Here is a 72,089-nt window from a genome sequence, read left to right as displayed (position 1 = left end):
TGTTATGTGTTGAGGTGTAATTTCAATGGTCAACATAAGTCAAATATGCTTAATAATAATAGTCAACTGAAAAAATCAAAGTTCACAGAAGTTAAGTTGGTTTTAGAAGTTTTGGGCCAGAAGTGACAAGTTGCTGATAGTTGAGAGTTTGGTCTATAAACAGAGGAAGGATAGAAGTTCAAGGGGTATTTCTGTAAGTTTCAAGTTTGGCCGTTACAAACTATTATGGGCAGTGGTTATAAATAGAGAATGGGCAGTGATTTAGGGCAATCCTTTTGCTCTCATTTTTGTTCTAATTCATGTTCTTCCTTTGTAATTCATGTCTTGTAATTCTCAATTCTTGTATTGAATAATTAGTATTTGTTTGATAGATTCTTCAATTTCTCTTGATCTGTTCTTTCAATTCATTGATAATTCCGCTTTATAGTTAACAGGGGTGACTAAGTCCTAAGGGGAGAATGAAAAGATGGGGTTATAGGAGAAGATAACTTAATTTTTATACATATATTTTAGAGTAAATTATAATTTCAGTCTTAGGGTTTACACCTAATCACACATTCAGCCCTCATTTGAAATAAAAACGAATAATTTCAGTCCCTGAGGTTTACACCTAATTACTCATTCAGCCTCCATTTAGAAAAAAAAAACGAATAATCAAGTCCCTGTGGTTGTCGATTGTTTGCAATTAAGTCCCTTCCACTAATTGCTGTTAGTCAACTGTTAGTTGACTTGGGTGTTTATGTCTTTTTACTTAGAAAATCAAGGGTAAAATTATCTTTTCGTCATGTATAAATATAAAACAACCAGCATCCTCTTCTCCATAACCCCATTTCCACCCTCAACTGTCTCCACCTTTCATCACCACCACCATCCACCTTTCACCACCATACCACCACAACACCTCCACACTACATAACACCACCAAATCCCACCAACAAGAACTCCAGATCGTCATATTAATCCGGCTGGCTATTTCGCCGAAACCCGGCAAACATGGATACTCATAATCTCACTGTTTTAATTCGTTCTTTTCACAATAAACTTTATCTCCACTCTATACGAATCTAAATCTAGTGTAACATCCCGTATTTGCTGCGTTTTTATGATTATCCGATAACCCATAAAACCCACTAATTCTAACCTTCATCATAATCTGTTAATCGAGCAAAATGAGTATAAACAACGATACCCATACCACATTCCAACTCGCCACAATTTATTATTTCACTCAACTTCTCTATGCGTTTTCTACACACCTCGCCGGATCTTGTTTATTCCGGCTAAATCCGGTCAACTCTTCACAACCGTCTTGTCGCGCTCAATAGGTAAGTATCTTATGTGTGTTTCTACTATCTGAGGAAAATCCTTAATCTGATCTCTGTTAACATTAATCATGTATGATCATTTTTTGGATTATGGAACTTAGGGATTAAGAAAACTGAATTGGGAATGAAAGAATGAGCTTAATCAGCCTTCACTGGCTTCTTCTCTGCAACAGGTCTGAGACATTTAATAAAGAAGATTATATGATGTATTGATGAAGATGATGTTTGGTATTGATGTATTTGATTTCTTTTGAGCAGGGTGGAAGTATGTTTGGTAGTATTTCCTTAAACCAGGTGAGAATGCAGAGTTTCATGAGGATTTTGTTTTCTGCATTTTAGGGTCACTTGTGGTGGGTTTGGGAGTTGCAAAGAATAAAAAGGGGAGAAGAAGATTTCATATTGCAGCTTCGGTCCCTAGAGGGTATTATGGTCTTTTAACCAAAATCCTAACATTGACTAACAAAAATTAGTGGTAGGGACTTAATTGCGAGCAATCGACAAACGCTGGGACTTGATTGTTCGTTTTTTTTTTTCAAATGAGGGCTGAATGTATGATTGGATGTAAACAAATTTATATGCTTTTTAAATGACTAAAATGCCCTTACGTGGAGGACACATAGTTGAGTTTGACAGAATACACAGATGGCTTTAGTCAAAGGGACAAGATTAGTGAAGTTGAGTTATATGTATTACAAATTTATATTTATATTATATTATATTATATCTACAACAATTTGCATCTTGGATTAACAGTACCCGTGGCAGGTGACTATTGGTGTTTTTTTTTTCATTTTGAGTTTAATATTATATAGTTTATTGCACGGGATAATCACCAAAATTTATGTAATTCAATTGGTTTTCGTGCCTACCCACATAATTTGGCAGCTGGCTATTAACCCTTATTAATTTGTTTTTTTTCGTTTTCGGTTATGTCTTATATATATTCTTGCTACACGTACTATTGCAATGCTTTCGGGTTCCGATTCGAATCATAGCAAATGTGTTTTTTTTCATCCACGCGCCCTTTATTCTCTTACACAAAATGTCAAATTCTAGTACTTTTGTGTACATGTGGCTACCAAATTGTTTTGGATATTCATCTCAACTAAATTTACATTAATTTTGTTATTAAATATATTAATATAATTAGTATATATATATATATATATATATATATATATATATATATAGGCTTCGGTTCAATTAAGAATCACCACGAGTTGTGAGAACCATGAGAACTCCTACTTCTCGCGCGAGTTGGTCCACAATTTTTTTGCACAAACGTAGATGAAAATATTATAAACACATCTGTAAAAAACGCAAAAAAAAAATTGTCAACTCGATAGCTATGCCTGATGTAAGTTTTGTTTACGCGTTGATGTAAATTTTGTTACGACGATGAAATTTTTTTTACACCTCATGTAAATTTGTGCATGCTGCATTTTTTTTAATTTTTTTATTTTTTTGCTGAAACAAGTGATTTTTTTTTAAAGATTTTCGAGGAAAAAAAATTTGGAAAAACCTTTTGGAAGGCCTAGTTCTCATAACTCAAAGTGGTTCTCATTTTATCCTATATATATATATATATATATATATATATATATATATATGGTAGGGTTCATGCGAGAACCACCTTTATTGCGAGAACCACCTTTATTGCGAGAACCAATGTGAACACAACAATATAAACCCACTACACCACCCAAAACTTAAAAAAAACCTAACCCCCACCCCATCCCCCAAAAACCTAAAAAAACCTAACCCCCCACCCCCCAAAAACCTAAACCCCCCCCACCCAAGCTAAATGCTAAAAACTAAACCATAAAGCTAAACCCTCCAAAAACCTAAAAAATCTAACCACCCCACCCCCAAAAAAAAAACCTAAAAAACCTAAACGCCCCCCCCCCCCCCAAGTTAAATGCTAAAAACTAAACCATAAAGTTAAACCCCCCAACGGATCCTTCTCTTATATATATATGTATATATATATGGTGAGTTTCCTGTAAAAAAGGACTTTTTTCGTGAGAAGTGTGAAAAGACATAAAAATTGACATATAAGCGTCATGTTTTGAATTTAAGCATGATGTTTTGGGTTGTTTTTGCAAAAAAAAAAACACCAAACATAACAATTTAAAACACAATGCAACCGGGTCTCACAAGCCTGGTCGTATCACACATACATGAGCCATGTAGTATTCGTTCGGTTGAAGTAAATGGTGTCAACATAACGATGGTAGTCATTATGGTTTCAACCAAGACGTTTAATAAGACACCATGTAAATTGAAAGCCTCATTGAATGTATTATTTAAGCATACGCGGGTGTGAAGCCTACTTACGACTAAAGAATTACAAGTTAGTGCAGTTCTGTCACGGCCAGTGCATGCAATCACTGGTTCCGAGCATTCCTGGAAAACCATTCCTTTCTTTGTGCGCTTGATATAATTTTTGGACGTCATTTGCGTTTGGTTTCCGCAGATATTTCTTGCTATATAGATTCACCATCTATTCGCAAAACTTGTACAAACATTCTCGTGAAGTTCTTTCAGGCATCCTTAAATACTCGTCCAACGAATTGGGTGTCGTCCCGTATGCCAGTTGACGAATGGCCGTCGTACATTTCTGTAAAGTGGTGAATCCCCTATGGCCCCTAGCGTCGTATCGAAGTGTGAAAAATGGATCAGACTGCGCCAAGTCGTCTGCTATACGTAAGAACAGTCGACGTCTCATTCGGAACCGACTTTTAAACATCGCGGCCGTGTACAAAGGTTCGTCAGCAAAATAATCGGCCACTAATCTATCATGTGCACCTAAATATTAACACCGAAAAATAAATTAAATACATTATTAACACCGAAAAATAAATTAAATATATTATTTTCACTGAAAAATAAAGATAACCTTCTCGGTCTAGGTTTAAGGCAACTGCCCTAGTTCGCGGTTCTGACGACATTTCTTCCTCTTCCTCCATGATGATCTGTACTGCCAGCATTACGGCGTTCGCAAAAAATAAATCGCCCTCACCCGAAGATGACGAACACCACGATGAAGAAGAAGAAGACATGCCTAAAACTTTATAAAAATTAAGGTGGTGTATAAAAAAAGTGAGAGAGATTGGAAAGATTTGGGTTAAAATGGGGGAATAAAGGGTATATATTTATAAAATGGGAAAGAATTTTTTTTTTAAAACTAGCCGTTAAACGACTATATTTGTTTGAAAGTGGACCGGCAAGGACGTCGAAGGGAGGACGTTGAGGACGGGGACGGGGCTAGAGGGCGGTGTGTTGGGGCGTCGTCGGCCCTCGCCGGCCCTAGGCCGCTCCCCACACCGAGTAGTCTGAGTATCGGATTAAATGAGCTAATGTAGTATAGTTTAACTGCTTGAATTTTTTTTAAAGAATTTTTGCCCCTTTCTCCGTGGTTGTAGCCATGACTTGCTCTACCACGCCCCCACAATGCCCTTCAACATGTTGTGCTACGCCCAAAGGGTCGAGGTGAGACCCACCCACTTACTCATATACGTCCACTACATGTGGTATTAGAGATTGAGGGTTTTGGTCCCATAATGAATAGTAGGCTAAAGAGTAGAATTGATAGGTGTGTGAATTACTGTTTAAAAAAATATAGAGTTAATTACACAGAAGGACCATGTGGTTTATAGCTAGTTTCATCTTTGGGTACAAACTTTTTTTAACAGGTTTAGGTTTTATAATTTCAATTTTGTAACAGCTTTGGGTACTAACACCAAAATTATCAATATAATGACTAAAATACCCTTCCATTCCTTTCAATTTTATCAATGTAACATCTTTGGGTACTAACACCTAATTTTATTTATGTTTTAAATCAATTTTACAAAATCTATATTTTTTTTTATTTTCATCCTTTTGTTATATCTTTTAATTAACATAAAATCTATTTATTTTTTTATTTATAAATATAAATTAACAGAGTCAGAAAACATCCGCTCCATTTTTTATTTATTAATAATATTACTAAATAATACTAGATAAATATATAAATTAAATAATGAAACAATTGATAAAATAAGTATCTATTAAAATCCATAGCAATCTTGAAAACACACGAATATAATATCTGAAAATTAGTTAAAATAATATATCAAGATATGTTGCATAATCGAGAAAAACTGTTTAAAAATACCTACAACTAATTTAATATATTTTGTAGTTCAATCGTAAAAATGTATAATCTAATCTGATTTGTTTGTTACGATCAATTACATGGCACATTTTGAGACAGTGTGATTAAACCATGACGTCTTTATTTTATTTGTGTATCTATGTGCTTAGGAATCACTTTAGTTCCGATGAGATACAGTCTTTTATTATTATTGTTATTGGTTTTATATTATTTAATCTCATATATTTAAGATTACAAAAATTAAAACTAAGTTTTATACATTAAACACGTGTAATACACGAAGTTTTAACCTAATATCTTAATAATAATTTATTTGCACATTACCAACTGTTATTATATCTATTAAATTTTTAATTATTTAAGATTTTGAGCAACTTCTATTGTGCTAACTTATTTATCATTTCTTAAAAAATTATATATAAATATTTACTTATAGAAAAATAAAAAAAATAAATAGATTTTGTGTTAATTAAGAAATATAATAAAAAGATGAAAATAAAAAAATAGATTTTGTAAAATTGATTTAAACTTAAATAAAATTAGGTGTTGTACCCAAATGTGTTATGTAACAACCCGCACGTTCGTGCGTTGACACTGCTCGTTATACTCGTTACGCCTAACACCAGAGATTCAGATCATAATGTAGCTATATCGCATACATCGCTATTTCGCATATTACGTGTACTTTATCGCTATCACATCACATTGTACTTGCTGACCACCACGAAGATGTCAAGTGAGGACCAATTCTACCCTCCTTGATAGCCGTGATGTGTCGCAGTGCAACTCAATACTCAAAAACGCACTCGCAAGCACGCGTAACTCGATTATCGCAGGATTTGAACTATGGATATGTATATACGACCCAACGTGGCTAATTACAATAAATATATGAATGTGGGAATGATAATGTGTAACCAAATTATTGCAAAGCTTAACGAACGAAACGAAACATCGAGACGCAACACGCCGGAGACCACCGATCGAGTGACTGATCGATCGAGTGGCCACCCGATCGGAGTGCCACCCGATCGAACAGCCACCCGATCGGACTGCCATCCGATCTGTTTCACTTCTTCACCTTCACTCTACCTCACTTATAAATAGCACTTGTCACATCACTTGAACAGTGATTTGACAGTTCTGACACGACCAGCACGCTTTGGGTCTATTTCCTTTCGATTTCTCGCGATTCTTGTAAGTTTTCACCCTAAATCTTTTACTTCTATGATCTACATGCACTCCTTCATATTTTTCACCATCAAATCTCACTTTATTCACCGTTAAATCTTTGGATTTGAGCCGTTCTAAGGTGATGTCATCATGGAGTTCTTAGGAACAATGAAGTGTGACCTCATCTCACCAAGAACAGTCCAGATCTGATCGATTCCACGGAGAATAAACATTAAAGTCGCATAAATCTAAGCCGAATCAAAGCTTTCTAAGTTTTTCTTCAAACTTTCTTAACTTTTTACTCAAAACCGGTAGAAACAGAGCTCGTACAGACCTTCGGCTCTTTCTCTAGTGAAGTGTCGGTTCGAGAACTGGTTCCTATCAACGAGATGACCGACTTAGCTTGTTGAACACGAACAACCATCAAGAACAGTTAACTGATCGGACGGGTTGATTCCCATCCGATCTGATGACTTGGACCTGGTGGAGTTCCATTGTTCAGCTCGTAGTCATACCGTCTCAATCAAATCGCTGAAACTTAACAAAATAAACAAGTTTTGAAATGATCAAGTTGCGGGACGGATTGCCGTCCGATCGGACTGCCACCCGATCGACCCGCGATCCGATTAGATTGCACTTGGTATCAAGACTTAAACAGTTTTACAAATCTTCATCAGTTCCAACGGATTGTCAACCGATCAGCTTGCCACCCGATCGAGTGACCAGTCTGCTGTGAACTCATCAACCAAAGTGTCTCGCTGATCGGATCACCGTCCGATCGAACAGTCACCCGATCGGGTTGCCACCCGATCGACCGACCGTTCGATCAACCGACCTGAAAGGAAGATATACTTCTCTGTTTTCAAAATGCCACAACGAAAACTTCAAAGGGCAAACCACCATACACAAGCACATCCTTACCAAATGAGATGACAACCCAATCGAATGGTCACCCGATCGGATGACCATCCGATCGGATTGTCATCCGATCGACTGGCCATCCGATCGGATTGCCATCCGATCGGGTTGCCACTCGACACTTGGTCACCTCTCACCGCTTATCGCACTATCCATCGCTTACGATATCGCTGTCTAATCAGGCTAATCTCAGACGCGCTCCCTTCAATCCATCATCGCTGTGAGTATACTCGAACCCCTTTTTTATCGCATTTTGGGTGTAACATATGTTCCTATTAAATCGAATTTATCAAAACGAAATAATCAATCAAACTGTTTTCACTTGCGAATAACTAGTATAGTACTATAGCACCCGACGGGGTCTAGTTAGGATGAATAGCAATCACAATCGCTGCTCGAGTGACTTAGCTGGTAGTATCTGTCTTGTGTGCATATATGTTGAGGTATCTCGTAATGTATTTGATAATTCACAACACTTTTTTATCTATTTCTCGCTACTATCAAAACTTGTATACTCGCCAATACTTTTGTATTGACGTTGTTTTAACGTATGTTGCAGGTTTAGTCGCAGTCTACATCAAATCAAGCTAGGAAGTCTAGAAACTCACCTAAAATCTATGTTGTCGGATTTGTATTGTTCGAGAGGACAAGAAATCTGTGATACCTTATGTGAATGTATTGTTTATTAGTATGGGATAATGAACGCATTAAATACTGTCGCAATATAGTTGTTATGGATTCTCTTAAACAATCTGATTTGCCTAGTGCCGCGCCCCGATGATTCCGCCATCGGTTGGGGTGTGACAGATTGATATCAGAGCCATAACTATAGGTAATTAGGCCAGACATGACCTCGTCTGGGTCGATGTCCTAGGGATGACTTAGTCAATAGTCTAAGTAACAACGGGCCGACTCGTGCGGACTTAGTAGGATTTGCACGGGCCTACTTGATACTCTCATTCGGATCCGCTAAAAACTACTACTTCGTGTGAACCCCTCATACTACAATTTCATGCGAAGAGCCTTTCCTAAGGCTGGAATGTTACTTTGCCTTTCCTAAGGCTAACACAATACACATGTTTTCGAAAATACTCGCATAACATAACCGAGTGATCCAGTCGAGATCAGGCATGAAAACCAAGAACTCTCGATAAGATCGCTCACTCAGCGCATTTTTCTAGCACGAGAACTTCCTAATAAGCTAGGAGTGACATCCAAATCTCAACGAAAGTCTCCATTTCAAAATCTAGTGGAACTCCCGAATTTATTCGAAGAGCACAACCACAGTTAGGAGCGAAGTTATTAAGTCAGGGGTGAAACCCGTATCTTAATAAACCGTTCTGCTCTCTATAAAATGGTTTTCAAAAGCTCTCACCAAGGACTCGGCTATAACAACAACTCGAGCCACGCGAAGACCAGGAAGACGAATGCCATGAGCTGCATCCCAGTGGAAGCATAAGCCTTCTAGGGCAACGCGCGTGCACGAACTTGTTGGGCATAGTTGGGTTACCTTGGGCAGTCAACGCCTAAACACCCGAGGCACTCTATCTACTTTCCTATCATACGACCCGCCGATTTTACGCTTATTGGAGCTTATTTTCGCTTATGTGTTACAACTTAAAACTTTATGCTTTATCGATTCTCGATTTATCGATTTTCGCTCCCTGCTTTTGCAAACGCACAACTCGCACAGCCATCACAATCTAAAACGAAAACCGAATGTTCGCAACAAAACAAATGTCTAATTACTCGCTTACGCTCTCATTCTCTCCCTCTCATCGCGTCCTCGCGTATTCTACACCGATATGTATGTGGGTAAGTATAAACTACAACTATTTATATGTACAAAACGAGTCAATTGTGTGAGAACTTAGGAATCTCGTGTCTCCTGTGTGGCTCCTATGTGAAATCTAATATATTATACTCGCTATAAGTTTGGATCACGCTCAATTGCATCGCAAAACTCAAAAATCATTACGATCGAATCTCACTCCAAAACTCTCTCTGTCTAGATGCCTTCCAACGACTCTACCTCGAGACAAACAACTAGGAGAAGAGCCAAACGAAGCGCCGAAAAGAGGATTGCCTCGCTTGTGGCCAGGGAAGTGGCCAAGGTCATTCCTCAGATTGTGGCTCAAGTGCACTCTCTCAGCAACTCTCGAACCTCGGAAGACTCTAAGACGGAAGCGTCGCAATCTGCTTTCCTCTACAAACAGTTCAAAGCCTGTGACCCGATGGAGTTCACGGGTGAAGGAGGTGTGTCCCAACTACTCTAGTGGTTCGATTCTATCGAAGTTACCCTTCGTCAGAGCGGGTACTACTTGCGCTACCGGAGTATTTCAATCGCGAGAACTCAACTGGTGGACAGCCGAACGTAACAAACGTGGGATCTCCGTAGCTTACGCTCTCTCTTGGAATGAGTTGAAAGAACTCATGAAGGAAGAGTACTGCCCGCCCCACGAAGTCCAGAAGCAAGAAGACGAATTCTGGGAAATCAAGCAAGTCGAAGGTGACAATACTGGCTACACCGCAAGGTTCAAACAGCTTAGCATAATCTGCCTAAGTCAAGTCAACACCACAGAAAAAGGCATCACGAAGTACATTCGCGGCTTGCTTGAATGTGTGGGCGATTTTGTCAAAGCTACAAGACCTGCTACCATCGAAGAAACCAAGCACTTGGCCGCAGAAATCAACGACAAACGAGTCTTGGACGGATTCTTCTCCAAGAATCCTGTGAAACAAGCTCATCAAGCAATCGTCATCGACTCATCTGACGATTCTTCTGAAGATTCCTCCGACGATGTCTCCAGCGAATCATCAGACGAACCCTCTAACGACAACGGCACCTCATCTCAGGATCGCAACGAGCTCAGCCACAAGCTGTGACAACCCTCAAAATTACATGTATTCCGTACGATTTTTTATGTTAATTAAAGTGCTTGATAACTGTGCTGGATTACTTAACTGCTTTCTGATTACTGTGACATACTTACATGTGCTTGTCAACATACTAGTCTTGTGCAGAAAATTGACTAAATAGTCCTGTATGTTTTCCTAAGTTTTGGGAATTAAAAGTGTTACAAAAATATATATAAAAGACACTTTACAGAATAATTAAACACTTTAACGGAACAGTATCCAACCGAACAACCGGACATTACCCAGGACACCAAATTTTTGCCAAACACATTGTTTAATTATTTCTTGGCTAGTCATGATCCCCGTACACCATAACACCCCCTAAATATCAAGTAACTAAATTATATAAGCATACACTTGAATTCTAACTAATGATTACCAATTAGTTACAAAAATTACAACCACCCCCCTTAACCGAATTCGGTCCTAAGGACCCAAAAAATAATCCTCACCATACTCCCAATCTTGTTCCTAGATTATATTCTAATTTTATAATAGATTGATTGCTTGATAGTGTTGACAAAATATATGAAGACATTTTATAAAGCATGGCTCCTAGATACAACATCACTTCACAAAATTCACCCCATACCTCACATCTCTCTACCTCCTCTCGGCCACACCCATATCTGCCACCACCTCCACCATATCACCACCATCTTCATCAAATTTCAAGTTCCATTCAAGGTTAGAAGGTGCTTTGTGAAGGTGGAAGCTTGAAGGACTTGAAGGAACTTCATTTCTTACTTTCTTTCTTTCACCACTTTCATCATCATTTTTCATCATCTTTGCACTAGAGATCTTCCCTAGCCATTGTGCTAGTAGTAAGTTCTTGTTTAACTCTTGATCACCTTATTTTTATGGTTAAATGTTGTGGTATGATGATTATGTTTAAAACACTAAAGAACAAGAACACAAAAAAGGTTAAACAAGAAACATGAACCTAAAAGTTTACATGAAGGTGAAATGTTGTTAAAAGAATGTTGTAGTGAACATGTTGTTAAATTTATGATGATTCTTGATTATGGGTATTAATCACCATATGGATCTTGTTAAATAATATTTAGAAATATGAATTAACAGGATTAGAAAGTGGTTATGTGCTACATAAAATAACCACCTTCTAGTTTAATCATGAACTTGAAAATAAATGATTTTCTTAAAATATAAGTGAACAAGTTGATGGATGATCATGTTGATCCAAACTTTACAAAAGGCTTTTCTAAATAAACCAAGTTCAAGAATCAATTTTAAAAAGATTATGACATCTACATACACTTACACCATTTTGGGAATGAAATAAGTGTAGAAATCTTTTATTTACAAGAAGAGTTCGAAAGATTAATTTTTGTAAAAATCGTTTACAAGTTGTAAACACTCAACTCTTTTAAGAAAACGATTTTTAAAGAAATGAATACACTTTGGAAGGTAACTAAGTCTAGTAAAAGCTTTACCAAGTTATTACGCGTTTTCGAAATATATCAAGTTCATGATTAGTGTATAACATATATATATTTTTTGCTCTTGGTGAATGTAATATTGTTTAATGAATGATTGATGATTGTTGAATAATTTTTAGAAAAGAAAATGATATGCTTAATAGCATGGACACCTCCGTTTACAAAGGAAACTCTGGCGAAATTTTCTAAAAACTCCATTAACTTAGAAAATATTTTTCCAAGCAAGTGTTACAAGTATATTTTATAACTTGTGGTTCGAATATAAACTTCGCCATAATTTTTGTAACAAAATACAAAGTGTCGGAGGTTGGCTTTTGTAAATAAAAATGGGTAAATATATATTTAGAATATATATCTTATACTAGAACACTTGTGTGGATACTTGTTTATTTTGTGAGATAGTTATATTACTTTAGGGTAAAATAATGTAACTTAACGATATAACTTGACATTTGAATTATGTGGTATGTGATAGAAGTAATAAGTAGATAAACCGTACGTAGGATACGTGTTATGCATGAGAAACTGATTGTTATCTGTACCTTATTAGGATGTGCTTGATTTCCTGATTATTTGAGTAATTAATCTAATCGAGCAAACCGAGGTGAGTTCACACACTTTCTAAGGCATGGGATTCCCGGTGGTTGGGATTGGGCTAAAGAATTTAAAACGGAATCTACATATCCTCCTTGGGTAGGATATGTACGGCCATCCTCCATAGGTAGGATGCCAATATTAATCCTGCGTATTCTCCTTGGGTAGAATACGTACGCTCGTCCTCCTTGGGTAGGAAAACAACCTTAAAACTTACTAGACAAAACTCTATCAATAAGTCCCTCATTTTATATCGACTTAATCGCCGAGGCCGATGGCAAGCGGGTCATTAGTTAATAGCGCTATTAGGTTTAACAAACCTCACACCGTGCCAGTCGGACGGGCGTGTACTAATGGACTATGGCAAACTGTCAGTGATGATAGACACTGACGTAGGGCACAACTTATTTTCGTTATTAGTCGATATCATAACGGTCTAGTAGTTCACATAGGGAAGCCCCCACTGATCATGGATATGGTTTGGGTAATAAAGAAGGAACGGGTTAATCATACTTTGAACTATGGGGTAAGCCCCACGGCAATTAAGCCAACGAAAGACAAACCATGTTTTCGGAAACAACTTAAAAACTAAGCAACCAACCGTGAACTCACTCAACTTTGTTGTTGACTCGTTGTTACATGCCTTACAGGTCGCTAGATGCTTATGGAGCTTGCACGAGGAGGTCATTGTGGGATATGGATTGTTATGTCCCGTACTTAATATTTAATCCTTATGAACCTATTAAACTTACGTTTTGAACTTTAAACTTTTAAACTATGGAACTTATGTTTTGGATTTACGTGTTATGCTTCCGCTGTTAACTTAAAGTCGGTTACTTCCTTTTGGTCACCAATTGTATTGTGGTTGTTTTATTTACTTAATTACGTCGTTCAATATGATTGGTGGCTCGATCCTGGTCATGTCACGCCTCCAAGCGGTGATACTCCGCATGGTGGATTTGCTCCCGTTCTTGTGAAGCGCGCCTACACCGGAAGCCATCCCCTGTGTCTCATGTGTACGTATCATCACTTACCAGGAGCTAACTGTCGTTATTGCGACAATTGCAACCGGTATGGTCATTTTACCCAGAACTGCCGCACAGGACCGTAACCTTGAGGAGTTTCAGCAACAACCTCAGTCACCACAGAAGTACTTCACAGCAACGTTATTTTGCTTCTAATGATGTTGTAATAATACAACTTATCGCCGTCAATTTCTAATGATGTGTGGAAACTTATCCTAACTCTCCACGCATGTGGATTCTATTTCTCTCTTGTACTCGCGCACACCTAATGCTAGCACTATGTACTATATAATGTATTTTACCCCTACTATGCGTTCTTGAGATAAGGTACGATAGACGTGCAAGAATCAAATTAATCACGAGTGCACACGGTATTATTTTGGTTAGTGCACGGAGATCGTAGTGACTTTCAATGATGCCTCAACGTTCAGGGCATGGTTAAGCATGGTGGATACGCCGCTGGTACTTCATATATATAAGCGTCTTGACCATGTCTGACGAAGTGTGACACCTATTCACGGAATGAAGGCGTATATTGAAACATGACGATGTTTCGCCATGCTAACCGAAGTTTTGTGAAGAAAGTGCCATGTGGAGTTGGAACGTAGACCTATCATGATATTATGGTTATTTTCAACACATTACACAACATCGCAAGGCGTAACAATCTCAATCGCAACTCAAAGCATGTAAACGCTAGACTTTTCGTAAGTCAACACGCTCGCAATCGCATTATCGCTAGGATCTATCTCGCAAATCGCAATCGTTTATTATGTGTCTCGCGCTATCGCTTATTGTGTATTCACAATCTCAATCGCTTATTATATGGATCACTATCGCTTATGGTGTTTTCTCCTAATCGCATATTCTGTGTGTATCACTCTATCGCTTCCCGCTTACTGTGTATCGCTTGCTGTGAATCGCGTATCGTGAATCACTTGACGAGTACCGCTCATCGCTCTTCTCCTTAACGCTTCTCGCACCTATCTAAACGCTTCGATACTCTTATCGCTTATCGCTATCACTTATCACTATTTGTGTCATCTGCATTATGTTAGCACACATGACCTCGCTTCACGAGACGAAACTCGTATGGTTAAAGCATGGTGGATACGCCGCTGGTACTTCCTATAAATAAATGTTTTAGTCATATTAGCAGGCTTTTGTGGAAAAAGGCCATGTGGGGTCTAACGTTAGTTAAAATTTGTGGTGTCATTAAATCCAATCAAATCGCATATTCCCATCGCTTGCAACTCATCAATCGTCGCCTATCGCTCGACGGTTGTCGCCATCGCTCGTCGCTTAACGCTTATCGCCACCGTCTTCGCTTATTATGCTTGTGTTGTGCTATCGAACTTTCGCGTCCCGCTTACCGCCTATCGCACTCGCTCATGTCACTAAACTGAGTTCGAAAATAACTTCATCACTTAGTTCGCCTTTCAAGACTTGATCCAGCCTTTCTCGCTTGGACCGAGTCATTGCAAATCTATTGAGTACCATGTCGACACACATGACACTGCCTCACGGGACGGAAGCCATATGGCTAAAACGTGGTGGATACGCCGCTGGTACTTGCTATATATAAGTGTTTTAGCCATATTGTCGAACTTTCGTGGGAAAGTGCCATGCGGGGCCGACTTTAAATTTGAAAATTTTGATATCATTAAAACCTTTGTGTAAACAAGCTTTTCTTACGAAACTTTTTCTAAAATTTGATCAAACCTTTATATAAAACGAAATCATTTTGTAACGTTGGTGTGACAATCGACTCAAGTTACTGTCGCGTGACGAGAGAGTTTCGTAAATCGAGTTTTAAACGCCCTAAAGTCATTTAAGTAACCTAATGGAAACCCACTTATAGCATTGGCGTGAGCATCGAAACAGTTAATGCCTTACCGTGAGAAGATTTTCATGAACATGTTTTTCCTAATTAATCAACTTTTTGAAAATTTAAGACGCTGTGGAATCGCATTCTTGTGTGTGTTATCACCTTGATCATACGAAACACATTTCTCGTCGCTCTCGCTTGGTCTTCGCAACGCCCTCACACGTGTATACTCAATCGATCGCTCGCTATCTTGTCGCTTTGTCGCTCACTCGCTCGCATCAACTCTCGCGACCCTTCATGTGGATTAATTTCGGGACGAAATTTCAAAACGTAGGGGAGACTGTAACAACCCGCACGTTTGTGCGTTGTCACTGCTCGTTATACTCGTTACGCCTAACACCAGAGATTCGGATCATAATGTAGCTATATCGCATACATCGCTATTTCACAGTATTTTTGCATATTACGTATACTTTATCGCTATCACATCACATTGTACTTGCTGACCACCACGAAGATGTCAAGTGAGGACCAATTCTACCCTCCTTGATAGCCGTGATGTGTCGCAGTGCAACTCAATACTCAAAAACGCACTCGCAAGCACGCGTAACTCGATTATCGCAGGATTTGAACTATGGATATGTATATACGACCCAACGTGGCTAATTACAATAAATATATGAATGTGGGAATGATAATGTGTAACCAAATTATTGCAAAGCTTAACGAACGAAACGAAACATCGAGACGCAACACGACGGAGACCACCGATCGAGTGACTGATCGATCGAGTGGCCACCCGATCGGAGTGCCACCCGATCGGACAGCCACCCGATCGGACTGCCATCCGATCCGTTTCACTTCTTCACCTTCACTCCACTTCACTTATAAATAGCACTTGTCACATCACTTGAACAGTGATGTGACAGCTCTCACTCGACCAGCATGCTTTGGGTCTATTTCCTCTCATTTCTCGTGATTCTTGTAAGTTTTCACCCTAAATCTTATACTTCTATGATCTACACGCACTCCTTCATCTTTTTCACCATCAAATCTCACTTTTCACCGTTAAATCTTCGGATTTGAGCTATTCTAAGGTGATGTCATCATGGAGTTCTTAGGAACAATGAAGTGTGACCTCATCTCACCACGAACAGTCCAGATCTGATGGTTTCCACGGAGAATAAACATTAAAGTCGCATAAATCTAAGCCGAATCAAAGCTTTCTAAGTTTTTCTTCAAACTTTCTTAACTTTTTACTCAAAACCGGTAGAAACAGAGCTCGTACAGACGTTCGGCTCTTTCTCCAGTGAAGTGTCGGTTCGAGAACTGGTTCCTATCAACGAGATGACTGACTTAGCGTGTTGAACACGAACAACCATCAAGAACAGTTAACTAATCGGATGGGGTGATTCCCATCCGATCCGATGACTTGGACCTGGTGGAGTACCATTGTTCAGCTCGTAGTCATACCGTCTCAATCAAATCGCAGAAACTTAACAAAATAAACAAGTTGTGAAACAATCAAGTTGCGGGACGGATTGCCATCCGATCGGATTGCCGTCCGATCGGACTGCCACCCGATCGACACGCGATCCGATCGGATTGCACTTGGTATCAAGACTTAAACAATTTTACAAATCTTCATCAGTTCCAACGGATTGTCAACCGATCGGATTGCCTCCCGATCGGGTGACCAGTCTGCTGTGAACTCATCAACCAAAGTGTCTCGCTGATCGGATCATCGTCCGATCAAACAGTCACCTAATCGGGTTGCCACCCGATCGATCGACCGTTCGATCGACCGACCTGAAAGGAAGAGATACTTCTCTGTTTCCAAAATGCCACAACAAAAACTTCAAAGGGCAAACCACCATACACAAGCACATCCTTACCAAATGAGATGACAACCCAATCGAATGGTCACCCGATCGGATGACCATCCGATCGTATTGTCGTCCGATCGACTGGCCCTCCGATCGGATTGCCATCCGATCGGGTTGCCACTCGACACTTGGTCACCTCTCACTGCTTATCGCACTATTCATCGCTTACGCTATCGCTGTGTAATCAGGCTAATCTCAGACGCGCTCCCTTCAATCCATCATCGTTGTGAGTATACTCGAACCCTTTTTTTTATCGCATTTTGGGTGTAACATACGTTCCTATTAAATCGAATTTATCAAAATGAAATAATCAATCAAATTGTTTTCACCTGCGAATAAATGTTATGCATATTTACACGTGATGCCAGTTACATATGTGTTAGGACTTATACTCGCGAGGTCCCGCCTTAACTAGTATAGTACTATAGCACCCGACGGGGTCTAGTTAGGATGAATAGCAATCGCAATCACTGCTCGAGTGACTTAGCTGGTAGTATCTGTCTTGTGTGCATATATGTTGAGGTATCTCGTTATGTATTTGGTAATTCGCAACACTTTTTATCTATTTCTCGCTACTATAAAAACTTGTATACTCGCCAATACTTTTGTATTGACGTTGTTTTAACATATGTTGCAGGTTTAGTCGCAGTCTACATCAAATAAAGCTAGGAAGTCTAGAAACTCACCTAAAATCTATGTTGTCGGATTTGTATTGTTCGAGAGGACAAGAAATCTGTGATACCTTATGTGAATGTATTGTTTATTAGTATGTGATAATGAACGCATTAAATACTGTCGCAATATAGTTGTTATGGATTCTCTTGAACAATCTGATTCGCCTAGTGCCGCGACCCGATGATTCCACCATCGGTTGGGGTGTGACATGTTACATTGATAAAATTAAGAAAAATGGAAGGGTATTTTAGTCATTATATTGATCATTTTGGTGTTAGTACCCAAAAGTGTTACAAAATTGAAACCATAAAACCTAAACCTGTTAAAAATTAGTAGTACTCAAATGTGAAACTGGCTATAAACCCCAGAGTCCATCTGTGTAATTAACTCAAAAATATATTTAATCATTCTTTAATTGAGAACGATATATTTTTTTTTATCTATGAAGACTTTAACTTGAATTTTTTTTTGAAATAAATAATCCAAAATATTTGGATAACCAAATTTTCAAATATCTGATTTCGAATTATAAATTAATCATGGGGCAAATTACATAAGGATAGCAGGTAGACGGGCAACAAACTGCACCGCCATCCCCTTCTGAATAGAAAACCCTAATCTACTAAAAACAAAGCCTCGCCCCTGAGGGGTCGAAAAGTTACTGTGGACCACACGGTGAACTCTAGCCAAGAATCGAACCGCCGCCGGCGCCAAGGAGCCGAACGTGTCAAACGCCAGAGGGACAAAGGCATGCTGATTATCCTCACAAGCTTTCGCGTGCTTTTCCACCTTCTTTGACTCTGCTTTCAGTACCGCTTGCCTCGCCACAAACCCATTTCCCCAGAACCCGGCTAAGGGGGATACACCTGTGAGATCGACACAAGCATGTTTCCCGCCCTCCCAACCAAAAACTAGCACGTCAGCCGGGCGTAGGGTGGACCTCCCTTCCGCTGGGTCTGTAAGAAAATTAACTGGTGCCTCTTTCTTTGCCGAGATCCCTGCTCGTCTGAGAATATCCATTAATGCGTCTCGAACAAAGTCATGGCGATACTTAAACCCCAGCAACTCTCTACAGTGTAACGCATGCTCCCCGTATTTATCTAGAGATGCTTTACAACAGACTGGGCAGGTTTGATCATTCGAGAACATGGGGATCATCAGATGGTACTTAAGGATTGACCGATACTCCACCGCTGACATACGTTGACCCAGACCTTCGATAGGAATAACAGTTAAGAAATCCTGGGCGTGAGGCCTCTGTAGGCATTCAATGACGGTTTTCTAGCGAGGGGACAAATGGAAATCTTCTCCCAAACTTTGTGCGATTCGACAATAACGGGCATTCGCCAAAGTTTTCTATGGCGTTTTAGGGGCGGTGTCCTTGTTAGAGAAACCGCCGAGATCAAAGTCCGGGAGAGATTCATGCAAGCGTTCCCAGGCACTGGCATAATCGGGGTCAGTGTTAGCAACCCCACTGTTACGTAAGATGTGGTTGAGACCTGGAAGCCACAAAGGCATAGGCAGCCACATCCTGTGCCGAAAGAAGGCCTAACCCACCAAGCCGCATCAGCAAGGTCGCGATCTGCCACTGGACTTCACCAAAAAAAGGCCCCCCACATACGACAATGTCTTCTATTGCCTTTCGAAGACCTTTACCAAAACATGAAATAACATCATCCACAAAGGGGGGCTGTGTAACACCCCGAAAACGGGTTTGGTAATCAAACTCCGTTAATACTAAAAGACGGGTAAAGTACAGTTAGTAGTAAAAATAACTCGGTAAATATTTGGATTTAAATAAGAAATCCTAAATATTAAATACAAGCTAATCAAAGTTTCAAGGAATTCAGTTTATAAGAGCCCCGAGTTAACGGGACTTAAAATAAGCCTGGTCATAAGTTCCCCGAACCCACTAAGTTAACTAGGAATATCTAACTTAGTTAATTAGTGGGGATAATGTTAAGAACAATTAGGTAGTGATCTAGTTAAAAGTAAACCAAATAAATCATGGGGGACTAAAGTTGCCAAGTGGAGAAACTTGTTTTAAATAAAACAAATAATAAAACCCAACACACACACTAAGAGTGTGTGTGTGTGCGTACGACCAGGAAGGCTCCCATGGAGCAAACCCTAGCTCTTCAACATAATCTTCAAATTGGAGGATCAATTGAAGGCCAAATTCGGATTTGAATACATAGAAACGATCACCAAGTCAAGGGGATCGTAAGGTATGTCGAATTTCTAACATTTATGAAGTTGTGAAAATTTGTTAAATTTGCATGATGCGAATTATGCAAGAATCATAGAGGCTATGGCCAAATTAATGAAGTATGATTGCTTAGGAACAAACCCTAAGTAGAAATTGGAAGTAAAATTGCTAGGATTTGAGTAATTTGGTGATTTACCACTTTTAGACAAATGGGTTTTCATTATATAGTGAAGATGATGATGTACACATGTTTAAAAACATCATAGTTGCTAGTAGGGACAAGATACTTGAACAATTTGCAAGTTTGAGTAATTGATCATAAGTGATAATGGTGAATTTTGATGTTAATCTTGGTAAAAATAACTAGTTAGGAACTAGTTAGTAAATATGTAAAATCATGCACATTAGGTGTTTGTTAAAATGCCTAAATGAGAACTAAGTGTTGATAATGTGCCTAATTGAGTCTTGTGAACTTGATAGTGCAATCATATGTGTTAATTGGCGATTTGACTTTTAAATAGTCAAACCGACCATTAATAAGATCGAATGGTAATTGTGATAGAAAATATGTAAGATGGAATAGTCATAATTAATGATGACTAATATAACCGTCTTACGAATTATGATGATAGTTTGACGCTTGACAAGCTAGGTGGAGGCTTGGAAAGGAAGCGGGTCAAACGAAGCAAGAATGGCGGAAAAAGCATAATTCGGATGCAAGGTAAGTATGACTTACACTAGTCTTAAATTGTGGAATGTTTTCTTATCATATAAACTATGAATGAGGTGTCTAAACAATTGAAATATGATGTTCCGTCGTGTAATCGAACGGAACAAGAAAATCAAGATAAATGGTCAATTCGGCCAAACGGGTCAAAAGGTGTAGATAACACCCTTTTGACTATATAGACTAATGATTCTCTTGTCGAGTCATATGCTTACAGGAATAGATATCCAATGGATATTCGCACCGTTCTTAATTAGCGAATATAAAGCAAGGTATTAAGATCGGGTCTATTTGTTGTCCCGAGTCAGGTACGCTTATTTATGATGTATGTAAAAATACTATTTTGGTCGAATAATTGGTGATAGCCCTTCATTGTAAAAGAAGGACCAAAATCGACCAAAATGCCCTTGTAGGCTAAATTGAACAAACAACCTTTAAAGGTTGTTTGGAAACGAGTTTTGCGATAAGATAAATACTTAGAATAAGTATAGAAGTTGAAGGAGCTACTGTTTTTAGTCAAACGGCACTATTGAGTTTTGCCGTAAAATATTGATTTTAGAGGTAAAATTTGGGTTACATAAGATCACCATAATAAACTCACCTTAAATGTAGTCGAGGTGGGGTATTATAGGGTAAGAAATGTGGTGATGGAATACTAGAAGAAATCGAAAGCATTTTTAGGCTTGAAAATGCTTAAATACCCTTAACGGGTCAAAATAAACATCCGAGTAAAAATGGGTTTAATTTGAGTAATTAAACCGGCGATTAAAATCTAATATGATAGGCAACATTAAGTCGAAGAAATATATGTGATATAAGGGCCAAATAAACATGTTTGATGGTGAAATCACAAACGGGTCAAAATTGGCAAAAAGGGGAAATAAGCCGAAGACTTAGAAGTCTTAAAATTTGTTAAGTCGAATGTCGGATTTTAACCTCATAAGATGGAGGATTAAATTACGGACGCGTAGGAATAGGAATCGGGTAAAACGGATCAATAACGAAGAAGTTATGGCCGTTTCCGTAAAAACTGGCATAGCTGAACTAAGCTGTAGACCTGCTGATGCAGGGGCCACCGTAAATTACGGTGTTCACCGTAAATTACGGTGGAGTTGAAAAATGCTACGGTGGATCCCTCCTGGTTTACGGTAGGGGCCTGTACTACCAGTGGCCACCGTAAATTACGGTGCCACCGTAATTTACGGTGGAGGTTAGGTTGAAAACTTTGTTTTTGTTATCAATTGTTTCTCGAACTCGTTTAAACGCGTTTTATGTCCTGTATGACTAAAGCATTTCATGTTTATGAAATGTAGGTACATTTTGGATGCCGGAAGACGATCAAGCATCATCGAAGAACCGAACACTATAAAGATTCACGCTTCCGCGCATTGTAAATCGATATTTTTAAACGACGAGTTTCGTCATGTTAGGCGGTGTACTTGGAAATTGTGAAAGTTTTAATTAACTCGAATTTTCCAAGGATACTTAACACTAAATACATGTTTGTTTTCGTAATTTATACGAAAACCTTTAATATAATAACTAGAGTGTTACAAGTTGGTAATCAGAGCTCATGGTTAAAGAGTAAGGTGTGTTCGGTTCGAGGCTTGATCGCAAATCCGGTAAGTGTATGTATGTTAATCGTTAGCGTATTAAGGTGTTGTAAACAACACATAGGGTTATCGTGAAATAGACGTTACCCCAAATTAAATGATAGATATGGTTAACAACATTTCGTGCGTTGACACATATAGTACAAAAGTCTTGTACTATGATACGGGCATTTAGTAAAGTTGACATTACTAACTTTGTGAATGTCTTGATTGAAGGACACTTACATTTAAAGATGACAAAGGTTAAACAAATGCAGGATGTGATAGAGGAACAGTCCGAGGCATGAGAAGAGGAACATGCCCATCAAGGACTAAATCGCGTAACGACCGCGAACAAGGCAAATGGCAAGAGAAGCCCGTTAGGGCAAGCATTACCAGGTGCACGTTTTAAATTATTGCATAAATAGTAATATGCAACAGATATGTAGAAATTGAAAGTTGCATATGTAGATTAAAAACTTGGAAAAACCCGAATAGAAAATGTATTCGGGATATTGTTTCCAAGAGAAACAAATAGAGGCATTACTTACATAGGGCGTGATGTGAAAACTATAAAAAGGTTATGTGTGTCATATGTTAATCGCTTACTCTGGCCAAGTAAGTAGTGGCTTATGATACCATGAGCTTCTTATGGCGGACACGTTTACATCCGATGTAGTAAGGGCAGGGTGAATGGGACTAATTAAAAAGTACCCAAATGAATCAGATAAGCAAAATATTTGATAATAATGTAAACGCACAACCAAGTGACGGGAGCGTATTACATTAGGATAATGAGCCCGGGTGAAGGGACAAACAAGCATGTAAAATGATTTAGACAAGTATTGGGAAGGAGTGTACTTACACTCGAACCCAGGAAACACCAAGCATGTAAAATGATCTAGACAAGTATTGGGAAGGAGTGTACTTACACTCGAACCCAGGAAACACCAAGCATGTAAAATGATTTAGACAAGTATCGGGAAGGAGTGTACTTACACTCGAACCCAGGAAACACCAAGCATGTAAAATGATTTAGACAAGTATCGGGAGGGAGTGTACTTACACTCGAACCCAGGAAACACCAAGCATGTAAAATGATTTAGACAAGTATTGGGAGGGAGTGTACTTACACTCGAACCCAGAAAACATCAAGCATGTAAAATGATTTAGACAAGTATTGGGAGGGAGTGTACTTACACTCGAACCCAGAAAACATCAAGCATGTAAAATGATTTAGACAAGTATTGGGAGGGAGTGTACTTACACTCGAACCCAGAAAACATCAAGCATGTAAAATGAATTAGACAAGTATTGGGAGGGAGTGTACTTACACTCGAACCCAGAAAACGTCAAGCATGTAAAACGATTTAGACAAATATTGGGAGGGAGTGATACTTACACTCGAACCCGGAGAATGTAAACATGTAAGATGAGTTAGATATGCATTGGGAGGGGGTGTACTTACACTCGAACCCGGAAATTGCAAATATGTTCCTTAACGGGTCATTTTTGTAAAACGTCGAACTTAAAGATAAAGTCAGAATATAAAAACCGAAGCGAGGTCTTAATGCATACCGGGAGGGTTGCAATAATAACAATTTCGGTAAAACACCCGGTGGATGGGTAAGAATTGAACACATGCGTAAACCAAGAGACGTGAACGCGGGTTGAAAGATCAAAGTAACGTGGATTACGAGTTATGACTATAAAATCTCGTATATAGAAATTGTGAGTAAATATGTTCAACTATTCGAAGTCGAATGGGTCGAATAAAGAATAAAGTTGATTGTTTATAAGTGATGGATTTCGCATTAATAGGTCAAACATGTTGAATACAATATAACGCCGAATGGCACAAATGAGCACTAGCCAGATAAAGGTAGTGTTAAATGCAAGAGAATAATGAGCCCAGCAATGGGACATAATCAAACACGAATGTATGTAAACTGGATAATGGTGAGCATAAGATAAACCGACGCATAAATGACGTGAGAAATTATAAAGTCGGAAAATGTGCCCGAAAAGAAACGAATGTAGCCTTAGACTACGGTCAAGGTCAAAGATAATATCAAAACGATAATAAATGATGTTAAGCAAAAACATGGTGCCTTAACGCCGTGTGCGTATATAAATGTATACACATTTGAAGGAAGACTCGAATAAAAGATGATCTACGGGATCATCATAACCTACGAGGTATTAATTAGAGCAAAAGGTCTACGGGGCCAAAACGACCCACGGGTCATGATTAGAAAGAAGTTACAAGGACTTCGCCTTAAAGAGGTGAAAGTCTAATCAAAAAATAGCCCATAAGGCTAAATGATAAACCTACGGGTTAGATGGAATAAAGCAAGGAAATCAGTTAAGAATCCCCGCATAAAAACTAAGACTGTAAAGGATTAAAATACGGACTGTCAATATCCCGGTATGGATGATTGACACAAGATAAAGAAAAGATCCTAAAACTAAAACTTCGGTTTTAGTAAGAAATAATGTTCTTACAAACATAAATTCTGATAGGAATTTAAATAGTAAGCATGAAAGATACAAGTCTTGACACTGATAGGCGTAAGATGATATATATTCGAAAGGTGATATTCTCAAAAATGAAAGGTTGATATAAATTAAACATGATGTAACACAATCACGGTCAAGAAATGGAATGTGAAGTAGAATCACAATATGACCAAGCAAGCGGTAAAAAGGAACTGGACAAATAAGTCTAGTTAGTGAGACCAGTTAAGGTCAACAATTCAAGTCAAGAAATTTGGTTTGCTCGAAAACGGTGGGATCGGTATAGCTGAACCGAATAAATAAATTTGAAAACAAAAGAATTTGTTGCTAAAAGTGAAATATTTCACTAAAGACCTTTAAACGGGTCAAAGTAACGGATTCACAAAGAATTCGATAGGATATGAAAGCGAGGAATATCGCTAAGTTAATTAAACTAGTGGAAATAACGAGATTACGTTATTTCCAGTCGCATTATGTCGTGTAAGATACATAGATGATTAATAACCAAAAGAGTATTACCATACTTTTCTGGTAATACTAACAATCGGTTAAGATAGGAGAAATGCTCGATCGATTATCGAGATTAAATGCATGGAGTTAAACTCGATAAAACATGTAAGAAAAAGGTTTCGAGGACGAAACCTCTTTAAGGGGGGTAGACTTGTAACACCCCGAAAACGGGTTTGGTAATCAAACTCCGTTAATACTAAAAGACGGGTAAAGTACAGTTAGTAGTAAAAATAACTCGGTAAATATTTGGATTTAAATAAGAAATCCTAAATATTAAATACAAGCTAATCAAAGTTTCAAGGAATTCAGTTTATAAGAGCCCCGAGTTAACGGGACTTAAAATAAGCCTGGTCATAAGTTCCCCGAACCCACTAAGTTAACTAGGAATATCTAACTTAGTTAATTAGTGGGGATAATGTTAAGAACAATTAGGTAGTGATCTAGTTAAAAGTAAACCAAATAAATCATGGGGGACTAAAGTTGCCAAGTGGAGAAACTTGTTTTAAATAAAACAAATAATAAAACACAACACACACACTAAGAGTGTGTGTGTGTGTGCGTACGACCAGGAAGGCTCCCATGGAGCAAACCCTAGCTCTTCAACATAATCTTCAAATTGGAGGATCAATTGAAGGCCAAATTCGGATTTGAATACATAGAAACGATCACCAAGTCAAGGGGATCGTAAGGTATGTCGAATTTCTAACATTTATGAAGTTGTGAAAATTTGTTAAATTTGCATGATGCGAATTATGCAAGAATCATAGAGGCTATGGCCAAATTAATGAAGTATGATTGCTTAGGAACAAACCCTAAGTAGAAATTGGAAGTAAAATTGCTAGGATTTGAGTAATTTGGTGATTTACCACTTTTAGACAAGTGGGTTTTCATTATATAGTGAAGATGATGATGTACACATGTTTAAAAACATCATAGTTGCTAGTAGGGACAAGATACTTGAACAATTTGCAAGTTTGAGTAATTGATCATAAGTGATAATGGTGAATTTTGATGTTAATCTTGGTAAAAATAACTAGTTAGGAACTAGTTAGTAAATATGTAAAATCATGCACATTAGGTGTTTGTTAAAATGCCTAAATGAGAACTAAGTGTTGATAATGTGCCTAATTGAGTCTTGTGAACTTGATAGTGCAATCATATGTGTTAATTGGCGATTTGACTTTTAAATAGTCAAACCGACCATTAATAAGATCGAATGGTAATTGTGATAGAAAATATGTAAGATGGAATAGTCATAATTAATGATGACTAATATAACCGTCTTACGAATTATGATGATAGTTTGACGCTTGACAAGCTAGGTGGAGGCTTGGAAAGGAAGCGGGTCAAACGAAGCAAGAATGGCGGAAAAAGCATAATTCGGATGCAAGGTAAGTATGACTTACACTAGTCTTAAATTGTGGAATGTTTTCTTATCATATAAACTATGAATGAGGTGTCTAAACAATTGAAATATGATGTTCCGTCGTGTAATCGAACGGAACAAGAAAATCAAGATAAATGGTCAATTCGGCCAAACGGGTCAAAAGGTGTAGATAACACCCTTTTGACTATATAGACTAATGATTCTCTTGTCGAGTCATATGCTTACAGGAATAGATATCCAATGGATATTCGCACCGTTCTTAATTAGCGAATATAAAGCAAGGTATTAAGATCGGGTCTATTTGTTGTCCCGAGTCAGGTACGCTTATTTATGATGTATGTAAAAATACTATTTTGGTCGAATAATTGGTGATAGCCCTTCATTGTAAAAGAAGGACCAAAATCGACCAAAATGCCCTTGTAGGCTAAATTGAACAAACAACCTTTAAAGGTTGTTTGGAAACGAGTTTTGCGATAAGATAAATACTTAGAATAAGTATAGAAGTTGAAGGAGCTACTGTTTTTAGTCAAACGGCACTATTGAGTTTTGCCGTAAAATATTGATTTTAGAGGTAAAATTTGGGTTACATAAGATCACCATAATAAACTCACCTTAAATGTAGTCGAGGTGGGGTATTATAGGGTAAGAAATGTGGTGATGGAATACTAGAAGAAATCGAAAGCATTTTTAGGCTTGAAAATGCTTAAATACCCTTAACGGGTCAAAATAAACATCCGAGTAAAAATGGGTTTAATTTGAGTAATTAAACCGGCGATTAAAATCTAATATGATAGGCAACATTAAGTCGAAGAAATATATGTGATATAAGGGCCAAATAAACATGTTTGATGGTGAAATCACAAACGGGTCAAAATTGGCAAAAAGGGGAAATAAGCCGAAGACTTAGAAGTCTTAAAATTTGTTAAGTCGAATGTCGGATTTTAACCTCATAAGATGGAGGATTAAATTACGGACGCGTAGGAATAGGAATCGGGTAAAACGGATCAATAACGAAGAAGTTATGGCCGTTTCCGTAAAAACTGGCACAGCTGAACTAAGCTGCAGACCTGCTGATGCAGGGGCCACCGTAAATTACGGTGTTCACCGTAAATTACGGTGGAGTTGAAAAATGCTACGGTGGATCCCTCCTGGTTTACGGTAGGGGCCTGTACTACCAGTGGCCACCGTAAATTACGGTGCCACCGTAATTTACGGTGGAGGTCAGGTTGAAAACTTTGTTTTTGTTATCAATTGTTTCTCGAACTCGTTTAAACGCGTTTTATGTCCTGTATGACTAAAGCATTTCATGTTTATGAAATGTAGGTACATTTTGGATGCCGGAAGACGATCAAGCATCATCGAAGAACCGAACACTATAAAGATTCACGCTTCCGCGCATTGTAAATCGATATTTTTAAACGACGAGTTTCGTCATGTTAGGCGGTGTACTTGGAAATTGTGAAAGTTTTAATTAACTCGAATTTTCCAAGGATACTTAACACTAAATACATGTCTGTTTTCGTAATTTATACGAAAACCTTTAATATAATAACTAGAGTGTTACAGGCTGGCAAGTTCGCAAACCAAATAGCAACTTTGCAACCCCCATACAAGATCTAAGCAAGAGGAGTTCGCTTTGAGGATCCCGCAACAAAGGAAGGTGTCCCATAATATCAACAGCTCGCGTTACCCTTTTAGCCGCTAGACCACTAATGAAACTGGCATCACGACTGACTACCCCTCCTAGCAGTTTGACACCTCTCTCCGACCTCCCAATCTCACTGGGGAAAAGCCCTGGCCGTACCTTCACCCCGTTGCATGTCGGCCAAAATAACTCAGTTTTTCTAATATTAAGTCGTAGCCCCAAGGCTGGACCTTCCGAACGAATGATGTCAAGAGCTTTAGCAACCTGAACAACATCCCTGATAACCGTCCCAACATCCAAGTACCAAGCATGGAAGGGGAGTTTGCAGTTTTCTTGCACCCGTAGCACCAAGGGGTGTAAGGCTAGGGCAAAAAGCAAAGGTCCTAATGGATCCCCTTGCTGGACCCCCGTGAATGCCCCGATGTAGTCATTCCCACGTATAGCCTAGCAGGCTGGGCATACAGAAATTTAACCCACGGGAATATAGAGGGGCAATGGCGATGGACCTCGTGAAGCAAAACCGAACGGTCAACTAAGTTGAAAGCGTTAGAGAAATCAACCGTAAGCATGGCTAGCGAGCCATCTGAATGAAAAGAATTAATGAACCTGTTAGCGCTGTGCAGCACCGCCTCCGCCCCATTGGGGACCCCCACCCCAAATTGGTAGTCCCCCAAGTACTTAACAACTTCTTTCCCAACTTTTTTCAAGGCTACTTTGGAGACCAATCTTCTCCAAATTCCATTATCAGCCTTCAACAAAGGGGTTAGAGGGGCCGAAACAACAAAATCCGCAAGCACCCTAGGACATAACCCCCCTAGCCAAAGGTTCACCAATTCAGTGATGGCAGTAAGCAGTCCCGAGGCAGTCGCCGACCCCTCCCCGCTAAGAACGTCCAAGAGGTGTTGGGCCTGGAGGCCATCTCGCCCACAAGATGTCCCTTTCGGGAAAGATTTCACACACCTGTGGACGCAGTCCTTATCCACGGATAACGCAGGTTGGGAAATAGGGGTTGAAGGGGGGTTCGGTGGCGGCGCGAAGGGATGTTTGTCGATAAGGACTTGCATGGTAGATTCCCCCCGAGGAGCAACCCCACTAGAACACAACACCTTAACTGCAGCAATGAAGTGACCATCACTCACTTTCCTGAGACATTTCTTGATGTTTGAGCTAACCTCCTCAGCTATCTCCTGGTGTGCCTCAACCTCACGCACGACCCCTTCTCCACTATTGGCGAGTAGGGAATTGACCAAAATCTCAAACCCAGAGCCCTCTTTCCACATAGCTAAGGCCCGCAAAATACTATCACTTTGCAAGGATTTTCGATTACCTGACCTTCGCTCTTGCCTGGAAGACGGCTTAACCACCTTAAGGGTACAACGTGGTAAGAATAAGAGTTTGACCCAACTTTCAACAGTTCCAGGGGAGACCACTACTTTATGGATGGCACCTGTCAAAGCTTGTGCAAATGCCAAACGACAGCTTGGGATGATGCTCTTAACAGTTCGAACCGGAAGGAAGAAAACACGTTCAAAAAATTGTAGAATTTAATACGATTCATTGGTAAGTAAGTAGTAAATAACAATTGTATAATCCATTATGTGATCGTAAGGATTTCAATCGATAATCCATTGCGATAAGGAGAATCAGTCCATAACCTAATTGGGTCCATGGGATATTGCTTCTTTCATTACGATCGCTATAATTTCGTTGGCTTTGGGATTATGCTTCAATTGTAATTGGAGAATAAACTCCAAATAAAAAATTACATATATTTATGATAGTTGGGTTTATTATAATAGTAGATAATTAATCTGATATAATTAAAGGGGAAGGTTCAAATGAAAACCACTAGTTATTGTAAAAACTCAAAAACTAATTAAAAAACCAAAAAAACATACCAAATTTTTTTCTTTTTTTTTTTGCATACCAATTTTCGCATGTTTATGTATATAAAAAAATTTTCAAAAAAAAAATAAAAAATTTGTAGTGCACATACTACACACAGTTTTTTTTTGAAAAAAATTGAAAAAAAAATTGGTGTGTTTTTTAGGCTTTTTTGAGTTAGTTTTCGAGTTTTTCACAATAAAAGTGGTTTTCATTTGAACTATCCCCTATAATTAAAATATATATAATTTTATAATAAATAACTTTGTTATACAACTAAAATGTAAAGGATAATGATGATGATGAACTAGAGATAAAATAAAGAATAATTAAATTGTTGGCGTGTTAGCTAAGTGAGAATCTACATTGAAAGTGCTCTGAAGGATGTTTAAAAATTTATGGACACGTATGAAACGCCTCAAATTGTTGAATTTACTCATTGCGATGTATATACCCATAAGTTAAAAACTTAAATGTCTAGAACAAAACATAACTAGGATGTTAGTCAAGTATTGGGGGTGGGGGGTGGGGGTTGGGGGGTGGGGTGGGGAGTAAGCCTTCAACTGATGTCTAGACGTCTACAAGCTCACAAGCAAAATACTTAAACCTACTGTGTTTACTAAAGCTCAACTATATTAAGTGAGTTCTAATTTAATAAGGCACCAATAAACTTTAACAAGCATTATCATAACATACTCCTATGAGACATCATTATAACACATTACCTTACATAATATAACATAGCACTTTACTATGAACTTTAACATGCATAGATATAAAATACGTACCGACAAGCCACAAAGGCACTACCCCTATTTCATGGTCATGGCCGTTAACTTTAGATGCATATAACTACTGCGTTAACCTTAGATAAAGTTGAGACTTCAGTGTTAACTTTGGACACCGACATTAACTTTAAATACAATAAGTCTTCATTAGCTTAACTATCATTACATGCATACTTTAGTTACTTTACCCTTTACTTCTTTATCACATTTTTTAACTTTATAGAGCTTTAGGCTTGCATCTCAGAGAAATGTTAACTTGACATGTCTTATGAAATGATTACCGAAACCTTTGACTAAAAGCCAAAACTATTACTTTTTTTATATAAAAAATTCATACATGTTTTAAAACGCTATACCGAGTATGCACGTTGCCCCCAAAATAGTCAATGAAGAGAGGTCTAGAAACTCACCTGCGAAAATATTGACCCTCCCTGAATGCCCGGACATTTAAGACAAATCTGATCAAAGGTTCACGCGTGAAATGGTCAACATTTCGCATAAGTCTTAGAACTTTCCGTGTGGGCTATGCGAATACTTTACCATGCGAATAGTATCCATTCACAAATACCATTCGCAGTTACTACTCACAATTATCTATTCACGATCACAGCGTTGTGAAAACTATATATATGTGAAAACTATTTATTCGAATATTGTATCTCTGTGAATACTTTATTTATGCATATTCTATAACTTTTCGCAAATTTAAAGGATGAGAATACTTACTATCTCTTTCGCAGAAACCCTAGACCGACCTGCAATGGCGGTTGTGATGATGCAAGGCTGCAGGCATATCAATATACGAACTTTATGAATCCAAATGCTTCAAAATATATGTCTATCATATTCCAATGCACAACTAATCACGAATATACAAAATTTTGCAAAGAAAACTCACCTTTAACCTCATTTGAATTAGTTTGGTAAGAACAACCTTGAAACTCCCTAATAGCTTGAACTACAATTTAATGACACTCGAACATGAGACTTCTTTCGCAATAACATTAAGAAATTAGTGAACTTGACTTGTAAAACAACTTTCTCTTACTAGCCTCCTTATCTCTCTAAGTGAACCATAGTGGAATGATAAAAAGAGAATGAAGGTGGGTAATCAATCAATACATCTACATCTGAGAGTGTAGAATTTTGAAAGTGTGAACGGAGAATAAACTGAGAGTATTTTTTTGCGTTTTTGAATGTGTTTAAGCGTTTTTGAGTTGGGTAATCAACCAATACAATCCACCACTATTTATAGTTGATTTTTAGGGCCAGCAACCCGATTTTTAACGGTAGAAAACCATCCCAACGGCTATATAGCCATTTCAAATGGCTAAAACCAGTTCCAGTGCTTTACAACGGTAGGAACCGAGTGGAAACTGGGCATTAATCGGGTAGGGTAGGAACCGGGTCGGGTAGGAACCGATTTCGGAAAAAAATAGGTAAAACCGGGTAGAAACTGTTAAAAGTATGGTCAATTCCATATTTCATCCCTGGTCAATGTTGTTTATTAATATTGGTCAATATTGTTTTGTCTTCTAATTATATTTTTATGGGTTGTGTTTTTTTGTATTTCATATGTGCTATATTGGAGTTGCTGGTCATAAGGAGATGGGCTTACAAGACAAGAAGTTTGGGCTTAGAAGACTGTGGGCTTAAAGACTTTCTCGAAGAGTCGGTTGGTTCAGGAGCTATATAATACTTGGTCAAGATATTTTCTAACCTAACTTTAGTCAGTGTGTGGTCATCCGTTCTTCTTGATTCTCTCCAGTTTTAGGCGATTAGGGTTTGTCAGTATTGAATCACTTTGATTCATATTTTAGTTGTTTGATTTCCTTGTATTTGTCTAGCAGATTATCTTGTTGATAATCTGCAAGTGAGAGTCTGTTTGTTGGTGATTTCTGTCTAAGTTCATATTATATCTGTTGGTCGATTTGGGTTAATAAATCATCGGTTTGGGTAGATCTTCCTCTGATCCATATTTTTGACATGGTATCAGAGCTTTGTTGAGCTCTTGGGTGCTTCGTCTGTTCCGCTGTGGGTTCTTGAGTTAGATCTGATCAGATCTAACTGGATCTGATTTGGATCAGGGTTTCTTGGCTCCGATCTTGTGGTTTTCCGGTGGTTTTTTGTCTCCGATCGCTCATTGGAGTGTGTGCTGGTGAAGAAGTTTGGGGATCTTGGAGGATCAAAACCCTAATCTAGGGTTTGTGGCGTTCTTGGTGCTGATCTATTGATTCGTGTTGGTCTTTGTAACCCTAGAAGGTTGCAAAGCAAACTGACCGAGTCATTGTTGCTGATTGTCTTCTAATCAGTTCTTGTAGCCCTAAGTGAAGGCTGCAAGACTGGTTTTCAAGGTTTACGCATCCTCGGTGAGATCGTTCTTATCTTCTCTCTTTTGTTTCTGTCTTGCATTTAGGCATCTTGTTACCGGACTAGTTGGGCCGGTTTGTTGATTTGGGACACAGACAGGGTTCAGTCTGTTGCATTTGTGATTTGTGTTGTTGTTTTTGACTGATTTGTTGTTGGTATTTTTTGTCTGGTTCTAGATTGTGTGCATTTTTTGATAGGTTTGTTGGTTCTGTGTGTCTAGTATACAGCTCCTGTGCAAAGGCCTGGGTAGGCACCTTGAGTGACGAACCTACTATCTGGTCCCTGGCACAGCTTCGCGGTGTAGGTTGTTTGTTGATTCTTTCTTGGTTGTTTGTTGCTTGTTATCTGGTGTTTTGTTATGGGTGATTTGTTAAATCTGTTTGGTGAAACTATGATTAGTAGGTTGGAACCTGATAATCCTTTGTATTTGCATGCTAGTGATTCCACTACTCTGACAGTGATAGGTGTTAAACTTAAAGGTACTGAGAATTACACTGTGTGGGCTAATGCTATGATTTTAGCATTGAGAGTCAAGAACAAGGTTGGGTTTATTGATGGAACCTTTGAAAAACCTGTGGATAATCTTGTTCTTGAAACTCAATGGGAACGGTGTAATTCTGTAGTACTTACATGGATTCTGAATTCAGTTTCAGAAGAGTTGTATTTGGGTCATGTTTACTCCAAGTCAGCTGCAGAGGTTTGGAAAGATCTTAGGGATACATATGATAAAATTGATGGGTCTGTTGTGTTTGATCTTTATCAAAAAATTAACTCATTCAAACAGAATAGTTTAACCATAGCTGAATACTATCACAAGCTTAATATAATGTGGAAACAATTAGATCAGATTCTGCAAATTCCTGTGTGTACTTGTAACGCATCAACTCAGTTTAATAACTTTAACCACTTAATCAAATTAATGCAGTTTCTGATGGGCCTTGACAATGTATATCACACTGTTAGATCAAATTTGCTTATTAGAGAACCTCTTCCTAGTTTGCAAGATGCTTTTTCTGTTGTGTCCAGAGAAGAATCTCATAGAAATTCTAATCTGTCTGTTTCTAATGATAGATCTGTGGGGTTGTTTGCTAAAACTAATTCTGTGGTAGATAACAAAAAGAAATTTGTTAAGAGTTCTAATCAGAATTTAAAATGTACAAATTGCAATAAAACTGGACATACAATTGAAAAATGTTTTGAGTTGATTGGGTATCCATCTTGGATGAAACCTCCAAGAGGAAATCAAAGTAAGAAGAATAGTTCAAGTAACAATGCATGTGTTGATGAGTCTAGTGTTCCTGTTACTTCTTTGACTTCTGATCAGTTGACTAAGTTGCTTAGTTTAATTAAGGACAGGGCACCTGAAACTTCTCAGAGCTGCAATGTTTCAGGTGGGTTTGTGTGTTCTAATGTGTTTGCTTGTCCTGTTTATTCATTTGGCTATGATGTGGGGAAAGGATCAGGTTGGATTATTGACTCAGGGGCAAATAATCATATGGTAAAATCTGAAACTAATTTGAGCAATTATATTGATGTTTCTGATTTAAAAATACAAGTTAAGCATCCTAATGGTACTAAGGCATATGTTGCCAAGATAGGATCATTAAAATTAGCTGAAGGTGTAATGTTACATGATGTTTTTGTTGTCCCTGAGTATAGTGTTAATCTAATTTCTGTACATAAGTTGGCTAGGGATAATAAGTTGTTTATTGGTTTTGATGAACATAAATGTTATATACAGGATTTGTTAACCAAGAAAATCCTGGTGATTGGTAGTCAACTTGAAGGTCTATATTTCTGTGGTAATACTGTTGTGTCTAATGTGTCTAAATTTGATACTTCTTTGTATAAATTGTGGCATGCTAGGCTTGGACACCCTGCTGATCAGGCTCTTAGAATGTTTAAGGATACTTTAAACATTCAGTCAGGGCCTGATCATGGTCCTTGTGATGTGTGTCATAGGGCTAAGCAACATCGAGAACCTTTTCCTCTAAGTGATCATAAAAGTTCTCAGTTGGGAGAACTTGTGCACTTGGATGTATGGGGTCCTTATAGGGTTGCTAGCAGGGATGGTCATAAGTATTTCTTGACCATTGTTGATGATTATTCCAGGGCTGTTTGGGTGTATCTTATGAAGAATAAGTCTGAAGTGTTTGATAACATAAAAGGATTTGTTAATATTGTCAAAAATCAATTTCATAAATCAGTTAAGTATTTGAGGTCTGATAATGGTTCTGAATTTGTAAATAATCAAATGAAATCATTTTGTAATGATCAAGGAATAATTCATCAGACTTCCTGTGCTTATACTCCTCAACAAAATGGGATTGTTGAGAGAAAGCACAGGCACTTATTGAATGTCACTAGAGCTTTGTTATTTGAAAGTAGTTTACCTGTCAGGTTTTGGCATGAATGTGTGTTAACTGCTGCTTATCTTATTAATAGGACACCCTCATCTGTGCTTGCTGGAAAAACCCCATATGAGCTTGTGTATAAATTCAAACCCTTCTTAGATCATTTGAAAGTCTTTGGTTGCTTGTGTTTTTGTACAGTTTTAAATGAACATGATAAATTGAATAGTAGAGTAGAAAAGTGTGTCTTTATTGGGTATTCATTGGATAAAAAAGGATATAAATTGTTTAGTCTTGACTCAAGGACTGTTGTTTTTTCAAGAGATGTGAAATTTTATGAATCTGTTTTTCCTTTCAAAGAACAATCAATTTTTAAAAATTATGATTCTAATCCCATTAAAGACATCACTACTCTTAATTTTTTTTGACTTGTATGAAAACATTGAGCACAATTATTTTCAAACAGTGGATGATCCCAATGATGAAAGAAGGGTTAGAGGTGAGGCTGATGTGAGAACACAGGAGGATCAGCAGTCAGTGAGTCTTGATACCCCTACTGTCATGGCTGAGGAACAGCAGACTAGTGAGGTTCAAGGTTCATCTGACATGGCAGACCCTGTGAGTATCACACATGAAGCTCAGTTACCTTCTGAGGGAGACACTGAGTGCTCAGATTCTCCTGTGGTACCTAGAAGGTCCACAAGAGTGTCAAATTTTCCAAAGAAGTTAAATGATTTTGTGATTGACAGTAAGGTCAAGTATGGTATAGAGAAGGTTGTAAATTTTACTAAACTTACTTGTGAAAATAAATGCTTTGCTTCTAATCTTACTAAAGTAGTTGAACCTAAACATTTTAGTGAGGCTATCAAAGATCCTAATTGGGTTTCTGCAATGAATGATGAGATTCAAGCTTTGCATAGAAACCATACTTGGGATGTGGTTGATAGACCTAAAAAATAGAAATATTGTTGGGTGCAAATGGATTTATAAGATAAAGTATAAATCTTCTGGTGAGATAGAAAGATATAAAGCTAGGCTTGTTGCTAAAGGGTTTAGTCAAAAGGAGGGTATTGACTATGAGGAGACCTTTTCTCCTGTTGTTAAACTTGTTACTGTAAGGTGCATTGTTGCTTTAGCTGTTCAAAATAACTGGAAATTGTATCAATTAGATGTCAATAATGCATTTTTATATGGTGATTTAAATGAGGATGTTTATATGTATTTACCAGAAGGTTATGATGACAAAGATAAGTCTAAAGTGTGTAAGTTGAATAAGTCATTGTATGGGCTAAAGCAAGCTCCTCGAATGTGGAATGAAAAACTTGTGGGAGTTTTGATTGCTTCTGGTTTTGTTCAAAGCAAGTGTGACACATCCTTGTTTGTTAAAAATGTTGATAATATATTTGTTGTGTTGTTGGTTTATGTTGATGATATTGTGGTTACTGGAAATTCCATGACTGAAATTGAAAAAGTAAAGCAAAATTTAAAGGCTCAATTCTTAATTAAAGATCTAGGATTGTTACAATATTTTTTAGGTATAGAAGTTTTAACATGTGATAATGGGTTATGCTTATCACAAAGAAAGTATTGTACTGACTTGTTGACTGAGTATGGAATGCTAGGTTGCAAGCCTGTGAGTATTCCTATTGATTAAAGTCACACTGTTAATGCTTTACTTGAAAACAATACTGGTCCTTTACAAAGCATAACTGGGTATCAACAGTTAGTAGGAAAACTTATATACCTCTCTCACACTAGGCCTGACATTTCATATGCTGTTCATATTTTAAGTCAGTTCATGCATAGTCCTACTGAAGGACATCTAAAACTTGCTTTTCATTTATTAAGATATCTAAAATCTGCCCCTGGTAGAGGGTTGATATTTAGTAAGAGTAAGGTGTTTAATTTGTCTGTTTTTGCTGATTCTGACTGGGCTAAGTGCTTGGTGTCTAGGAAGTCTGTTACTGGATTTTGTGTGTTTCTTGGTAACTGCTTAGTGTCTTGGAAAAGTAAGAAACAGACAACTGTGTCTAGATCTTCAGCTGAGGCTGAATACAGGTCTATGTGTGCTGCTGCATGTGAATCTATTTGGTTAAAAAATTTGCTTAGTGAGTTAGAGGTTAATATAGAGGTTCCTATTAAACTGTTCTGTGATAATAATGCTGCTATTTCTATAGCAGCAAACCCGGTTTTCCACGATAGGACCAAACATTTTGAATTAGACTTGTTTTTTCTAAGGGACTTAATTTCAAAAGGAACTATAAAGTGTATTGGTATAAAGTCTGATATGCAAGTGGCTGATATATTTACAAAAGGGGTTTTACTTAAAGATCATCAGTGCTTGTGTGAAAAGTTACAGTTGTTTGATATGTTTAGGTGATGGAATTGTGAGGGGGTGTTAAAAGTATGGTCAATTCCATATTTCATCCCTGGTCAATGTTGTTTATTAATATTGGTCAATATTGTTTTGTCTTCTAATTATATTTTTATGGGTTGTGTTTTTTGTATTTCATATGGGCTATATTGGAGTTGCTGGTCATAAGGAGATGGGCTTACAAGACAAGAAGTTTGGGCTTAGAAGACTGTGGGCTTAAAGACTTTCTCGAAGAGTCGGTTGGTTCAGGAGCTATATAATACTTGGTCAAGATATTTTCTAACCTAACTTTAGTCAGTGTGTGGTCATCCGTTCTTCTTGATTCTCTCCAGTTTTAGGCGATTAGGGTTTGTCAGTATTGAATCACTTTGATTCATATTTTAGTTGTTTGATTTCCTTGTATTTGTCTAGCAGATTATCTTGTTGATAATCTGCAAGTGAGAGTCTGTTTGTTGGTGATTTCTGTCTAAGTTCATATTGTATCTGTTGGTCGATTTGGGTTAATAAATCATCGGTTTGGGTAGATCTTCCTCTGATCCATATTTTTGACAGAAACTATCGGCTATAGATGGGTCGGGACCGGTTAAACCTACTACCAGGTAGGAACCGGAACCGGTTCCGGATCGGGTATGGTATGGAAGCGGTTATTATGTGCACCTGTAGCTAAAATACTTTCTTTCCATATTGAGGTTTTAAGATAATGACCATAAGTCTATAAAGCCAGTCATGGGCCTTTGGTAAAGACTTTCCCATAGTAGGCTTTTATTCCTTGTCTTTATTTTCCTAAGTCCCTTTATTTCATTAAAATTTTAGGATGTTATAATATGACTACACATGGTTGGTAACGTTGTAGCTAAAAAATGACAATATAGTCGTACTGGGTTATTTAACCATAGTCCATAAGGTATCGCCGGGCTTAAGGACCGCGGTAGTAAAGATGAAAGTTGTGTTGGTAACCACTTAAAAATTATGGTAGTGTATACTAACTAATTTGTTAAATAGTCCATTATGAGGTAGATTTTGTTGTTATGACAAAAGATAGAATTGCATTAATCTGTTTTTTACATTTATTTTAGCATGTTATTTTAAAATATCTTGTCTTGATTTTTAAAAAGTTTTGGTCACATGTCTTGATTTTTTTCTTTTGAACAGCGAAATCTTCAATAAATTAAAAAGTTTTTGCCACATGTCTTGATTTTTTTTTCTTTTGAACAGCCAAATCAAATTCAATAAATCATAACAACATCTAGCAAGACACTAGATAACTGCCACTAGTTTTTGCACAAGTTTTCAATATCCAATTGTAAAATATAGTTTAGAGTAAATTGCCAAAATCGTCCCTGAGGTTTGGGCGTTTTTGTTATTTTCATCCAAAAACAACTTTTTTGTACAATATAGTCCTTCACTTTTGAGATTTTTTTACCATTTTCATCCAGACATCTAATTTGCTTTATTTTTCAATGAAACATTTGGATGAAAATGGAAATAAATCCCAAATCTCAGGGACGATTTTGGCCAAAAAGTCAGACGTTTGGATGAAAATGACGAAAAATCCCAAAAGTGAAGGACTATATGGTACAGAAAAGTTGTTTTGAATGAAAATAACAAACATACCCAAACCTTAGAGACGATTTTGACAATTTTAACCGAATACACCCGAATGGCCAAGTAACTATAGCTATACGCCTATATCTGTATTGAGTTGAGCTTAACTTTATGTGGGTCTTTTAATTAAAGTCTTGTGTATAAATGGGGAAATTTATGTGGGCCTTCTTTTACTACATATTTTGTAGTTCTTTTTTTCTTTTATTTTGCATTAATTTACTAATGAGGTGTTTGCAGGCCACGTTTTTTGGACCGACCCAATACCCATAAATGGGAGAAGAGTCTTTGATGTAAATTTAGTTTGTACTTAGTAGTTCTTTCCAAAGCCCATAGAAAAAATACCATATTAAGCCCATAGAAAAAATACCATAAATGGGAGAAGAGTCTTTAATGGGTGGTGGACGGTGGTGGTGGGTGGCGGTGTTTAACTCTTTGCAGATCTTAGAAGATCTTAGAAGTGGCTGAGCCAAGTCTGCTCCAAGAAGAACTCGTGCAGAGGTTTTTTAATGGAACGTCTTCGGAAAAACAAACAGTCTGTAGTTGGCAATGTCTGCGCGACGCAGACAGAAGAATCTGCGCAAATCTTTTTTAGAAAAACAAACACCACCTTAGTTGTTACAGACACTTATTTTCTTTTTTATACACTCACTTTTAATTATAGAAAGTTGAATTTTAGTCTGTAACTATAGAGACATACTTTACCATTCTATAAATATTTATTTATTATAGAGAATTCAATGTAGTAATGTTTTATGTGTGTTCTCTATATATGTTTTTTCTATATTAAATAAAAGTATGATATTGAAGTTCTAATTTGATTGCTCTGATTGAAGTTACTTACATTTCAAGTAACTTTTTCAACTTAAAAGATATAAGAGTAAAGTGTCATTTTAGTTCTTGTGGTTTGAGCTGTTTTGTCAGTATAGTTCAAAGGTTCTATTTTTCACATGTGGGTCCAAAAAGGTTTCACCATTGCCATTTTAGTCCAATTGACTTAACTCCATCCATTTTTCATGTTAACTCGAAGGGCAATTCTGTCACATTTATATATTTTTATTTTTATATCAGATTTATTCACTTCATTTATGAAATATTTATATAAGTATATAGAAAAAATAAATTCAAAGTCTGTATTTCAAAACACATAGGTATACTCTCTCTCTCTACTCCTTCTCTCTAACTCCACCAACCACCGACCACCACCACCATCACCACCACCCGACCACCACAACCATCACCACCAACCGACCACCACCACCCGACCACCTGCCACCATCACCACAACCCAATTACACCCATAAGCCGCCACCACAACCCGACCAAATCCAGAACCTACCACCACCACCATATTCGACCACCATCAGCACCACCCTCACAAACTACACATTACTGCAACCACCACCATTTCAACAGTCGATTTGTGCATCGAAACCCTAGATCTGGGTCAAATCACCACTGGTGGTGGCTAGGTCTTTTAAGCTGGAACCCTAGCCGCCAACCTTCGATTCTCTCTCTCTCTCTCTATCTCTATCTCTCTCCCTCTCGGTTATTTCTTTATTAGTAGGGTGCTGATGATGGGTGGTAACAGGTAGAAACAGAGGGGGTTATGGTTTGGTGTTGTGGTGGTTGGTGAAGGTGGGGAATAGTGGTTGTGGTGGTAAACGGTAGTTGGTGAGGAGTGGATATGGTTGACAATGGTGTGGTAGTTGTGTTTTAAAGGGGTGAAGATGGTGGCTGGGTGGTTTATTAAGGTTGGAGATGGGTAGTTGCTGTGGTGGTTGTTTTTCAAAGGGGTGGAGATGGGTGGCAGTGATGTGGTATGGTGGTAATAATGGTGGGTGACGATGGGGCACAGTGGTGATTGTGTAGTGATCCTGCAAAGTCAACGTGAATCTCATGCGCAGATGTATGCATTAGATGCATATACGCACACCCATATATATGTGTGTGTGTAATGTATAAATGTAGAGATAGATAGTTCGAGATTATTAGCAGCACATTTTTTTTGAAAACTGGCGAAATTTATAGAAAAACTCAAGCGAGGCGCTCGAGCAAACAGTACAAACAACCAAAAGAACAGATTATAAGAGTACACAAAAACACATTAAAGATTAAACGACACCCATTTATTCCAATCTAAGTTCTCGAGGCCAGCCCGATTCTTGATCCAATTATACGAGATAGCTTTGATGTCCGTCACCAATTTCTGCATTGAGGGTTGCTTTTGTTTGAAAATAAAGTCGTTCCTCATCAGCCATAAGCACCAACACGTTGCCGCCACAACCGCGTATATCGACCTTTTTACATTCTTTTGACATTTATGTGACTGAATTCCTTCTAGTAATTGCACAATGCTCAAAGTATATCTCGGTAGAGGTAGTTTAATCCATTGAAAAATCACAGTCAAGACCTCCTGAGCCATGTCACAAGTTACCAAGAGATGGTTTACCGTTTCCGTTTCTTTGCTACAAAAAACACAGGATGTCGTAGAGATCCGGATGTGACGCCGATGTAGGGCTTCTCTAGTTGCGATTCTGTCAAGCACCACTCTCCAAAGAAAGCAATTAACTTTTTTGGGGATCCAATGTAACCATTTGAGAACCTTTGTTTCGTTCAGGGTATCAATGTGATCCAACTCCGATCTGAGATTGCTGACCGTAAAAGCTGCTACCTCCGAGCCTGATTTCCACAGCCAAACATCAGGTTTCGGCTGTATAATTACCTTATTTATAAAAGCTGTACATTCCACCCATTCCGCTAATTGTTCGCCATTTAAGAGAGTATGATTGCTGCCCCAGAACCATTCAGCTTTGCCTTGATTTAACTTGTATCGGTCCACCACTTTGCAACATTTGTCGCTTTCGAGTGCATATAGGATAGGAAACCGGTGTCTCAGAGTTTCAGGGCCTGCCCAGATGTCCAACCAAAACAGGGTCTTGTCTCCCTTCCCAACGGTCGGAATGAGTCTATGTTGAACATTAATTGACTGGTTACCCGATATCCGTCCCGTATTTACAATCGACTTCCAAACTCCACCAATGGAATTCTTCAGTGGTATGTAAGAGTGACATCTTGCACCACCGTGAATTGCTGAAATAACTGTTGCCCACAGCGAAGAAGGCTCGTTTTTAAACCGCACCGCCCATTTGATCATCAATGATTTATTCACCGATTCCAAACTACCGATCCCCAGCCCCCCTTTATTTTTTGGTGCAACAACTTTGAACCATGGGACCCAGCTAACCTTGTTTTTTTCCATACATCCACCCCAAAGAAACTTACGACGGATTCTTTCAAGATGCTTCAACACGTGACTCGGAGCCGGAAAGAGTGAAAAGTAATAGGTAGGTAGGTTCCCTAATACCGCTTCTATTAGAGTCACTCTACCACCAAAAGATAAGGTTCGAGCTTTCCATAGTGTGAGTTTCTCTTCAAATCTATCAACGATCGGTTTCCAATTTTTTATCAACCCCATATTCAAACCAACCGGGAGACCCAAGTAGGTAAAAGGAAGCATACCCGTTTTGCATTGAAGGATGGAGGCTTTTTGTTCGACCAAGTCGGTAGGCAATCCCACACCAAGAAGTTGACTTTTGTTAAAATTTACCTTTAGACCAGAAGCTAAATTGAAACATCTCAATAGCCTGGAGAGATTGTGGATGTTTGAGTCCGACCATTCCCCAACAAACAGAACATTGTCTGCGTAAAGTAAGTGAGAAATGGTAGGACCATTGTTTGGTAATTTGCATCCCTTGAAGATACCTTGGGCGTTTGCGGTGACCGTGGCCACATGTAATGCCTCCATAGCAAGGATAAAGAGTAGAGGAGATAGAGGATCCCCTTGACGGACTCCACGTTCCATCTTGAACTCAAGAGAAGGCGATCCATTGATTAGAACAGAGGATCTCGCTGATGATAAAATACCCGAAATCCATTTTCGCCAAAGAGCTGGAAAACCCATCTGTGATAAAATTTTATCCAAGAAGCACCAACTGATAGAGTCAAAAGCCTTTTCGAAGTCCATTTTGAACAACATCATCTTGTGTTTCGATTTTTTGCACCAGGAGATTAATTCATTTATAATTAGGGGCCCCTCCAAAATACTACGCCCTTCGATATAAGCACTTTGGGTGTCGCTAATCAAATCCCCTATCACCTTCTTCAATCTTTTGGCCAGCAGTTTTGAGATAAGTTTCGAGATGCACCCAATAAGGTTAATGGGTCGAAATTCTGATATAAATTGGGGGTTTTTGGATTTGGGTATCAAAGTAATAAAACTTGAGTTACAACCCTGATTCAACTTACCGTGTACATAGAAATGATCCACAAGATTAACAAAGTCAGCTTCTAGGATATTCCAGAACCGTTTTATAAAACTGAACGTGAAGCCATCCGGGCCAGGAGTTTTTTCTCCCCCGCAATCCCAAACTGCTTCCTTGATCTCCTCTTTGGCGAATCTTTTTACCAACATGGCCGATTGTTACGAGGTGAGTACCTTGAAACCATCGTTGTTAAACACCGGTCTATTGTGATTATCCTCCTTGAAAAGCTGTTCGAAGTGAGATTTAATTTCCTCTTTGAGAGATTCAGGTTCCGATATCCATATACCATTGAAGTTCAGCCCATTTATTCTGTTGTGCTTTTGATGGCCTTTGATTACACCATGAAAGAAGGAAGAGTTTTCATCACCTTCCATTAACCATTTGACCTTTGCCCTTTGTTTAAGATCTTCAAGTTTATTTTCTTCTAACTCGTTCAATGTTTTTGCCCATAATTCCCTGTTCTCAGCTTCTTCTAAAGAGAGACTCGCTGATTCTGCCTTAAGATCAAGTGCTTTGATTTTATTGCCCAATTCACAAATGATTTTATTGTCGCGAGCTTTTAGTTTCCTGCACCATGGTTTGATAGCCATTTTGACAGCTTTCAAACGTTGGCTAACTAGCTTATCCGGAGGGTACATATGCATAATGCTTTTGTATGAATCTGCTACAATATTATGCAAGCTGTCTTCATTCAACCAGGAGTTAAAAAATCGAAAGGGGGGAGGTCCAAACGTCACCTCGGAGCATTTTAGCAATAGGGGTCGGTGATCCGATCTGTATCTTGGTAAACCGGTGAGTGTTGCGGTTGGCCAATTGGACAAGAATGAATTACATACCAATACCCTATCAATTTTGCTGAAACGCTTCCCGTCATCAGATCTATGAGTGTACGAGCAACCTAGCATAGTGTATTCAGATAGGGCAGCATCACGGATAAATTGATTAAAAGAATCAGCAGCTTGAGGGTTGAACTTCGAGTTTTTCCTTTCGTATGGTTCACGCACACAGTTAAAGTCGCCTAATAGAATCCAGGAGCCGGAGTACGAATCAATTAGCTCGGATATTTCCAACCACAGTTCTTTTTTGAGATTGTTATCATGTGGTGCATAGATATTCACTACATTTATTTTCTCACCCCCATTCGTAAGTTCGCCTAATGTGGCCAGAAAAAATCTATTTGAAACCGACGACTTACGAACAAAAATATTAGGATCCCATATATTCAGCAGACCCCCGGACCTACCCGAAGCATTCACATAATCTGATTCAAATATAGAGCTACCCCAAAAAATTTTTACCTGAAGTTTGGCTGAGTCCATGAACTGAGTTTCCTGTACAGCGATGAAGTTGATGTTATTTTGCTTCTTAAGTTCCTTGATATGCTCCGCTTTCAAGGAATCTCCCGCCCCTCTGATGTTTGCAGTTAGGTAATTCATTTAGGAACCTTTGACACCTTTTCAACCATAATTTGCTTCCTGATTTCATCCTCGTTTACCGTGAACCCCAAACATTCCCCAACTTCTTTTGTTAGGTCAGCTTCTTTATCAATCTCACTAATATCGCCCCGCAGACAAGGCTCAGCTGTTTGTGAATTCATATCAGCGGATCTGGACTCCACCGATCTGCTCCTATGTTTCGAACATTCACTGTTTCTGGTCGCCCATAAGGTGTCTTTCATCTTCATTGAAGGGAACCTGTACTTCGACTTCCTGTGAATGCCCAAGCGATTGGTATTTGGCGAAGATTGCTGAGGTAGATCGTCACTTTGAATTGGGGGGGTTGTTGAGATCAATTGCTGATGTTTTGTCTTTAACTTGATTCAGCAGTTCCCTAAGATTAAAAGAGTCAGGGGATAAGCTGGGCAGCACGGTGGGGGTCTCCCCATTGGGCCTAATAGGAGGTGTTGCCAAAACTGTTTCATCAAATAACATATTAAGCCCAATAGCCGATTCTTTAGCCCATAGATCCATGGGTTTATCACGAGGTGGAGGAGGGGGGTATCGTATGGGCCCAGGGTAGATCCATCTGTATTAACAGGAGAGCTGGTCCCCACATTGTAATTAATGTTAATATTACTTTGTTGGGATTTGTTTGGAGAATTAATTATGGCCGCTCCTTTCTTTAAAGAAGAATTCATGTTGTTCCCAAGGTTGCCGTCTTTCGATGTGGACTTTTCATCTTCAATGGGTGCAGAACTTGACTCCGACTGTCCGAATTCCGGTGATTTATCACTTCCTTTGAAACCGCCGGCCATTACCGGAGCAAACGGAAAACCGGCAGTGATATCTTCCGTTATCAAAATATCATGCGGGTTTCCATTCCAGTCAATTGTAAGCTTGCTGTTAATCCGAGCCACATTATTGGTGATTATGCCTACCGTACTTACCGAGAGATCAATATCTTCGTCATCGGCCTTAGAAGGCAATACCACTGAACCAACTAGACCCCCAATTTGATTGAAAATATCTGGACCCCAGAATTGAATAGGGACTCCTCTGATGGAAACTTTCGCCAGCCGTTGAAAAGGTACATGGCGTCCGTCCCAGATATAGAGAGCATTGAACCATTTCTCCCACGTCTCTTTTTTTTGTTCCAGAAATTCCACAGCCTCTGTTTTATTAACAAAGGTTAATAGCAGTCTCAACCCCCCCATGTATCTAGGAATAAAACCTTGTAGGCCATCTTCCTTTAATAACTGCTGAACACATTTTAAATCATATGCATTTCTTAATTCTGCGACCAGCGAGTTATTCCTCCATCTTTTCGAAGTTTCGCTTTCTACCACTGTTAAGTTTGCCGTTATGTCTGGTGCTTTGGCATGTTTTATACCTGTGATAACTTCAGCATAAGTTCTGCGCTGATTAACATCCACCTGAACGTTATTAGCTTTGCATGCGTTCCTATTATCTGTGACCCGTCTGTGATTATGGAATTGTACCTGTTTAGGCGGAGGGTGTTTGATGATATGATTTTCAGCTTCCATAACAAACTTAGCAGGTGTGACAAATAATTTTTTATGATCGATTCTAGCCGTACTCAAGTTAGCTGCCATGAGGATGGGCTCATTTACCTCTTTGAATCTTAAGAAACCGAAAGCGTTACCTCTTTTGTCCTTTTTCCTAGGAACGTAAGCGTCAGACATCACTCCGAAACCACTGAAAACATCCCACAGCAGGTAACTCGAGCAGTCATCCGGTAGGTTGCCAACGTAAAAGGTAGTTTCCTTCACTGGTGGACGCCTGTTTATCTTCCTTTCATCAATCAATCTTTTACCTTTATATTTCGCTACCCTCCATTGCTCATCTCGTCTGTCTTCGTATCGCGTATCGAATCTTTGACAACGACTATTCGCCATTCCTTTGAATCCGAAAAAAGCTTTAAGAAAAGACCAGTAACCTTACGCTAACCCCCAAACCCCTCAAAGAAACAAAACAAACGAATCAGAAGCTCCCTGACCCTAAAGGTGTTAATGGGATTCGAATCGATCTAGCTTAACTATACTCAGATAGCCGCGATCAATATCAGACCCACTAAGCCCCGAAGAAATCAAGGAAACCACTGCGGGAAACTGAGGGTGGAGGATGTAGCGGACCGATAACAACGAGACACCCGTTCCGGAGGTGAATGGGAGAGATGCCGAATCCAGATAGAAGGAAAGGTACAACCGGATCTTTCGAGGAGAAGGAAACGGGACCTCTCACGCTATTTCGATAAAGCACTCACCGTCAAGAACTCCGGCGGGTATTCAGGGAAGAGAGACAACTAATAAAAAGGTACGAGTAAAGTTGTTTTTTCTGTCGGTGCTTCTTAGCAGCACATGTGTACTCAAACACGCATTGATTATTTCACACAGATATGAAGATGGAGAGTGAATTTGGTGTGGTTTTGTTTTTTATAAAAGAGTAAACTGTCATTTTGATTCCTGTGGTTTGGGCAGTTTTGTCATTTTAGTCCAAATTTCAACCTTTTTAAATCTGGGTCCCTGTGGTTTCACTTTTATTGCCATTTTAGTCCAAAATTCAAAAACCTCTTTTTTTGACTGTTCCAACCTGTCTATTTTGTCTTTTTGTGCAGGGACATTTTTGTCCAACTGATTTTCATTTAACATATTAATAATTAATAAAGTAAATAAAATATATTTAATTCCTTTAATACCCTCATTTAACACAAATCCTAATCCCTAATCATCATCTTCTCCCCTGCTGCAACTGATCTAATTCTTCTTTAAATACATGGCTTGAGTGAAGTCAGGTTTGCCAATTTAGCACCCCAAACCCAATTTAAAATTCTCTCTCATCTTCTTCTCCTTCTTCAGTCACAAGGTCCAATTTTCTCACTGTAAAACAATGGGGAATCCTACCAGAAGAGCCACCGGCTCAGTTTTCCGATCTCACTCACCTTCTGGAAGATTCTACAACTCGTCTTCTTCTAACTCATGAGCCTCTTCAACGTCCATGTTCTCAACGATGACGTCTTCGTTTTTCCAAAACCGATCTGTGTCTCCTATACGCGTTAACCTGTACGGATCATCTCTGTCACCGTCATCCGTTAGATTCTCTCCGAGTTGTTCGATCTCCGTCGTACCAAACGGTAACAATCCGGCGGTGAAAAAGCCGTTGCAGGCTCCGAAACGGATGTGTATGTGTTCACCTACTTCGCATCCAGGCTCATTTCCGTTAACTATGTATATGTCTCGTTAATTTCGGTAGTGTTGACGTTACTAATAAAAGAAATTTTGGGTGCTAATAATTGAAGGTTTTGACTTATTCTACATGTTTGTGAAGTGAGTTCAAGGGATCGAAATTTCGATCAGACGGTTGCAGGGGACAAATTATGGATTAGGGTTTGGGTTTGGGTTTGGGTTTGGGTTTGGGTGTGGGTGTGGGTGTGGGGAGAATATGAAGAAGATGAAATATATCTCTTAAGAATATGTAAAATGAAAAGCAGTTGGACAAAAATACCCCTGCACAAAAAGACAAAATAGGCAGGTTGCAACAGTAAAAAAAGAGAGTTTTTGAATTTTGGACTAAAATGGCAATAAAAGTGAAACCACAGGGACGCAGATTTAAAAAGTTTGAGATTTGGACTAAAATGGCAAAACTGCCCAAACCACAGGGACCAAAATGGCAGTTTACTCTTTATAAAATATTTGGTTTGGGATGACAACTGTTGTGTTATTTAATAATATAATATTGTTATTTAATAACAAAGAAATGATTTTGACAATCATAAAAACAAAGTGACATTTAAAAAATATGAGACGACAAAATTGCCTCTGCGTAACAGAGTTCATTGGATGAAGTTAAGTTAGCTGGACTAAAATGGCAATGCCAAAAACTTTTTGGATCCACATATATAAATGAAACCTTTAGACTATACTGACAAAACTGCCCAAACCACAGGGACCAAAATGGGTGAAATAACAAAATGAGAAAAAAGAATTTTCATCTTACTTACAAATTTTTGACATTATGCAAACCATTCTTTATTTATTAGGTATAGATACATACTATCAGGCTCAAACTATCCACACATCATATCTGCCTATTTGCACACCCTCTGCCTCGTATATGCCTCGTATACGAGGCGTATAGGGTTACATCAAACTCAGTGCCTGACTCATGTCACTTCTGGTTTGGCTGCTCATATACGCTGCGTATAGGCCTATATGTGGCGTATAGGACCCCTTGTATAGGTCTCGTATAAGACTCATGCCCCATATATGCCACGTATAGGCCAATATGGGGCGTATATAAGATTTTTTTTTACAAATATTTTATACAATATTAATCGTTTTAGCAAACTTTTATAAAAAAATAAGTTTTCTGTTTTAAATAAATAAAAATAACAAGTATAGGATATGATACAACACCTGTATAGGCCTATACGAGACTTTTATTATACACTATATGATACGATATGATACGATATGATACGATACAATACGACACTATAAGATACTATACAATACGACACTGTAAGATACGATACAACACCCGTATAAGCCTATAGGTGTAGTATAGGTCCCGTATAGGACTACATGTGTGATTTATGTCCCGTATAGGACTATACAAAACCTATACGAGACTTATACTACACTACATGATACGATACAATAAGATACTATAGGATACGATACAACACCCGTATAGGCCTGTAGGTGTAGTATAGTTCCCGAATAGGCCTATAGGCATATACAAGACCTATAGGGGACCTATACGAGACTTATACTATACATTATATTATACGATACTATAAGATACGTTACAACATCCGTATAGCCCTATAGGTGTAGTATAGGTCTGATATAGAACTATAGGTGTAGTTTAGGTCACGTATAGGCCTATACTCCTATACAAGACCTATATGAGACCTATACGAGACCTATACTACACTATATGATATGATACTACATCCATAGGCCCATACAATGCCTATACGAGACCTATACGAGACTTATACTATACTATACGATACGAAACTATATGATAAGAAACAACACTTGTAAAGGCATGTAGGTGTAGTGGAGTTCTCGTATAGGACTATAGGTGTGGTTTAGGTTCTGTATAGGCCTATAGGCATATACAAGACCTATAGGGGACCTGTACGAGACTTATACTATACACGATACGATACGATATGATACGATACGATACAATACGATATAATACAAAACTATATGATATGATACAACACCTGTGTACGCCTATAGGTGTAGGTAAGGTCCCGTATAGGATTATAAGTGTGGTTGAGGTCCTGTATTGGCCTATACGGGTGTTGTATCATATCCTATACTATCGTCTTGTATCGTATCGTATTATATTGTATTGTATTGTATCGTATAATATAGTGTAGTATAAGTCTCGTATAGACCTCGTATGGGCCAGTGGATGTAGTATCGTATCATATAGTGTAATATAGGTCTCGTATAGGTCTCGTATAGGTCTTGTATATGAGTATAGGTCTATACGTAACCTAAACTACACCTATAGTGCTATATCAGACCTATACTACACCTATAGGGCTATACGGGTGTTGTATCGTATCTTATAGTATCGTATTGTATCCTACAGTATCGTATCTTACCGTATAGTGTATAGTATAAGTCTCGTATAGGTCCCTTATAGGTCTTGTATATGTCTATAGGCCTATATGGGACCTAAACCACACCTATAGTCTTATATGGGACCTATACTACACCTACAGGCCTATAAGAGTGTTGTATCTTATCCTATAGTCTCGTATCGTATCATATGGTGTAGTATAAGTCTCGTATAGGCATCATATGGCCTATGGATGTAGTATCGTATCATATAGTATAGTATAGGTCTCGTATCCTATAGTTTTGTATCATGTTGTATGGCAACGTATAGTATCGTATCGTGTACTATAAGTCTCGTATAGGTCTCCTATATGTCTTGTATATGCCTATAGGCCTATACAAGACCTAAACCACACCTATAGTCCTATATGAGACCTATACTACACCTACATGCCTATACGAGTGTTATATCTTATCCTATAGTCTCGTATTGTATCGTATAGTGTAGTATAAGTCTCGTATAGGCATGATATGGGCCTATGGATGTAGTATCGTATCATATAGTGTAGTATAGGTCTCGTATTGGTCCCCTATAGGTCTTGTATAAGCCTATAGGCGTATACGGGTGTTGTCTCATATCCTATACTATTGTATCGTATTGTATTGTATGGTATCATATCGTATCGTATAGTGTATTTTATAAGTCTCGTATAGGTCCCCTATATGTCTTGTGATGTGTAACAACTCTCACTAAAATCAATAATTAGGATGATAATTATCTATTAAGGAAACCCTAATTAAGACACCCAAGTAATTCTGCATTAACCCTAAAAATTTTCAGAACAATCGGAATCAGGATCAGGGCCCCTAAAACTCGGGGGGGGGGGGTGAACCCTAGTTGACAATTATCTATAATACTTGCTGTCTAAAATTCGTTTGAGAAAAGTGTCAATTCAGCAAGCCTAGTCCCGAACCTAGCCACCCTATATTTAGACTGCTTCCCTTACGGACCGTAAGGGAAATGGCTTACGGTCCGTAAGCGTGTCCAAAAATCAGTATAAATAGCAGACATTGGCACTTGAATTCTGTGTTTGAAACGATGGAAATTCTCAGTCTGTACGTAGAGTTATAACTGAAACAGTACAATTAAACACACATAATCACAAAGTGCTGCCACAATCAGGGTAATAACTCGATCGCTATTACGATTCAACGTCCGATCGATTATAACTATCCAACGGTTGTCCGAGTGCTGCTCAAATTGAGCTTGTACTTTGATTATTCGTCGTGATTTCGACTTGAATATTTGAGTGCTGTTCGAATTCGGACTATGCTCTGTTATTCGTCGTGAATCCGTTGAATTATTAAGTATTGCACTTGTAAATCATTGTGAGGGTTTAATCTCGTGAATTGTCGTAACTGCTGTATTAGTTACTAACCCGTTTGTGTGTGCATTATTGTTAAATTAGGTTAATCAAGGCAAATCAGTAGGCTTATACTTTGCTCGTTAAATCTGCAATGTGAGTCATTCTCTTTTTATCAACTGTTTTACAAAACTCCAAGTTATTTTCAAAGTTATAATTACAGGGATTAAGTCTTTGTAATCACCAAGTTACAGCCGGTATGTGGGGTTTTGTATACATTACTTGTTTCCCGTCACACTTGGACAAACGGGTGGCCAAGGGGTGATCTGACCATAGTCACAGACACCATTGGACAAATGGGCTAGCCAATGGATGGTCGAGTGACAAATACTGTGGGTAGTTGGATTGATATCAGAAACATTGTAATCACTCTTAATACTGTGAATTATAACAAATGGATTGTTTTTAGTAAAATGAATGATTCACTCAGTATTTCCCCGCTGACAAAACCTTTTTCAAACATGTTTCAGGTGATCTGTTGTGATCCAAGAAAAGTGCCGTGAAGCACTACAAGCTCAGAGAAGTGGCTCAATGTGAATAAATAAAGAAACATGTTTTGAGAAAAATAAAGATTTCCCTGTGAAATCATCTTACTGTAAATTATGGGATTTTATCCCTAAACTTGATGTAATATATTAAACGGGCATTTTTAATATTAAAAGATCCTGTATTAAAAAGACTTCCGTTGTCGCCTAAATTAGATACCACGGGATTCCTGTCTCGTGGCTCTTGAACCGGGTCAAACCGGGTAAAACCGGGGCTGAGGGCCGTGACAGGAAAAAGGTGGTATCAGAGCCACTGATCGAGCCACTGATTTAAGCCTATTACTAATTTAAAGTAAAGTATTTAACAGAATACTTAATTTTATTAATTGCCATTCTGTGATTATGTGTTTTATTAACTGGTTATTTGTTAGCTACAGTATGGGTAAACAAAGATTATCTGCTATCTACCACAAATTAGATACTGCACCCATAGAAAAAGGAACCTCTTCCTCCAAAAACCCAGCAAATATGGAAGAAGGAATTTTTGTCCGTAAAGCCAATTATGAAAATCCTCTTACCCCAGAGAAAAGAAATTCAATTCTTAGGAAGGGTCAGGAGAAAATAAAGAAACCCCAAGCCAAGAAAGTAAGGTTTAATCCGGAAATCCAGGAATCTGTTACTAGTCCACCTTGGGAGGACGAATTAGATGAAAAATGGGCAAATCTTTATATGCTAGCTACCGTAGCAGAAAATGCAAACCTCTAAATTATCAATAGGCCTGATCTAGTAGAAAATTATTACTCCGTAAAAAAATAAATCAAATCCTAGTGTGTTCTCTTTCCTGATTATCCTTTGTATAAATTGGTATGCAATAAAACTTCAATGTTTATTTGTTAAACTTTGTTCCAAAGTTTTAACTTAACATTTTTGTGCATTTTGCATATATGCTATCCAGCATGAATGAGATATCGAAAGCATTTCAGAATCTCAACCTCTACCCAGTACCAATTGAAGTCTCCCACGACTTTACTGGTTATATTGCTGTCGTAGAGGAACCCCTGGAATTCCAAGATCCACCGCTGGAAAAAGAAAAACCTAAAAAGAGAAGAAGATATGTAGGATGGAGGAAAGTGCGCAGGAGGAAGCCAGCCACTAGGAGACTTCCCAAAATAGAAAACCCCATAGACAAAGGAAAAGGAATTGAGACCGGAGAGATTTCTAAACCAGTAGAGATAGAAATAAGACAAGACATTAAGCAAAAGGGAATAGAGATCGGAGAGAGTTCGAAACAACCGGAAGAAATCACATTTCAAGACGAAATAGACCGTCTACTGGCAAATTGTGATGTCATAGAACCTATCACCAATAATCTCTACTCTTACCCTGCCACAACCCAATTTCGAATAAACTTAGAACCAACTATTCCAGACCCACTAATCCACACACGACCTTTAGGCCAAATGGAAGAGTGGCGGACAAATGACTGGCAATTCCAAAATATGATCAATAGTCCCTATACTTTACTTCCTCAATTTGATCCAGAACCTATCCCCAACCCGCCAATGAGTTATGAAAACCTGGCCGAACTTCATCAGTTTGGTGAAGAACTGATAGGTACAGGGAATAGGATCCGGGAAATAGGGGAACAAATCTCCTGGAAGTACGACGAGAGGGAGCGTCACTACTGAACTGCCAGTTGATCAAAGAATAGTGGGGTTGGAAAGTCTGTCTGTATAATAATAGTAATAGTGAAATCTAACTCTGTAAAATGGGAAATAAAACATTGTAAGAAAGATAGTGTGTATTGACGCCTATATAATCTATCAAACAAAGTAGAAGTCAAGAAAATCGACAATTTTGGTTATAGATATGTGTTGTAAGGTTTTATGTGTTTATGTGTAATTGCCTTATTATATCTAACTAGCAATTATTTGACACTAATAAATTACACTTATACTAATTATCAGATGGAAAACGCTAGTAATGAACCAGTTAATGAAGAGAATCAATCTGAGCAAAATCAGCAAAACCAATACATGACTAGACAAGATATTGAAAATATCATCACTCAAGGGATAGCTAATGCTATTCCTGCAATCATGGCTACTGCTCAGAAACCTGTTGAACCGCAACAAATCATTCGTAGTAAACGTACCCAGGAAGACAATTTTAGTCATAGTGTAAATGGAGGCAGCAATCATGACAATAATAATCCACGACAGGCTCCACCTCCTAAGAAAATGAAAGCTGCAATGCCTGGTTGCACTTACAAAGAATTTCTTGCCTGTAAACCAGCAGAATTTGCAGGTAATGAAGGGGCAACTGCAACACTGCGTTGGTTAGAGAAAACCGAAGCAGTAATTGCAATAAGTAAGTGTGCCGAAGAAGATCAGGTCATGTATGCTTCAAATTTGTTCAAAGAAGGGGCGCTGGAATGGTGGAACACTGTATTACAAGCGAAAGGAAGAAGGATAGCCTATGCGATGAACTGGGAAGAATTTAAGAGTCTTGTAGAAAGAAAATTCTGTCCCGAATACGAAAAGGAACAAATGGCAAACAAGTTCCTGAGTCATCGTATGATAGGCGTAAATTATCGGGGATATACTTCGACATTCTTCGAATATGCGAGAGTGGTACCTACCCTGGCTTCACCAGAACCGGTACTCATTTCCCGTTATATTTGGGGATTAATCGGAGAAATCCGTAACATCGTTAAAGCTGCGAGACCAAGCACTATTGATGATGCTGTGGAGTTAGCTAATACCTTAACCGATGAACTTGTACGCACAAGAGAAGAAGATCGAAAGAAGGAATTGGCTCAGAAGATTACCCAAGGATTTCGTGTGGGTAATACTAAGAAAAGAGGAACAGGGCAATCCTCATCACCTCCTTTCTGCAGAAATTGCAAGAAGAAACACAATGGACAATGCAATATAATCTGCAACTTTTGCAAGGCAAGAGGACATCGTGAAGAAGACTGCAGAAGGAAAACAAGAATCTGTTATAACTGCAAAGAAACGGGACATTTCCAATCTGAATGTCCTAAGTTAGCCAAACCAGCAGACAATAAAGCTAAAACGGCCGACGGAACAACCAAGAAGAATGCTCGAGCATTTAAGTTAACCACTCAAGAAGCTGAACTCATCCCAGATGTGATAGCCGGTACGTTCCTAGTTCACGACGTGTTTGCAAAAGTATTATTTGACTCTGGTGCAAACCAAAGTTTTATTAATACTTCATTCTGCCAAGCTCTTAATTTACCATTAACCACCCTTAGGCAGATCTTTACAGTCGAAACCGCAGAAGGGAATTCTGTTAACATAGATAAGGTTTTGCAAGAAGGAAAAATAGAATTATTAGGCCATAAGTTTTCTGTAAATCTGTTACCTATGAAATTAGCCGGATTCGATGTGGTATTAGGAATGGATTGGTTAGTAGCCAACCATGCTCGAATCCTATGTGATAAGAATTCCGTAGAAATTCGTACCCCCACAGGAGAGGTGATTTTGATTACAGGAGATAGACCTCGAAAGCCACTAAAATTCATCTCAGTGATGAAATTGGCTAGTTATTCGAGAAAACAAGAAATGGTGTATATGATTTCTATAATCATTAACACTAAAAGTAAGGAACTTCAGGACATCCTTGTAGTCTCAGAGTACCCAGATGTTTTTCCAGAAGAGTTACCTGGGTTACCACCCGATAGAGAGGTAGAGTTTAGAATTCATTTAATTCCGGGTACTACACCAATAGCTAAAGCACCTTATCGATTAGCACCCACCGAAATGCTAGAATTGAAAAAGCAATTAGATGAATTACTAAGCAAAGGATTTATACAACCTAGTTCATCCCCTTGGGGAGCACCAGTGTTGTTTGTAAAAAAGAAAGATGGATCGATGAGAATGTGTATCGATTATAGAGAATTAAATAAGGTTACAATTAAGAATCGATACCCATTACCTATGATTGATGATCTTTTTGATCAGCTTCAAGGAGCTAGATATTTTTCCAAAATAGACTTAAGATCTGGATATCACCAACTGAAGGTACAAGAGGTGGACATACCTAAAACTGCTTTCAGAACTAGGTATGGTCATTATGAGTTTACAGTCATGCCCTTTGGATTAACGAATGCACCCGCAGCATTCATGGACATGATGAATAGGATCTGTAAACCATACTTGGATAAATTTGTGATCGTTTTCATCGACGATATACTTATTTACTCCAAAAGCCAGAAGGAACATTGCGAGCACCTACATGTACTCTTAACTTTGTTAAGAAAAGAAAAGCTCTATGCCAAATTCTCGAAGTGTGAATTTTGGCTGCAAGAAGTGCAATTCTTAGGTCATGTGGTAAATCACGAAGGAATTCATGTAGATCGTGCTAAAATAGAAGCAATCACTAAAAGGAAAGTCCCACAAACAGCTATGGAAGTTAGAAGTTTTCTAGGCTTAGCTGGATACTACAGAAGATTTATTAAGGATTTCTCTAAGATAGCTGTCCCCTTGACTAAGTTGACCTGTAAAGCCGTTAAGTTTGAATGGGGACCTAGACAAGAAGAAGCTTTTAAGATTTTAAAGCACAGATTGACAAATGCTCCAATTTTAGCCTTACCCGAAGGAACAGAAGATTTCGAAGTATATTGTGATGCCTCAAAGTTAGGATTTGGAGGTGTGTTAATGCAACGCAAAAAGGTAATTGCGTATGCCTCTAGGCAATTGAAAAAGAATGAAGAGAATTATACGACTCATGATTTAGAATTAGGAGCCATAATTTTTGCTCTTAAGATTTGGAGACATTATCTGTATGGAAGTAAGTTTACTGTTTATACAGACCATAAAAGTTTAAGATACATATTTGGGCAAATAGAGTTAAATATGAGACAAAGAAGATGGATGGAAATCCTGAGTGATTACGACTGTGATATTCAATATCACGAAGGAAAGGCGAACGTAGTCGCAGATGCCTTAAGTCGTAAATATCATGAGAAGCAAAAGCGATTCCGTGCTCTTAGATTAAATCTACAAGTAGATTTAATGGAGCAATTGAAGGAAATTCAGGAAACAGCAATCAAGGACGTTGCTGAAGGAATGAAAGGTTACATAAAAGAATTGGAACAAGGAAATGATGGAATTTGGAAATTCCACAAGAAACGAATTTTGGTACCTAAGCAGGGAGAATTAAGAAATAAGATTTTAGAAGAAGCTCATAAATCTAGGTCTACTGTACATCCAGGAAATAATAAGATGTACCAAGATTTAAGGAAGAATTTCTGGTGGATAGGAATGAAAAAGGATATAGCTGAATACGTATCTAAGTGTCTAACCTATTCACAAGTTAAAGCCGAACATCAGAAACCTTCAGGACTACTACAACAATTGGAAATGCCTGTATGGAAATGGGAACTCATAACAATGGATTTTGTTACTAAGTTACCCAGAACCAGAAAAGGTAATGATGCGATTTGGGTAGTTGTGGATCGATTAACCAAATCAGCCCATTTCTTACCCATGAAAGAAACCTTTAGCATGGAAAGATTGGCCAAGTTGTACGTAGATGAAGTAGTATCTTTACATGGAGTTCCACTCTCCATTGTATCAGACAGGGATAGTCGTTTTACTTCCCATTTCTGGACTAGTTTCCAGAAAGCAATGGGAACCCGACTAAATTTGAGTACTGCATATCATCCACAAACAGACGGACAAAGTGAAAGGACGATACAAACCTTGGAAGACATGCTCCGAGCATGTGTGATAGATTTTGGTGGTAATTGGGATAGCCACTTACCTTTAATTGAATTCTCCTATAACAATAGTTATCATTCCAGCATTGAAACTGCTCCATTCGAAGCACTGTATGGACGCAAGTGCAGAACTCCAGTTTGTTGGGCAGAAATAGGAGAAAGTCAATTATCAGGTCCTGAGATTGTGCAAGAAACCACTGACAAGATAACACAGATCAAGGAAAGACTAAAAACGGCTCGAGATCGCCAGAAAAGCTACGCAGACAATCGCCGCAAGCCACTAGAGTTTCAAGTAGGAGACAAAGTACTTTTGAAAGTCTCTCCTTGGAAAGGAGTAGTACGATTTGGTAAGAAAGGAAAACTGAGTCCAAGATACGTAGGACCATTCCTAGTAATCCAACAAATAGGACCAGTTGCTTATCGTCTACAACTACCAGAAGAACTAGCTGGAGTACATGATGTATTTCATGTATCCAATCTCAAGAAATGTTTATCAGACGAATCCCTGGTAGTACCTTTTCAAGATGTAGAGGTAAACGAAAAGCTGAAATTCGTAGAAAAACCACTACAGATCGAAGATAGAAAAGTTAAATTTCTCAAGCACAAACGACTAGTGCTGGTCAAGGTCAAATGGAATTCAAAGAGAGGAACAAAATACACTTGGGAGCTGGAATCAGAAATGAAGCGAAAATATCCTCATTTATTCCAGTAAATCTCGAGGACGAGATTTTTCTTAAGGTGAGGAGGATGTAACAACTCTCACTAAAATCAATAATTAGGATGATAATTATCTATTAAGGAAACCCTAATTAAGACACCCAAGTAATTCTGCATTAACCCTAAAAATTTTCAGAACAATCGGAATCAGGATCAGGGCCCCTAAAACTCAGGGGGGGGGGGGGGGGGTAAACCCTAGTTGACAATTATCTATAATACTTGCTGTCTAAAATTCGTTTGAGAAAAGTGTCAATTCAGCAAGCCTAGTCCCGAACCTAGCCACCCTATATTTAGACTGCTTCCCTTACGGACCGTAAGGGAAATGGCTTACGGTCCGTAAGCGTGTCCAAAAATCAGTATAAATAGCAGACATTGGCACTTGAATTCTGTGTTTGAAACGATGGAAATTCTCAGTCTGTACGTAGAGTTATAACTGAAACAGTACAATTAAACACACACAATCACGAAGTGCTGCCACAATCAGGGTAATAACTCGATCGCTATTACGATTCAACGTCCGATCGATTATAACTATCCAACGGTTGTCCGAGTGCTGCTCAAATTGAGCTTGTACTTTGATTATTCGTCGTGATTTCGACTTGAATATTTGAGTGCTGTTCGAATTCGGACTATGCTCTGTTATTCGTCGTGAATCCGTTGAATTATTAAGTATTGCACTTGTAAATCATTGTGAGGGTTTAATCTCGTGAATTGTCGTAACTGCTGTATTAGTTACTAACCCGTTTGTGTGTGCATTATTGTTAAATTAGGTTAATCAAGGCAAATCAGTAGGCTTATACTTTGCTCGTTAAATCTGCAATGTGAGTCATTCTCTTTTTATCAACTGTTTTACAAAACTCCAAGTTATTTTCAAAGTTATAATTACAGGGATTAAGTCTTTGTAATCACCAAGTTACAGCCGGTATGTGGGGTTTTGTATACATTACTTGTTTCCCGTCACACTTGGACAAACGGGTGGCCAAGGGGTGATCTGACCACAGTCACAGACACCATTGGACAAATGGGCTAGCCAATGGATGGTCGAGTGACAAATACTGTGGGTAGTTGGTGTCACACCCCCAAAATCCACCCGCGGAGTACCACCGCTTGGAGGCGTGACATGACCAGGATCAAGCCACCAATCATATTGAACATATAAATAAGTAGTAATAGTTATCCATCAATACGAAAGGTGTTAACCAAAACCAACATAATTAAGTGTAGCGGAAGCATTAACGTAAAAACCCAACATAAGTTGAAATGTCATAAGTGTTTAGCAAACATTCACGATCCATAGCCCACAACGACCTGCTCCTCCTTGTGCAAGCTCCATAAGTACCTAAGGTCCTACAAGGCATGCAGCAGAGAGTCAACAACTAGTTGAGCGAGTTCACAGAAAGTAAGTTCGTTATAACAAATCATATATGCATTTAGTGGGGGCTTCCCATGTAAGTATGTACTAATAGTGGGGGTTTCCCATGGTCATATGTATTACTGGTGGGGGCTTCCCACGTTTATCTTTACTAATGGGGGCTTCCCATGTATGTACTTACTAGACTATTTGCAACCATGTGTTCTTCTAAATCCGAGAACAGGAATACGTACTAGGTCACGTAGGATTTACGTGAGTGCCCTTCCCCGAGGACAGTGGTACTTGTGGAGTTTACGTAGGATTTACGTAAGTGTCCTTCCGACCCGGAAGACAGTAGTAGGTATTAGTTTACGTAGGTTTTACGTAAGTGTCCTCCCGACCCGGGAGACAATGGTAGATACTAGTTTACGTAGGTTTTACGTAAGTGTCCTGACTATCCTGAGGACGATGGTCTATAGTCTAGCAATAGCGTAAGCACGAGTAATCATCCATTTCAAATAATCCAACCCAATTCCCAACCCGGGAATCCCATGCCTTGGCTGTGTGAACTCACCTTGGTTTGCTCGGCAGATACACAAAAGGTTCTTGAACTAAGGGTGGTTAACCACGTCCTAACAGGGTTACCACACAAGTCAGGTTTTAACTTCAAGTAATGCACGTATGTAACACATAAGTTAACACGTTACAGACACGAATTTATCATGGTAAACACATAACAGTCAAGTGCATAATTATATCCAAATTGTGCGATTAAATAAGTCCAATAGAATTCGGCCCAACATAACCCGGCCCATTAACATATCAGTCCAATAACATACCCTCGGCCCAATAACAAATAGTGGTCTTGTGGGGTCCGGCTGATCTTGTACGATCGGGACACCTTGTGTGAACCCCTTTTGGGTTGTGCGATCCGAACCAGCCCAACCCAACATAACACCCGGCCCAACAGTTAAACAAACATCCTTGTGCGACTGGAGACCCCTTGTGCGATCAGGGCCTCTTGTGCGACCAGATCAGCTTGTGCGACTGATCTACTTGTGCGAGTGGACATCTTGTGCTACCAAGATGCCTTGTGCGAGTGACAAGTCTTGTGTGGTCTCTTGTGTGATTAGTTTAAATTTCCGGAAAAACATGCAATCGGTTACAACTTAATAATTTCCTTATTTACCATATCAATCAATTAACAAATTTCCAATCATCCAACTAGCATATCATCGATCAAACAGGGTTTTTATTATGAATTTCATATGAACCCTAACCGGTTTAACCATGAACAAACATTATAATCATTCAACTCGAACCACAAGATTTGTGAGCTTTCACGTCGACTACGATTATTAGCCATAGCAGCCAATTAACAACATACACTAAACCCGATTATATCATGAATATTCTATAATACACATAAGCCGATTTCATGAACACTATAATCAACTCTTCGGATTCGAATCAAATGCATATATGGCCGATTACATTCATACATTCTTAATCACATAATATTCAAAACAATCATAACAAATCATCATCAATCATATCGAGCATATATGACACACATCATAATACCATCAAACAATAGTTAATCATACTAACCGAATAGAGAAGGAACGAGAATTGTTCCGAACAAGAGAATGATCCGAACCCTATGAACTTCGATGAGGAGGATGTTTGGCTGCCTTCGGTTGGTGAGAGAGAGAGAGAGGAGAGCTAGGGTTTGTAACTTGTGTGTGTTAGTGTTTTGATAAGAATAAGAGATGGTTACAACACTCTAAGTGTTATGCGTGTGAGGTGGGTGGGCCGAACCCTAACATGGGCTGCCCTATAGTCCGATTACAAGCAATACGGCCCAACCTCGGGCTTGTGCGATTGTGTTGTGCGTTGAGCTTGTTTGTATACATATATATAATACACATTGCACATAATATCATTCAATAAATCAAAGCTCATATAATCATAAAACGTTCACATACGTTACACAAAGTGGGTTCGAAATACGAGTTGTCACAGTTGGATTGATATCAGAAACATTGTAATCACTCTTAATACTGTGAATTATAACAAATGGATTGTTTTTAGTAAAATGAATGATTCACTCAGTATTTCCCCGCTGACAAAACCTTTTTCAAACATGTTTCAGGTGATCTGTTGTGATCCAAGAAAAGTGCCCTGAAGCACTACAAGCTCAGAGAAGTGGCTCAATGTGAATAAATAAAGAAACATGTTTTGAGAAAAATAAAGATTTCCCTGTGAAATCATCTTACTGTAAATTATGGGATTTTATCCCTATACTTGATGTAATATATTAAACGGGCATTTTTAATATTAAAAGATCCTGTATTAAAAAGACTTCCGCTGTCGCCTAAATTAGATACCACGGGATTCCTGTCTCGCGGCTCTTGAACCGGGTCAAACCGGGGCTGAGGGCCGTGACAGGAAAAAGGTGGTATCAGAGCCACTGATCGAGCCACTGATTTAAGCCTATTACTAATTTAAAGTAAAGTATTTAACAGAATACTTAATTTTATTAATTGCTATTCTGTGATTATGTGTTTTATTAACTGGTTATTTGTTAGCTACAGTATGGGTAAACAAAGATTATCTGCTATCTACCACAAATTAGATACTGCACCCATAGAAAAAAGAACCTCTTCCTCCAAAAACCCAGTAAATATGGAAGAAGGAATTTTTGTCCGTAAAGCCAATTATGAAAATCCTCTTACCCCAGAGAAAAGAAATTCAATTCTTAGGAAGGGTCAGGAGAAAGTGTGCTTTTCTCTTCCTTTTGTATTTTAAGGGTTAAAAGAGCTTAAATGAACAAAAGAAGCAAAAATGCAGCCAAATCTAACAATAATACAAGAAAAGGAATAAACGTGGCATGCCCGACCCCTTTTATGGTACGTGGTGTCAAATATGTGGCGGAACTTATGAAGATTTAAAATGTTATTTTTTAAACTACAAGCCCCACTATATAGACCCATTGTTTTCCTGTAGCCTTAGGAGGGGCGAATGTAAAAATAATCCCTATCGCTCCCTCGAATGCTCTCAATCATCCCTTCTAGGAGAAATGCTTCTTGATAAATTATTTCAAATGGAAGATCTAATTCTTAACTGGGTAAAGGAACTTGAGATGGATATCATTAATTCACCTCAATACGATACCCAAGAAGAATTATTGAGATCACATTTGGATAAAAACAACTTCGTTGTTCCCGAAATCACCTCTAACTCTTACGAAGACTTGAGCGATAGTCGTCCCTGTGTCGATTGTGCCGTGAAGGACTCCCCATCGACTTCCGTTGATGCATACATAGACCTGAGCGATTTGACATACACCTTCTTTAACGAGAGCCTGGGAAAGGGTTGGACTTGTTCACTTACATTTAGCATAGGAATCACCCTTACCGATAACATCTTGCGTTCTCGTCTAAATCTAGAGCAATTAAGGTATCTCAGGCACTTCGGTGTTGTTCCGTCCAGTAAGGAACCACCCGATCCGGATAAATTCCTTAAAAATAGATGAAACTTCATAAACAGTCTCTAGGCACGGGGCCATGTCCAGGTCAGCACGCCCCCGTGTCCACCAAAAGATTCCCGTCTGACTTTCGGTCAGAATACGGACAAAATGTGTCAGGATCTTGTCTGCACACAAGGCCGTGTCCAGCCGACACGGGGCCGTGTGCAGCGTCCTGTCGTTTTCTATAAAGGCAGCAAGATTCCTGCACATTTGGACCATTCCAAAGACAAAGATCTGGTGGGATCTTCACACATACCACCCTAGGTATGTTCTAAAAGAAGGTTCTCAACAACCATCTTGTCTTTTCTACTTTTGTCCATTGCCTTCTTCTTCAATTTTTTCTCAACACCTCCATTAGAGCTTGAAATCACCATGGTTTCAAGCTTTATTGTAATGTTTGTTAGATTTTTATTCAAGGAATCTTGTTGAAAACAAGTTTTACAACACTGTTTTAAGTTATTTCTGCTTAAAAATGCTTCAAAAATCAGAAAAATAATTTGAAACTCTAAGATTCCTTGTTCCAAAAATCTGCAGATAGGTGAACACGGGGTCGTGCTCATTGAGCACGGGGCCGTGTCCGAGGTACTGTCCAAATAAATTGAACTATTTTCGGTTTGTTTTCTTTGAATGGCGAGCAGAAATAGCGGAACATCTTCATCGCACTCCAAGAACAACCGACAAAGGAGAAGGTCATCATCGGTAGAAGACTCTCTTGTAAACTACGTATATGCTTTAAGAGAGACCATTGATGAGATGACGGGAGTAGAAGAAGCATTGGTCGACCGTATCAATCATTTAACGGTGGGGCTAGAGGGATGTCTTCGAGAGGTCAACCTTTTGCACCAAAGGTTGAACATTCTCGCTTCTCCTCCTTTGGTACCAATCATCACCCAAAGGGCATGGAATGTGGTACCGCAAGTCATCATACCGGCCGAGTGGTACACCATACACCCGGAGCCCCCTCGAGACATATTACAAGGGGTTCCGGTTGGTGTCACTCCTCCTCCACAAGATGTTGAGGAAAATGAGCCCGCCTTCTTCCTCCCAAGAGAGATAGAAGAATGGCTTAACAACGTCTAGGGGACACACCTTGGTTCGGAGTTCTACGAAGCCTTTAAGTACCGGAAAGCTATTTCCGGGATTTTGATTCCTATAGTAAGGGTAGAACTCCTTAGGATGATTTTATGTATCACTTGACCTATCTATTTTAGGACTTTTAGTTTTCTATATTTCTGCTTTGTTTTTAAATTTTCTAGGACCCTATGAATGTTTTATTTTTGAAATGATGGTTTTAATTAAATTGGTGTTTGAATGATGTTGTAATGGGTAAAACACACTCGGGATGGTGAAGGATACTAAGGGAAACTTGAACCAACACCCCATGCACAAAAACAGAGCCTCCCGGCAATTTTTCTTCATTATAGCAAGTTCAGCACGAGCCGTGCCCAGCCAACACGGCCCCGTGCTGAAAGATCTGCAGAAAAACGCCCAGTTCAGGTAACTGGACACGGGGCGTGTTCGCTGAACACGCCCCCGTGCCCAGCCTTCTGTTACTTTCTGATAATTTCTGTTACTGGCAACCTGAACACAGGGCCGTGCCCGGACACCACGGGCCCGTGTCTAGATGCCCAGTAACATTAAATTTTGTTTTTAACACACCTTTTACACATTCAATCAACCTAAAAACTTATTTTTGGGACACATTGAGGACAATGTGTAATTTAAGTGTGGGGGGATGCTAAAACCTTGAATTTTGCAAGTTCTAATTAAAATCCTTACATAAAACTCTATTGGAACCGCTAAACATCCCAAATTTTTTCAAAAGAAAATTTCATTTTTTTTACTTGTCTTGGTTTAATTTGGGAATTACAAGTTCTAAAAAGGTTATATTTTTACAAATTTACAACCAATAGCGTCATGATAAAAAGAACCAACATAAGAAAATTATGAAACGGCATGACAAATCTAGTTAAAATTTGATTATAAATACTTGATCACATAAAAACTCATTCCCACAAAAAGTGAGTTTTGAGCCTTTATTGAGCATACAAATACACATCTTTAAACTAAATGCTCATTTTTCGTTTCTTGTGTGAATAGCCACTTGGTTTCTTACGACTCTAGAACTTGCCATGACGATACATTCCCGGTCCTTACCAACTTAAACCCAAGTAAGTAAATGATGGAGGCATTAGGATTAACCCCTTTTTCTTTCAACACCATTATTTTTCTTTTTTTTTTTACCACCTACCCAAAATCTCCCTAGTTAACCCCTTTGAGCCTAAAACTTTTCATTTCTAAACCCCCAAAACAAACACCCTTTACCCACCAAAACCCTTTTTCATTTTAAACCCTTTATTTTAGTAAAAAGCTCGGTTTTCATGTGACATTCCTTATCAAAAAAAAAAAAATTTTTTGATGAAGTCAAGAAATAAACAAACAAGTTCATCAAAAAAAAGAACTTTGTTTGAAGAATTGCTTCACTAACCTTTAACAAACAAGTCTTACGAAAACCGACGCTTTTTACGCCTTTCACCCTTTTCTACTAACCACTAACCCAAAACCACCAACCTTTAACCCAAGCCTAACCCTTCCCCAAAAGTCCTCTTGATATTTACAAAGGTGTATAGTTAAAAAGGAGGAGGATTGATTGCTTGGCAAGCATATGGTAGAAGTAAGTTCCATTCCGGTCCCGAGTGTTTCCCAAAAATACATCTTCGGCCGAGTGTTGAGTTATGCCGAAATAAGTAATTTCTCTTATGTAATGTTCTAAATAAATCATAATGAATAGGATTGTAAATAACATAAAAATAAAACCTAATAAAATTCTTGAATTCCCGACACTCAAGACAAGCCCAAAACCTTCTCTTCTACCCATTCCATTTGGGAGTGTAAGCCACATTATAAAGAGTTTTGCTTGAGGAGAAGCAAAGATCCAAGTGTAGGGGTATTTGATGTATGTAAAATTCAACATATAAATTACATTAAATGAGGCATAAAACTAACCCTTTTTAGTATTAATGTTGGAAAAAGTGTGCTTTTGTATCCCTTTTGTATTTTCAGGGTTAAAAGAGCTTAAATGAACAAAAGAAGCAAAAATGCAGCCAAATCTAACAATAATACAAGAAAAGGAATAAACGTGGCATGCCCGACCCCTCGACAGCATCTTCCCAAGCAAAAACAAGAGAACAAACGGCTGAACACGCCCCGTGCTCATTGAACACAGGAGTGTGCCCAAGAGTCTGCAGAAAAGAAAAAGTTGTAGAAGCTTCTATTTCCCAACACGGGGGCGTGCCCAGCGGACACGGGGCCGTGGTCAACGCTAAGATTCGCAGAATACAAGCAAATCTTGATAGTATAGATACGCTTCTGCACACGGGGTCGTGCCCAGCAGACACGGAGGAGTGGTCAACTAATGCAGACAAACTACATTTAATGAAGAAAGAGAAAATAGATGGACACGGGGACGTGTCCGGGCTTCTGTGGAGGCTATAAATAGAGGTGCTTAATTCACTTCAAAGGCATCCCTTGGCAAACCACATCTCTCCCACTTCACCCACACTCCACCACCATCACAACACCTACATCCACCACCATCATCCATCATAGAGTGTGTGTAGTAGTCTCGGGATCCAAGATTGATAGTAAGAGTTCTTGACAATCAAAGGTCATGTTTGCCTAAGTCTCTTACATCACTTGGTGAAGACAAGCATTTAGTGTAATACTTTTTATTTTTAATCTTTTCGCACTTTTTATTTGGTTATGTATTAACGACTTTAATAACTAGTTTCTTATGTTGAAGGTGAATCTTCCTTATCATTTGTCCGTGGTGTATTGGCGTTATTTTACTGTCTATATAAAATAAAAAATTTGCACCATTCATATCTCCACGGTCTATATGGAGATATGTTGGCTACCTGGTCGGGGGTTAAGGGAATGGTTTGGTAAGCGTCTTGCCTTGTTCAGTGTATAGATCCTGCAAGGACCTGTGTCAAGCTTAGTAGGACCTCCTTCAATACCCACTGGTATTAGATGGCGGCGGTTCGAATTTCTTGATCCCCTCATGTAACAACTCTCACAAAAATCAATAATTAGGATAATAGTTAGATAATAAGGAAACCCAAATTGAGACACCCAAGTAATTCTGCACTAACCCTAAAATTTTCAGAATAATCGGAATCAGGATCAGGGCCCCTAAAACTCAAGGGGGGCAAACCCTAGTTGAATATTTATCTAAATAATACGTTGCTATGTTCTGATTGGTCAAATTAGTTGATTCATGCAAGCTAGTCCCGAGCCTAGGCAGCCTATAATTAGATTGCTTAGCTTACGGACCGCAAAGGAAATGGCTTACGGTCCGTAAGCGAGTCTCAAAAATCACTATAAATAGCAGACATTGGGACTTGAACAATGAAATGAAAACGACGTCTCAACTCTGTCTGTACGTCGAATTAGAGCTGTTACAGTACAATTAAACACCCACATAATCACGAAGTGCTGCCGCAATCAGGGTAATAACTCGATCGCTATTACGATTCAACATCCGATCGATTGTAACTATCCAACGATTGTTTAAGTGCTGCTCAAATAGAGCTTACACTTTATTATTCATTATGATTTCGACTTGAATGTTTGAGTGCTGTTCGAATCCGGACTATGCTCTATCATTCGTTGTGAATCCATTGAATTGATTAAGTATTTCACTTATTAATCGTTGTGAGGGTTTAATCTCGTGAATTGACGTAACTGCTGAATTAGTTACTAACCCATTTGTGTGTGCATTGTTATTTAAATTAGGTTAATCGGGGCTATACAGTAGGCTTAAACTCTGCTCCTAAAATCTACAATGTGAGTCATTCTCTTTTTATCAACTGTTTTACAAAACTCCAAGTTATTTTCAAAGTTATAATTACAGGGATTAAGTCTTTGTAATCACCAAGTTACAGCCGGTATGTGGGGTTTTGTATACATTACTTGTTTCCCGTCACACTTGGACAAACAGGTGGCCAAGGGGTGATCTGACCACAGTCACAGACACCATTGGACAAATAGGCTAGCCAATGGATGGTCGAGTGACAAATACTGTGGGTAGTTGGTTTGATATCAGAAACATTGTAATTCCCCTTAATACTGTAAATTATAACAAATGTGTTGTTTTAGTAAACTGAATGATTCACTCAGTATTTCCCCGCTGACAAAACCTTTTTCAAACATGTTTCAGGTGATCTGTTGTGAACAAAGAAAAGTGCTGTGAAGCACTCCCAGCTTAGAAAAGTGGCTCAGTGTAAATAAATAAAAGAAACATGTTTTGAAAATAAAGATTTCCCTGGGAAATCACATTATTGTAAATTATGGGAATTTATCCCTAAATTATGAAACGGGCAGTTTAAATTATTGAAAGATCCTGTTTTAAAAAGACTTCCGCTGTCGCCTAAATTAAACACCACGGGATTCCTGTCCCGCGGCTCCTGAAACGGGTCAAACCGGGTCGGGGGCCGTGACAGGAAAATGTGGTATCAGAGCCACTGTTTTAAGCTTACTGATTAAGCTCACTATTTTAAGCCTATTGAAGTAATTGAAAAATACTTAGGAATTTTAATTCCCATTCTGTGAATATATGCTTATTAACTGATTAATTGTTAAAATTACAGTATGGGTAAAAAAAAAGATTTATGCTATCTACCGCAAATTAGATAGTACACCTAAAGAAAAGGGAACTTCTTCTTCCAAATATCCCACAGATATAGAAGAAGGAATCTTTGTCCGTAGGGCAAATTATGAAAATCCTCTTACCCCAGAGAAAAGGAATTTGATTAGTAAAAAGGGGCAAGAAAAAAAGAAAGTCAAGAAAGTGAGATTTAATCCGGAAATTCAGGAAATTGGCTATAATCCACCAGGGGAAAATAACTTAGATGAAAAATGGGCAAATCTATATCTGCTCGCTACCGTAGCAGAAAATGCAAATCTTTAAACTCTAAGTCTAGTAATAAGTCCTTCCCAGTAAGTAAATAAATAAATAAATTCAAGTGTGTTTTGTTTGCTGTTATGTTGTACAAATTAGTGTGCAATAAAAATGTTTATTTGTTAAACTTTGTTTCAAAGTTTTAACTTAGCATTTTTGTGCATTTTGCACATATGCTACACAGCATGAGTGAGCTATCCGAGGCGTTTCAGAACCTCAACCTCTATCCCGTGCCAATTGAAGTCTCCCACAACTTCACTGGTTACGTTGCTGACATAGAGGAACCTCTGGAAATCCAAGCTCCACCGCTGGAAAAAGCAAAACCTAAAAATAGGAGAAGGTATGTAGGATGGAGAAAGGTACGCCGGAGGAAACCCACAACTAGGAGACTCCCTAAAATAGAAAATCCTGTAAGCAAAGGGAAAGAAATAGAAACCGGAGAAAGTTCCAAACAAGCAGAAATAGAAATAGGAAGAGACCTAAAACAAAAGGGAATAGAGATCGGAGAAAGCTCTAAACAACCGGAGGAGATCACATTCCAGGACGAAATAGACCGTCTACTAGCCAATTGTGATGTCGTAGAGCCTGTCAACAATAATCTCTTCTCTTATCCTGCCACAGCCCAATTCCCAATAAACCTAGAACCAGTTATTCCAGACCCACTAGTCCACACACGACCGTTAGGCCAAATGGAGGAATGGTGGACCAATGATTGGCAATTCCAAAATATGATCAATAGTCCCTTTACTTTACTTCCTCAATTTGATCCAGAACCTATCCCCAACCCGCCAATGAGCTATGAAAACCTGGCCGAACTACATCAGTTTGGTGAAGAACTGATAGGTACAGGAAATAGGATCCGAGAAATAGGGGAACAAATTTCTTGGAAGTATGACGAGAGGGAGCATCACTACTGAACTGTCAGTGGATCAAAGAATAGTAGGGTTGGAAAGTCTATTTGTATAATAATAGTAATAGTGAAATCTAACGCTGTAAAATGGGAAATAAAACATTGTAAGAAAGATAGTGTGTATTGACGCCTATATAATCTATCAAACAAAGTAGAAGTCAAGAAAATCGACAATTTTGGTTATAGATATGTGTTGTGTGGATTTATGTGTTTATGTGTAATTGCTTTATTTTATTTAACTAGCAATTATTCGACACTAATAAATTACACTTATACCAATTATCAGATGGAAAACGCTAGTAATGAACCAGTTAATGAAGAGAATCAATCTGAGCAAAATCAGGAAAACCAATACATGACTAGACAAGATATTGAAAATATCATCACTCAAGGGATAGCTAATGCTATTCCTGAAATCATGGCTGCTGCCCAGAAACCTGTTGAACCGCAACAAATCATTCCTAGTAAACGTACCCAAGAAGATAATTTTAGTCATAGTGTAAATGGAGGCGGCAATCATGACAATAATAATCCACGACAGGCCCCACTCTCTAAGAAAATGAAAGCTGCAACGCCTGGTTGCACTTACAAGGAATTTCTTGCTTGCAAACCCGCAGAATTTGCAGGTAACGAAGGAGCAACTGCAGTACTGCGTTGGTTAGAGAAAACCGAAG

The 72,089-nt window shown here is 38.5% G+C and overlaps 3 protein-coding genes across 3 annotated transcripts; 1 reads left to right on the top strand and 2 right to left on the bottom strand.

Annotated features, from left to right (window-relative positions):
* Positions 1-3,828: 3,828 nt before the first annotated feature.
* Positions 3,829-4,387, bottom strand: LOC110876196. Its single transcript, XM_022124373.1, has 2 exons — positions 4,225-4,387; positions 3,829-4,133 (listed from the first exon to the last, which is right to left on the bottom strand). Exons 1-2 carry the CDS (start codon positions 4,385-4,387, stop codon positions 3,829-3,831), a joined length of 468 nt encoding a protein of 155 aa, XP_021980065.1.
* Positions 4,388-34,321: 29,934 nt separating this feature from the next.
* Positions 34,322-35,563, top strand: LOC118482147. The gene is made up of 2 exons (XM_035977672.1): positions 34,322-34,985; positions 35,336-35,563. Exons 1-2 carry the CDS (start codon positions 34,421-34,423, stop codon positions 35,368-35,370), a joined length of 600 nt encoding a protein of 199 aa, XP_035833565.1. The 5' UTR covers positions 34,322-34,420; the 3' UTR covers positions 35,371-35,563.
* Positions 35,564-44,404: 8,841 nt separating this feature from the next.
* Positions 44,405-45,682, bottom strand: LOC110876195. Its single transcript, XM_022124372.1, has one exon. The coding sequence runs from the start codon at positions 45,680-45,682 to the stop codon at positions 44,405-44,407; it is 1,278 nt and encodes a 425-aa protein (XP_021980064.1).
* Positions 45,683-72,089: the final 26,407 nt, after the last annotated feature.

The sequence above is a fragment of the Helianthus annuus genome, chromosome 9 (genome assembly GCF_002127325.2).
Source record: "Helianthus annuus cultivar XRQ/B chromosome 9, HanXRQr2.0-SUNRISE, whole genome shotgun sequence".
Lineage (NCBI taxonomy): Eukaryota > Viridiplantae > Streptophyta > Magnoliopsida > Asterales > Asteraceae > Helianthus > Helianthus annuus.
The sequence above is the reverse complement of the archived record's forward strand: the minus strand, read 5'-3'. Positions and strand labels throughout refer to the sequence as shown.

Coding starts and splice junctions, on each gene's coding strand:
- LOC110876195 (XM_022124372.1), bottom strand. CDS start 45,682: ATGAATTACCTAACTGCAAACATCAGAGGGGCGGGAGATTCCTTGAAA.
- LOC118482147 (XM_035977672.1), top strand. CDS start 34,421: ATGTGGAAACAATTAGATCAGATTCTGCAAATTCCTGTGTGTACTTGT. Junction 34,986..35,335: donor TCAGAGCTGCAATGTTTCAG/GTGGGTTTGTGT, acceptor TGTTATATACAG/GATTTGTTAACCAAGAAAAT.
- LOC110876196 (XM_022124373.1), bottom strand. CDS start 4,387: ATGTCTTCTTCTTCTTCATCGTGGTGTTCGTCATCTTCGGGTGAGGGC. Junction 4,134..4,224: donor CTTAAACCTAGACCGAGAAG/GTTATCTTTATT, acceptor GTTAATATTTAG/GTGCACATGATAGATTAGTG.